This window comes from Choristoneura fumiferana, chromosome 6, assembly GCF_025370935.1.
Source record: "Choristoneura fumiferana chromosome 6, NRCan_CFum_1, whole genome shotgun sequence".
NCBI lineage: Eukaryota > Metazoa > Arthropoda > Insecta > Lepidoptera > Tortricidae > Choristoneura > Choristoneura fumiferana.
In genome coordinates, this window is record NC_133477.1 from 21,912,584 (window position 1) to 21,972,382 (window position 59,799).

Here is a 59,799-nt window from a genome sequence, read left to right on the forward strand (position 1 = left end):
CTCCCACCCCTCACCTCCGTCGGGTTCCCCTGTTCAGACGGCCTGCACAACGGACATGCTTGACTTGGTGGAGGAATGGCAAATAGTAGAAGGCTTAACAAGCTCGCACCACAACGAGATCCAAACGGAGGACGGACATGAGAGGTCGAAAGAAATTGACATTGAACGGACAACGAGGACTTACAACACAAATAAAGCAAACTGGGACCATTTTCATGAGAAAATGGCCCAGCTCATGCTAGAAAATGGACTGACCACACAGGAACTGAACAAAATAAACAACAGAGACGAATCAGAACAGATAGCACAGAAATATAAGGTATGCTTGTGTAATATGTGACAATATTAAAAGCAAGCATACGAATAAATAGTAAATAAATATAGCAGTACTATGCTATGCTAGACAACGGACTGACAATGCAGTAACTGAACAAATAAATGACAGACGAATTAGAACTGACAGTACGGAATCATACAAGACAATTACAAATGCGCGTGAACTGACCATACCTAGGAAGAGACAGACGTACCCTACTGTGGTGGACTGAAGAGCTTGCCGAAGTGAAAGCAAACTGCTACCGGTCTTACTTGGGACACAGAAATTGTACACCGCACCCTCGCCGTTGGTAGCCATAGATAGCCACAAGTAGACCAACACTGGTGCTGTGAGGGAGAAGACGTGGGCTGCTGTCGTTGTTGAGAGGGTTGGCTCGCCATTTCTCGCCAGTTCTCGCCACTCTCGCCGCAAGCTATTTTGTGCTCGCCATTGCTCGCCGCGTCTCGCCGGTTGGCTAGCCACTCCTCGTCGGTTGGCTCGCCACATCTAGCCGCGTCTCGTTGCGGGCTGATTGGGCTCGCCATCGCTCGCCGCACCTGTTCTTCGCCGGTGGCTCGCCACTACTAACCGCGACGCGCCGCGAGCTGATTTAGCTCGCCGTTGCTCGCCGCACCTAGCCGAGCGGGTCGCCGCTGCTCGCCGCGCCCTGCCGTGGCCCGCTGTGGGTCGCTGCTGCTCACGTTATAGAACCGCGGCTGCGCCTAAGTCATCTAGAGGAGCCGTGTCCGAGGGAGAAACCTCTGCCTGCCGGTATAACAGTGCTAACAAATAATCAAAATGGAGTGTGAAAGACCCGATTGCAGGAAGATGAGGGGAGAGTTAAAGTGGCACGAGGAGACTCTCGGGACATTGGCTAAAGTGTCGGAGAGCCAGCAGGCCACCATCACGAAGCTCATAGAGAGGAATCGTCAGCTCGCTGAGGAGGTGCGTCGGATGGGGGCGGAGTCGAGTGTGGCCCACTCTGTGGGAGGTCCCGGTGGGGGGGGCGCGCCGGTGGTGGACGTGGGGATCGAGGAAATAGTGCAGGGAATGGGTTTACGGGGGATGCCCCCTCTTCTTTCCCCGCTCTCGGGAGGAGAGGAGTCGGGAGCCTCCTCAACAAGGAGCGCGAGCGCGGAGTTGGGTGGGGCGCCTCCTCTGCCCCATATGGAGCCGGGGGGAGGGGCACGCCCTTCCTCGACGGGATGCGCCGACCTGGCCCGGGCAGAACCGGTGGGGGGACAGACGTGCATCTCGGACACAAAAGAAACAAGAAGTGCCCTCTCCTCCTGCTCGCTGGTCCCTCAGTTGCCTGGGGGAGTGGGGGTGCTGGCTGTTCGGCTGCCAGCGGCTGGACCCTCACCGCGGCTGTCTGGCGCGGGGTCCCCCGCTGGAGAAGCGTTGGAGGGGACAGGGAAGACTGTTCCGGAGTAGGGGCCCGCGGCCCATATGGATGGCTCCCCCTTCTCCCCTCATCATCGTCGGAGGGAGGCAGTTCTTCGGATGTGGACTCAGACCGCGGAATACCGATGAGCATGCCGCTGCTGACGCCGAGCGTCCCCCCTCAACTCTCCCCGCTGCCTGTGGCCAAACTCACAATCCAGCTGTCTGGCGCGGGGTACCCCACTGGAGAAGAGCTGAAGAGGACAGGGAGTGCTCTTCCAGAGGGGGAGCCCGCGGCAGACGGGGATGGCTCCCCCTTCTTCCCCTCATCATCGTCGGAGGGAGACGGGTTCCTTCGGTCGAGGACTCAGACCGCGGGGGATCGTTATGTATGCCGCAATTGACGCTAGGTAGCCCCCCCCCCCAATTCTCCCCGGAGTCTGGGGATGAGAGTTCCGGTTAGGTTAGGTTAGGTTAGGTTAGTTTTTTTTTTTTTTTTATCACCTACCTCCAACATGATCGGAGCCTATTTCTATCTGTTTTCTTTCATTCCAGTTCTATCATTTGCTACTTCTCGTACTTTTATTCAACATACTTTTTCTTTCTTTTGTTCTTCATCTTCCTTACTTTCGGGTCATTGCCTTTCAAACTATTCTATCTTATCTTATTTAAATCTATTTATACATACTTATGATTATTTCCTTGCATTCCGGTCTCTTTTTCATACTTCCATCTTATGAGCTGTCCTCTGTGTCATACCTCGTCTTTTATTCTTGTCTTATTCATTTACAGGAGAGGGGATTTTGGGTAAACTTTATTAACCTTGTCTGTAGCATATACATTTTCTATTTTGAATTTATTACTAAGTCTTAGTACTAAGGTAAGTATGCTGGTTATTGGCAGGCACCTGGAGTCTAAATGAGCTGAAATTGTTAGCTCTTTGAGACTCGAGTGGGAGAATGGACAGCCCTAGATGGGCTCCCTGTAAGCGGCCCAGCGCCGCCTCGCGGACGCGCTCGAACACCTTCTCCGGCGTCGTCTTCTTATCTAACCGAGACAGCATCATTGTTAAGCACCTTGGTTTCAGAGCGCTTCGCCGTAGTAGATAATAACTACTAGGTCACGCCTCAAAAATGTCAGCTCATTTCACGTATTTTAACTACAGTTAGCTAAACATATTAAATTATCGCTGATAAAAATGCCTGAAGTGTGTACGTACCGTACTTATAAATGAAGAAGAGGGTATCACTTCATTTATTTTCTGTTTGAAGGTAGCTAGCTACTCGTATGAGAGTTGAAGACAGATGACAGCTGTTTGATCTGTCGCAGAGTGACTTGTCAGAAAAAGTGCAAGTAATGTAATTAGCATGTATTTAAAATTGTACTTGAAGTAAATACTGTGGTGGAATATTAGCTTTAATGTTGTTTCTCTTTTCAGGTAAGAATTGTTATTTAGTTAGTTTTATAAACTTAGATATGTGTTAAATATTAGTGAATAATAAAACTCCACTCTTTTCAGAGCAACTCAGTGGTTTTATTTCACCGCTTCAGAGAATTTAAGAAAACTGGGTGGAATACACATTATATGTTTATGATATTTTTTATTCACTACTTATGTTCAATGAATGCGGCGGCGAATATCCATGATTTTTTTTTTTAAGTTAAATGATGTTACTCGTATCATGGGTGTACTGCCTTTTCGGCGAAATATGTTTCGCCAAATTTCACTTAGCAACCAACCTTTCGCCGAAGTTTCATTTGGCAAACCAATCCTTGGCATAACTTTGCTTTGCATTTTTCTTATTTCGCAACATTTTTATATTGCAAAATTTTACTTCATCACACTTTTATGTGGCAAACAATTATGTAGCAAATGATTGGCTAAGGCAAATAACAAATAGTCAAATAACATTTGGCCAATTTTTATACATAAGGTAGGTATATCAGTCATGATATATAATAAAATTAATAAATGTTAAATTATGTGGCGGTGAGCGAGCGAAGCTAGCGAGCAAGACGAGACTAGGCAGAAGCGACTTGGATAGGTTAGGTTCAGAAGGCTAAGGCGGGAGCGAAGCGTAGCGTAGCTTCCGCCTTAGCCTTCGATGTTAGGTTTTTTTTTGTAACAGAACGGAAAAATCATTGGCTTGCTTGCTTGTTTGCTTGCTAAATTAAGGAATGCCAATCAACGCATTTGACGAAAACACAAATGACATCTTAAAAAAATCCCAGGTAATAATTTGCATAATAATCATTTATCAAATCATTAGTTGGGAAATGATATCAGTGCGAAATGTTGAGTTGGGAAATGAAATTTCGCCCAAATAAAAATATGGGATAAATAGTTTGGGAGTTAATAATTTTCTAAATAATTTTCGCCAAAACATTAGTAAACCCGTATCATGGAATCATCTTTGTTGACAATAAATTTCTTTAAACCGGTGTACTGCCTTTTCGGCGAAATATTTTTCGCCAAATTTCACTTAGCAACCAACCTTTCGCCGAAGTTTAATTTGGCAAACCAATCCTCGGGATAACTTTGCTTCGCATTTTTCTTATTTCGCAACATTTTTATATTGCAAAATTTTACTTCATCACACTTTTATGTGGCAAACAATTATGTAGCAAATGATTGGCTAAGGCAAATAACAAATAGTCAAATAACATTTAGCCAATTTTTACACATAAGGTAGGTAGGTATTTCGCTTTAGCCTTCGATGTTAGGTTTTTTTTGTAACAGAACGGAAAAAAATCTTTGGCTTGCTTGCTTGTTTGCTTGCTAAATGAAGGAATGCCAATCAACGCATTTGACGAAAACACAATCGACATCTTAAAAAAATCCCAGGTAATAATTTGCATAATAATCATTTATCAAATCATTAGTTGGGAAATGATATCAGTGCGCAATGTTGAGTTGGGAAATGAAATTTCGCCTAAATAAAAATATGGGATAAATAGTTTGGGAGTTAATAATTTGCTAAATAATTTTCGCCAAAACATTAGTAAACCCTTTAAACCTGTGAGAACCTTTAGAAGTAACACGAAATAGATGTCTACAAAAAATAAGTATGTAGCTTAATTATTTTGTATTATATACAATAGTTGTAACAGGCGTCAAAAAAGGCGAGTGGCGTGAGTTACGATGAGAACGCAGCGAACGTCGTAATAAGAAGATGCTAGGAGCTTTTTTTGACTTACTATACAATTTTCTACGACTAGGTACTTATTAAATAAAATACAAAATCAGAGAATTTGCTGAACAACGTCTTGCTAGCAACCAAAAGGTGGCAAAGAATTATGTAGCAAATGATTGGCTAAGGCAAATAACAAATTGTTAAATAACATTTGGCCAATTTTTAAACATAAGATAAGTATATCAGTCATGATATATAATAAAATGAATAAATGTTAAATTACGTGGCGGTGAGCGAGCGAAGCGAGCGAGCAAGACGAGACTAGGCAGAAGCGACTTGGATAGGTTAGGTTCAGAAGGCTAAGGCGGGAGCGAAGCGTAGCGTAGCTTCCGCCTTAGCCTTCGATGTTAGGTATTTTTTGTAACAGAACGGAAAAAATGAATGGCTTGCTTGCTTGTTTGCTTGCTAAATTAAGGAATGCCAATCAATACATTTGACGAAAACACAAATGACATCTTAAAAAAATCCCAGGTAATAATTAGGATAACAATAATTTATCAAATCATTAGTTGGGAAATGATATCAGTGCGAAATGTTGAGTTGGGAAATGAAATTACGCCTAAATAAAAATATGGGATAAATAGTTTGGGAGCTAATAATTTGCTATATAATTTTCGCCAAAACATTAATTTTTTTTTTTTTTTTTTTTATTCGACTGGATGGCATACGAGCAAGTGGGTCTCCTGATGGTAAGAGATCACCACCGCCCATAAACACCTGCAACATTGCATTTATTGCAGATGCGTTGCCAACCTAGAGGCCTAAGATGGGATACCTCAAGTGCCAGTAATTTCACCGGCTGTCTTACTCTCCACACCGAAACACAACAGTGCAAGCACTGCTGCTTCACGGCAGGATTAGCGAGCAAGATGGTGGTAGCAATCCGGGCGGACCTTGCACAAGGTCCTACCACCTGCAAAATAAACATTAATAAACCAAAATATGTAACTGGCACCTTAGCATGTCCGAACGTACGAATTAAGAAAAAAAAAGTAAGTGATTGCAGCTCAGGACTACTACGAAACTCCAGACTCGAAGTTCGCGTCGTGCGGTCCGTCTGACACTTATACTATTTTTTAATATGAGAGCGAGAGGGACGGTACGATACAAACTTCAATTTTTGAACTTCAGAGTGGGCCCTCAGTATCGTTTTAGCAACATTACGATACAGTGCTGTTATGGGGAATAGACAATATAGACTTTTCCAGAACCTTGTTATGTATGTTGTTATATTACTGTTCGTGATTAAGTAAATCACATATTACAGTATAGGAGTAGAAAAATAATGTTACCCAACAGGATGTTACTGTTTGAAGTGTTGTAATAAGACACCATTTTTATATACGTAATATAAAAATATATAAATGTTAAAATGATCCGACGCGTTTTATAAAGCGTCTATAAATACACATGTTGTATAATGTACTATTTTTCACACTAGTACTATCAAATAATATTTAATAGTATGAGCAAAATAATATTCTAACTATGCGTTAATTTCATCATAACCGCACTAAATACCCAGCACAAAGCGGGACTTTTCTGCTCTAGAGCAGAAAAAATGTATGAAATTCTTTTATTGCATTGTTTTACATTTTTTTTATTACACCACCAAAGAGGTAACACCGGTATTTTTGCCATAAAATTAGCCTTCATAATGTAATAAAAACTAGAATTAGGTTGGTCTTATGAAATTGGACAGATTGCGTACAAAAAACAGTTGCTGCCAAAAAAGTAAGAAATTAAAAAAAAAAAAATTGGCGGTTACCTTGCGAATTTTCCGTGGATATTTTGGGTGACACTATTTACCGGTACGGATAATACCGACCCTTTATTTCATGTACACGCCCATACAAACTGGTGTCAAACTGACGAGAGTTTCTATGGGCGTGTCACAAAATATTATGTCGGTATTGTACGTCCGGTAAATAATGTCACCCGACATTTTTGAGAGTGCGAATGTAAACTTACAAAAATGGAATCATCGAGTGCTAGTGACATATCTTTCCTATTAATTGTTTAGCATGAGTTTTTTTTTCGTCTACTATCCTGTATTATGCACCTCGCATTAAGTAATTTATATTGCCCTCGTGCTTTTTAAAGCCCTCGCTAACGTTCGGGCTCCAAACCGGCACTCGGTGCAATAATAAATAACTTTCTGCTTGGTGCAACAATCTACTATTATTAAATAATATTTAATAGTATGAAAAATAGTACATGTGTATAAAACGCGTCATTCTAACGTTAATATTCATGTTGAAGATCCCACCTTGTATTTGATGCACCAGCTGGAGTGCCTGCTAGTTTACATCAGCATGGCAATCGGCGCGCGCGCATGATTGCTATTTATTACGTTTATTACAATAAGTTGCTCTATCTGGTATGATCAGCTCGTTCGTGGTGCGGCGCGTGTCGCGGCTGCTGATGGGGGGGGGGACCATCGCGAGTGCTGCCTTCTGGCCGAAAGACGTCGTGTTCCGGCGGTTCCGGGGCACCATGCCGCAGATGAATGCGACGTCGGGGACGGTGACTCAACGGGGTCACGCCGTTTTATCACCTAATTAGTTTTAAATATTGTGTTTCTTATAAATTATACTGGTTGGAACCTGTTAAATAAATTATCAAATGAAATAGATCAATTCGTTCATCACAATATATTTTCAAGTGACAAGCAAAACAATACATGTAAACAAACGTGTCCAGGTAACGACATGACAGCAATAGTCTATGACAGAACCAAATGATGATACTTTACTTAAACAGGTGATAGTAAAGTGTTGCTTAAACAGAACAACTTTGTCCTAGGAACATAGGTCGAAAAACGATTTGTTTTTTCGCCTATCCATAGTAAGTCGGTCAGCTAACCAATACATTTTGTATGAGTCTGATTTTTTTTTCGTTTTTCAACCTATGTTCCTTGGAGAAAGTTGTTCAGTTTAAGCAACACTATCGCCTGTTTAAGTAAGGTGTCGTGATTTGGTTCCATCCTATAGACCAGGTATGTACGAGTAGGTATGTTAGTCATTAAATGAAGGTAGGTATTTATTGTATGGGCTGTGTTGCCTAAAATAAGTGGTTTTATTTTTTAATAGCTTTTGCCCGCGACTTCGCCCGCGTGGAATAGTAACTTTGGGAAGTATTTAATTTATTTAGGATACCTATTCTGCTAATAATAGTACATAGAAACTTCTACGGTTTGCTGAAAATAACCTATTTTAATACATTGCTATAGATATAAACTTGCTTGTGAGAGTAGCGGGAAACCGGTGGATGCAAGTGGCGAGTTGTCGTTCTTTGTGGCGTTCTAAGGGGGAGGCCTTTGTCCAGCAGTGGACGTCTTCGGGCTGATGATGATGATGATGATAGATATAAACTATGGTTTTTTTTTGTTCTTCAATTCATCCATCCATCCATGTGCTTTGGTAAAACATAAATATTTTGCGGATAGCCACATTTAAGCAATACGACGTGTATTCTACCCTGCCAACTGAAAAGGACTAATTTTTCGTAGTGAACTCTTGACATCTTACGTCTTTTATTGTAAGTAAGGAGGGTAGGATTATAATTAGGGCGGCATTTTTACTAAGCATAGCTACACATATTTCCGATAAATTTCCGATAAAATTTGTTTAAATTCCTTAAGTAAATAGGTTGAAATATAAAAAGCGCCGGAACAAATGTTTTTAGGGTACCGTACCGTAAAAGGAAAAAATGGATCCCTTATCCCCCATTAATGATCCCCACTTTGCGGTCCGTCCGTCTGTCTGTCTGTCAAGGCTCTGTATCTCGTAAACGCGCGGAGTATTGGTATCGCGTTGAAATTTAAATCCTAAACTCAGGTCAATAGTCCCAAAAGCTGTGAAAAAATCAAACTTCTAAGTCAAGGCAATCAAAAGCTACAGTCAAAAAAGGTGTTTTCACCTCAGCAGTCAGCACCTCAAACAGGCAGGTTTTGCTATGAGAAATCAGTGAGCAACATCGCATTTTGCTCAGTCCGTGAGACAAAGCAACTTTTGAATTATTATTTTTTTAAATGCTGAGTACAGTGTTGGGTCTACTTACTGAATTCCAAATATTTGAACTTTACTTTGATCTGTCACTTCACTTCAACACGAAAAAAGAGAGAGATAGGATCAAATGTGTTGATTACAATCTTAAATAAAAATTTTGTTATTAAAAATATATCGATACCTAATAAATTACGTGACAACGAAATATTTCCAAAATGTAAATTTTCCCAGTCTTTTAATAAAGTACCTATGCAACCTCGTTGCACGAAAGCCGCTTCTCTCGTTTTTTTTTATAAAATAATTCCGTATACTGCCTCTACAGTTGGAATAAATATTTGTTAAATTGAATGAATTTTTAACAAATCTATTTATGTGTACCTATGTAATAGCAACTTAATAAAATTCATGTTTAAAGGTTTAATAACATTTAAGTATAATAAATTATACGTTTATTGTTCGACCTTTTTAATGTCCCCAAGATGAGGCTTTTTGCAATATTAAAAAATAAGTGTGACATATGTACAATAAGTTCTAAGTTCAAATTACAATGCATGTTATAAGTATGAGATTGTATTGTATCTACTGGACACTTTTTCATGGTTTTAAATGTGATTCTTATATTTGTTTCTTAATAATAGCAAGGATAATAGGATTATATTTTAAAAAAATGTGTTTGTTTTGTAAACAGGTAGGTGTTTGTGGTTATATTCTTATGTTACATTTAAATTATGTTCTCGCTGCTGAGGTGAAAAATTGTATGTGTCACACGAGACCAAAGTTTATTGCATCTCGTGTTTTGAATCCCTTGCTACTCTCAGGATTCAAACCTAGAATCACTCGCTGATGCTCGTGATTCAGTTATAGCATCCTTCGCTTACTCGAGATTCAAAATCAACACTCGCAACAAAAAACAACTTTGCTCTCTTGTTGCACAAATAACTATTCAATACAAATCGCCTTAACAGAAAAAGTAATAGAGTAGGTAGGTACTTCGGATGTCCTAGAAACTTGGAATTTTGCATAAAGGTAACTCTTATAGCACAATAAGTAAGAAAAATCTAAAAATCATCATTATTCATGTCTGACTGTCTATATCAATAAGCCATCTAAAATGACCCCACATTGCGTACATTTTGCTTATGAGCTTAGAAGGCTCGGTAACACTGCATCATCCCCTCTGCTAACATCCAGGTAAAATTTTCAAAAACGCCATATTTATTCATAAAGAACCATCGATTTATCTTCGACAATGACGATCTTCCATATAAAATTTCATCCCCTATTTGACCCCCTCACAGGAAGAATGAAAAAAAAAACGCCCAAACTAACATCTATTTATCTCTTATTACGCGCCGAAATGGCAAGTTTAATAAAGATTCATCGATATATCTTCGATAATGACGACTTTCCATATAAAGTTTCATCCCCTATTTCACCCCCTCACAGGAAGAATTAAAAAAAAACGCGCGAACGTACATCTATTCATTATCTCTTATTACGTGCCGAAATGGAAAGTTTAATAAAGATTCATCGATTTATCTTCGACAGCGACGAACTTCCACCATATAAACTTTCATCCCCTATTTCAACCCCTTAAAGCCTCTTTTTCACGATAAAAGATAGCCTATGTTCTTTCCCAAGGTCTATCCTATCTCTGTACCAAATTTCATCAAAATCGGTTCAGCGGCTTAAGCGTGACAGCGTAACAGACAGAGTTACTTTCGCATTTATAATATTCTAAAATTGTATATATTATAAGTAATAAGTAAATAAGTACACATAAGTATATAAGTATGGATTAGTATTATTAAAACATTGTTTCCGTATTTTAACTTTCAAACTTTCATTGCTAATTTAATTCTATCACTGCCCGAGCCGTAGGCGAGGATTGAGAGTTTGTTCGAGGATAAAAATGAATGAGGATGTGATGATATAAACTAGTTTTATCAACTAAGTTTATACCTACACATCCTGCTTTCACTTCGATTGCGAGAAAATTAAATAGGAACAGTGGAAACAAATTTTCATTTAGAAATGCTTATTTTATGTTTAATATTATTACTAACGTCTGTCATGGCTATCTTACATACTACTTTTAGGAGCTTAACCATTCAGTGATTCTACTCTAATGTTTATAATTTTTGGTTGGTGAATGTGCGTTAAAATTATCCTTTGAGACTTGTTTTCGATCTTCAGCGGTGTCAACTTATCCCTTACGCTTCGGTTTCTATTATCGATATTGAAATAGAAAAAGCGTTAGTTTTTTTGAGCCTAAGTATAAGTAGTTATCTACCAGAAGCCGTATTGCGTAACTCTAGGGTTCAATACCAAAACAATGTCTGGCTTGCACGCCCGCGCCCCCGTGTCGCGCCAGCGCTGCGGGGTGCGGGGTGCGGGGTGCGGGGCATCAAACAACGCGGGCGTTGGGGTCGCCGAGGATCCAGGGGAATGTAATAAAACAAGGTGGTAGTTTGTAACTCTCATAGAGTTTATTAATTTGTTCTTAGAACACAACATTATATTACAGCAAGGTGCCTCCGCCGCGCGGCACGGGGCGACACTCGCTCACATTCTTTTAATTAATATCACATTGTGTCTTCAACACGAATTGGAAAATATTAAGTACCTACTTAGGATTTAATTCATTAATACCTACAATTCAATCAAAATACGTATAATATTGCTGCATACTTCACATGGTCAGAGTGATAATACGGTAATTTTATAATAATTTAATTGAGAGTTTAGTATAATGTCCGCATTGAGAGCCGGCAGCCCGGCGGCGGGCGGCGCGCGCGCAGCGAGTGCTGCCAGCAGTTCGCTCGACGCTTTCATTTTGGATAAACCGCTAATTTCGACTCGAATTTTTTTATTGCTGTTTTGACTGACATTGAAGTAAGTACAAGATGTCGTTGCGCGTGGACTAATGTAGTTCTTCGAATAAAAGCACTCATTGCGAAGGGTCATAACGATGAACTACCTGTACAGTCTACTACCTTGCTCCTTCGCCAGCGCCACCCACGTTCCGCTTCGTTCGGTAGCAGAAGAGCAAGGTAAAAGGTAAAAGAATCAAGATAAGGAAGAAGGAGGAAGGTTCATTAATAATGTACAGTACCTACCTGTTGTGGCGCAATTTTTCGTATTCGTATTTTGTTGGATTAATATTTCAAATATATCAACTTTTTTTATTAGTCAAATCACTTATATGTAGGTATTCCTCCGTTTTCGGAATTTTACTGCAGAAACCACTCGCTGCCCCTAGGCACGGGGAGGGGGGAGGCACCGGGCCGGCTCCCCTAGGCCGCTTAAAGCTTCACGTCTTAACTTAACAATATCGACATTCACTAATTCTAACTTGTACTTTATGTTAACTACAAAATAAATAGATTTGATTTTATTTTACAATTTCGTATCCGAATAGATCTCGCAAGTTCAACGATGATAATATATTATAGAATAAATATCGCGGCTACTCTAAAACATTTCATCATAAAATTAGACACGTATGTATTCGTTACAGCTAGGATCACAACGGGGCGCGAGGCGCGCTTACTGGCTAAGTCGTCCGGCGGCGGCGGCGCGCCGGACCGGACCGGACCGGAACCGCCGCCGCCGCCCCCTCTCGGCTACACTCGTACCAAAATATATCAGACGCGTACAGTACAGGAAATACTCAGGAGCAGTCTACTCTGTGGCGGCGCCGAGCGGCGGCCGCAGTTTTACATCGGCGCTATCACGCGCCGATCCTACGGAGCTCGTTTCGTGAAACTTATTTATTTACAAGATCTATATAATATGAACATTTTGAAAATAGCTTCAGTAAGAATAATAAACGACTCTGTCTCTACATATCACTCACACGAGTCGAGTTAATCTCAAAAATATAGGTCTAGCGAAGTGGCGGCTCACGCGTGTCGGCCGCGCTCGTGGCTCACGCGTGGCTGACAGGCGGCGCTTTGCGCGGCTCACACGTGGTGACGTGGCTGAGCGGCTCACGCGTGGCTGACGGGCGGCTTGCGTGGCTCACGCGTGGCTGACGGGCGGCTTGCGTGGCTCACGCGTGGCAGACGGGCGACGGCTTGAGCGGCTCACGCGTGGCCGACGGGCGGCTTGCGTGGCTCACGCGTGGCCGACGGGCGGCTTGCGTGGCTCACGCGTGGCCGACGGGCGGCTTGCGCGGCTGCAGGCGCTCGTCGGCGGCCAGCAGGCGATCCAGCTCGGCGTCCTCGTAGAACACCACGAAATGCTCGGGCTTGGCCACCGCCTCGAAGATGGAGCACACGGACGGCTTCACGTTGTAGAAGTACAGCGGCTGGCGGCGCGCGTGGAAGTCCGCCGTCAGCTGAGAGATGCTCTGCGCCGCCGTGTAGTCCGCGCTGTAGATGTGCGTGCACTCCAGCACCACGGGCAGCGGCGCGCCCCCCCCGGCCCCCGCGCCCCCGCGCGCCCCGCGCCCGCCGCCGCCCCGTCCGCGCTCTTCGTCACCAGCTTCTTCACGTAGTCCACGGACGGGAACATGAGGCATCGGTCGGGGGTGATGATCAGGTACTCCACGCCGCGCTCCGTCTGCAACAAGCGTGCGCGTCAGTCGCGGCTGGCCCTCCCCCTCCCTCTCCCCCTGCCCCTCCCCCCTCCCCATACCCTGTAAAGGTGCACTCACTTTCAGCATCTCCACGAAGAACTTGGGGCGCGCCGCGTGGTACAGGATGAAGATGATGTTGACGACGACGCCGGTGAGGATGCCCATCTCCAGCGGCAGCGTGAGGCACAGCACGAAAGTGCCGATCCCGGGGATCAGGTCCAGTTCTGTAACGCGCGAGGATCGTCAGTATCGGAGCGGCCGAGCCGAGCGGCGGGAGGCGACGGGCGAGAGGCGCCGTACTCACTCTTGGCGCGCCACATGGGCTTGATGACGTGGTACTCCACCATGAAGAGGATGGCGGAGATGATGACGGCCGCGAGCGCCGCCTTCGGGATGAACTCGAAGTACTGCGTGAAGAACTGCAGCGCCAGGATCACCATGATGCCTGCGACAGAGAAACGAGCGTGAGAAGCGGTTCCAGGCGGGCGATTATCGGTGTCGCCTCGGGCAAGGAAAGGAAGGATGAGATTATTTTGAACGGAGGTCGCGAGTCCGACTGACTTCGGGGCGGTGAGATCCACGAGGGTTGACATCGCGGAACGACGAGGTTTCGGTCACCGCCGTTCGACACGTAAACAAACTACTTGCCCCGGAAGCGCCGGGAACGTGGGCCGTGGTTTTTTTAGATAGGGACCGCGAAGAGTTTACCTCTCAAAACTCGTGTGGTCTTTGGTGGGTATGGTCGTTCATGGGATAATTTCCCACGAGATCAGGGCGGATGCGTATAAGATGCATTTTCTACATAATAAAAGAAGAAAAGACGGTTACCGGTGTAGAGTCCGTTGAAGGGCGTGCGCACGCCGGAGCCGTTGGAGACGACGGAGCGCGCGAGCGAGCCGCCGCCGGGGTAGGCCTGCACGAAGCTGTTGGCGATGTTGGCGGTGCCGATGGCGATCATCTCCTGCGTGGCGTCGATGGTCTTGCCGTCCGAGAAGGCCTTGCAGATGGCGATGTCCTCCAGCAGCACGATCAGCGGGATCACCACGATGCCCGAGCCCAGCTCCGCCACCATGTCCACGAAGCCGGCCGTGGAGTTGTCGGCGCGCACGTAGCTGAACGGCGGCAGCGACGGCCGCGGCACGCCCGACGGGATCGCGCCTGCAACACGCGCAGCGTCACCGAGACATGAGCGCGGCCAACACGTGCGACAGGACACGAGAATGGGATGGGCTAATGCTACGGCACTGCGCTACTCTAAGAAGCGTTATCGATGGATGACTCGGATGAGCTACTGACTATAATGACTACTAACCGCCGCGAAGGTTTTCAGCTTCAGAGAGCATAAAAAGAAAAACAAGATCAATAAATCACTCAGGTATATTCTTTGAAATTTTTCATCTGTCGATCGTCAAGCGCTCTCGATCCGATATACGCGTAGCAACTCATATCGGGAATGGATCATTTTTTTTTCTTCGTGTCGATCGATATTTTTACATGAGTCGTCAAGGAAAGGAGCGAATCGTTTTCGACTTTCAATCTCATACCTACTCATTAACAATAGCAACATTTCTCGGCATTTCGGGATAATCGTACGGTATTTTTTTTTAATGTTCAATCTCGAAAAGAACGGGGTCGTAGCGGGATGGACTCACCCATGAGGCGGACGGGCGAGGCGCCGTGCCGCGCGACGAACCAGTAGCCGAGCACGCCGGACGCCACCACCACGACGGCGTTGCGGCACGTGCCCAGCAGCCAGCAGCAGCGGTTCAGCGCGCGCTGGCGCGTGCTCGGAGTCGCGCCGCCCAGCTGCACCATGCCGATGCGCTGCGGACACAGGACGCGCCGGTCAGCGGTCAGACAGAGAGCGGCGGGTGCGGCGCGCGGTCAGACGGCGACACTCACCCGCATGGACAGCAGCAGCGCGATGCAGCCGAAGCCCAGCACGGGGTCCCAGAGCGCGGCCGCGTGCAGGTTGCCGAACACGGAGATCCACTGCTGCAGGAACGTCTGGCCGGTCACCGTGATCGCGAACAGGTCCTTGACCTGCGACGTGGCGATCATGAGCGCCACGGCCGACGTGAAGCCCGACGACACGGGGCCCGACACGAAGTCGATCAGGAAGCCGAGGCCGAGCGCGCCCATCAGCAGCTCCACCAGCCCGGCCAGCAGGTTGAGCAGCACGGCCTTCTCGACCACGCCGCCGGCCACCTGCCACGTGAGCAGCGACGCTATGGCCGTGGGCCCGGCCGGCACGGCGCGGCAGCCGCCCAGCACGATGTACACGAAGCAGCCCAGGAACGAGCCGTACAGCCCGTGCTGCGGCGGCAGCCCCGCGATGTTGGAGTAGGCCAGCGACTGCGGGATCACGGTCAGCCCCACGGTGACGCCGGCGATGAGGTCGCCGAGCGCGCGCTCGCCCGTGTACTGCGGCAGCCAGGCCGTCAGCGGCACGCGCTTGTGCAGCGTCTTGCGGTTGAGGCGCCGCCGCAGCGCGCCGCCCCAGCCGCGCCAGCCGCGCCAGCCCGCGCCCGACCCGCTCTCCGATCCCGACACTGCAATGGAACACGCCCGACCGACACTCTTCAATTTGTGTCTACATAATAATATGCTCGGTTCAAGTCTTGCTAGTGAATATTGATCCACTTTCGTCGTAGGTGTTTTTATAAAAAATATAAATAAAGAAAACTAGGTTGGTTGAAAATAATTAATTTGAAATCGATTTATAATGTCTGATGATAGGATTATTTAACAAAAATGCCCATTTTATAATAACTCGCCACCAAACTAATCCGTTTATCGTTTTAAGCATCCTTCTCGGTCATTTAGATATAAAGTGTGGAGTAATGATTTTTTCCATCAACGAATAGTCTATCTGCGTCACCACTAGGTACTTTAATCAAATGACAAATCGATTAACCCATATTAAGTATTCGAAATCAAAAACGCGGCGTTGTGGTACCACAGAAACCATAATACTTAAATACAACCATAGGTACATCCATAGACTGCTAAAATCATAACACTTCCTTCTGAACTTATCGAAATCAGATCAAACAATTTTGATGAGAAATTTTATAAGTTGTGACTGTACAGTCACCAGCATTAATGTCTGCCACAGCGGAGCGTGGAACAAATCTGACACGTCCTTCCGGCCCTAGATATAGAGTCGTATCAGATATTTATGCACGCTCGTTGTGTCAGATATTGGCGCTGGTGACGGTACCAGTTATCTACTCCTAGTAATTATGTTGCGTTACCCGGGCCGTACCTTGTCCCGGTGGCTCTAAGTCGGTTTTTATGTAAAACTAATCTGGCACCGCAGTTGCCTCTAAATACTGCTCCATGTCCATGACCGATCGATCGTCGGCCGATTGGGCAGGGGCAGCCTGCGGAGTGTGGTGTGTGGTACGCGAGGGACCGAGGGCGCGTCGGTGCGTGATGTACTTACAAGCGAGTAAACAGTAAACGATGGACTCAATGGGTGGACATACTCGCATAAATCCGAGAAATACCTAGTACCGAGTTTAAAATCCAAATGCAATAATAGTACAGTCGATGAAACTGAATCAGGTACCATCAGCCAAATATGTGGTCTACCACCCTAAAGTTGGTAATCGTTTGCATGTCATAAAACAATAAAGACAATAGACGTGTCTGTCAACTTAAAAGTTCGACTTTAGCGACATATTCATTTGATAGGAACTTGTTTAAAATTGGTAGACCACTTATTTGGCTGATGGAACCAGGGTGGAACCTCTTCATAAACAATTTCACAAAGTATAATTTCTTTGGCAAATGTATGGCATGTCAGCACGACCTATTTAGTAGCACAGAGGGTCAACGTCATAAATAAGACGTGATCATTTCTGTACCTTGTCGCTTTCAGTCGTTACACAATTTCGTATGGCTTTTCAAACATGACGTTAAAGTGACAAGGTACAAAAGTGATCACTTTTATGACGTTGACTGTACCTGCGTGATTCAGTTTCCTCGACTGTAACATTCGCGCAGCGCGAGCGGTAAAATCAATTGAAACCGATCCGAAGTTACTGCGATAAGTCGGAGCGATATCTGTTATAAAATAATAATACATTTGATTTTACCTGATGGAACCTGACAAAAGGGCTTTTAGCACAGATAAGTAAAGTTACGTAAGTAAGATCCTATTTAATTTATTTTCTATTTAATTCGTTTCAATCGCCGCCTGTGGTGGTACAGTCAAGGGCAAAGATATCGACACGGCCAAAGTTGCAAAAATATGTATACACGGCCTTAATGTTAAGTGCATAAAGTAGTGTATACATATTTTTGTAACTTTGGCCGTGTCGATATCTTTGCCCTTGACTGTACACACACATTGACAGCAAAAAGGGAAAGGCACTAACTACTTATATTCCTAAGCAGTAGGTATCTAGGATCATTTGATGGCCACAATGGCCAGTTGATGGTTTAAATTGAAACAATTTGAATTTTATGTCAACTCATTTGGTTAATGTCCAGCGTGTGTAGGTAATTAATGCAATTGCAGCATTGCATTAGCGGCGCGGCCGTGAACTTGTCGGCGGGCGAGGCCGCGCGGCGCGCGGCAGGGCGGCAGGCCGGCAGCGGCAGCGGCCCGACGCCGACGCCGCGCGGCCCGCAGCCGGACCAACAGGGCTACTACGAAACACGAAGTTCGTGTCGTGCGGTCCATCTGACACTTATACTATTTAATACGAGTGCGAGAGGGACGGTACGACACGAACTTCGAGTTTCGAGTTTCGTAGTAGCCCTGCAGCCGACGCGCTAATTAGCGACATGTCGGACGGCTGGCGGGGTGTCGGGTGTCGCTGTCAGATGGCAAATTTGGTCACTGAACTCATGAGAGAAATAAAAATGTCTCCCAAAAACACGCGTGGCTAAAACCTAAGTCATACTCATAATGGGTATACTTATGTGTATTTTATGTTCCTTCTCACACTAAAAGGACGCAATTAGCGTAAAGCTCATTTTATTAGTGAGTTCAGTAATCTACTCACGGATGTAGTCGTTGCTGGCAGTCTTGTCGTCGGGCGCGGGCAGCGAGCCGGAGGACGCGTTGTGCTTGCGCCGCGGGATCATCCTGCAACAAACACACGGGCCGGGCGTGAGAGGGGTGCTGCTGCTGCGGGGGGGGGGGGGGCTACTTAGTCGGCACATTAGCGGTGCAGGTACTCTCTCCCCGCACCGTGCCGCACGTCCGCCGCGTGACGCCCGCAGACTAAACAATTGAGTGTAAGTGGAGCGTCCACCCTCTGGCGTGCTGACCATGCACCGACCCGACTTTGTATCATTACAATTTTCTAATGAACCTAAAGCGAAATAACTTGTTTATGTTGTTCATAAAAAAACTTGAATATTTCACTGAAATCACCGCGATAGCACGCAAAGTTTCTGTTGCTTTTTGCACACACCTAGCATAGTACAGCAGAAGCTACAGTCAAGGGGAAGGGAAGGATAACTGTATGATACAAAGACGTCCAAAATATCTATACACCTTTGAGCCACTAACCTAACCTAAATAAAGGTCGATGTGTACATTATATTTGAAACTATGGCTGTATAATTTATGCCGTCAACTGTACATAGACCTTCGTTAGCAACATTTGAGCCAGCCCGCGGGTTCGATTACGTCTAGCTCATATTATTTTAATGTCATACATTCAAATACCTCACAATGTAAACACTACGAAGTGACAGGAACAAGTATTTCGGCGTCTAAGCTGTCTATTGTAGATGTAGATGCTAATAAATATGTAAACACGCTAGTATTGACAATCGCGTAAGTGCATGTTCCATATTTTTGAACATCTAGACAGCTTCGATGTTTACGATAGGGACTGTACAATCGAATCAATCGACCGCGACCGCGACCGCGACCGTCGTCCCACTCCCGCCGCGGTTTCGGGCTCGCGGCTCGGGTGCTTCAGACCGGCGATTTTTAAATGCCATCAGAATAATTATTATTATTAATTATACATAATCTCATTAAATATTTTTTACGGTGGCACTTGGACACACTTAATGGTTTGGCTGGGCTCTTACATATTAAAGTCACTGATATTCCAGATCTTCGGTAATCAGATCCGGAGGGTTTTACTTGCTTGTGTGTATTAAACACTCTCTGAATGTCAAATTTAAACTAGGCATTGTGAAAGTACTAGTTCACTTTTGAACATCCTATCAATAAGTCAGTCAGTCAGTAACAAATTTGATTAAGTAGGTATCTTTGCAACAATAAAACTTTTAAACGGGATGAATCTTAAACTTGAAATTAAAGGGTTCTTATATTCCAGATTATCTCCGCTATATTCCAGAGCTGAAAGACAAGATTAAAAAATTGATCGAGAAAAGTTAGTGCCTACCAGGTACGGGCATGTTTGCCTGCATTCGACTTTGCAGGGGTCACCGCAGCGCCCCCAAATAATGTGCAGGAGGATCTCAAACTTTTAAAAACCCCAGGCCTAAAGGAGACGTTCATATCATGATACTGAGCATGTACCTACACACAAACAGCATATAGATTTAGTGTGTCTGCAGCGAAGGCAAAGGTGAACTATGTACATAACCGCACGACACGACACTGTCGCAAATCGCAACGGGAGACGGGACAGAGCACGCCAATCATTTTAATATGTCCAGATGTTTCGAGCGCCTGCGAATAACGTGGTGAACTGATCATATTGCTATTATGTTTGTATGTACATACATAGGTACGACACAATACCTACTAAATAAGTTAAAGACGCATACAATTTCTTCATTGTCCTGTCTGTTTGGTTTGGTTTATTTGAGCATGTCGTCTGTAGCGCGACAATGCCAGGCTCAGTGCTGGAGGGGGGCGGGCGCGGCGCGGGGGGCGGCCGGTCCCGTGACCGGCGCCCGCGCACAAGGACCGCTTGTCTAATTACCGCGCAGCGATAATCGCATTGCGCAATCTGCATTGATTGGCGCTTTCTCGCGTGCCCGCCGGCGCCGGCGCCGCCCGCACTCGCGGAGAGCTGATTAATCATTTGCAAGACAATTTGGAAAGACGACCCGATGAACTAACAAGGCGTTCACGTATTTATAATGATCTGCGAATGCTTCTCGTCGTTAGGTACCTTTAAGAGGTGAACTTCGGAACGGTTGCGGCCGTGACGAAGCGGCAGTTTGCGAGAAGTAGGTATGCACTGATAACGCGCTCTCAAACAGTTTAAGTGCATTCTTGTTGTAATCTGTGTGTATTTACAACGACGACATAAAAAAAGCAAAGCGCGTACATTGTGGGAATTACGTAGGAGTATAAGCGCGAGGCGACGTCACCGGCGAGCCGGCCGTGCCGCGGGCCGCGGCGGCTGCTCGGGGGCTCACATGGAGTTTTGCGACCCCTTACAATTGGCACTGGAGGCACGTGCCCCGCGGGGCACAAGTTTGCAATATAATAAAGCAGTGTTTTTCAAACACGTCTTTTTTATATAGTGTCGCACGCAGTAATAAATAAATAATAAATAAATATCATGGGACACTTGACACCAATTGACCTAGTCCCAAACTAAGCAAAGTGTGTACTATGGATACTAAGCAATGGTTATCCATTTATATAGTACACTTTATACACACACAGTTTTATAGAACATACTCGTAACTTGAACGTACGCTCGTTGTAAGTACAACCTAATTAGTGTATTACAACGCAAGAAAATACAAACGACTAAGTATAAGTGCAAATAAGTGTCTATTTATTGGTACAGTCCAAAAGGAGTCGTGCGATGAGAAACTTTTAAACCACTTTGATAAAGGGTCGTTCAATCCACAGGCTCCCTCCCGTGGATCGTGTATTTGCGGCCAGACGCCAGACGCCGGACGCCGGACACACGAGATGACTATCTAATACAATATAATCTGTCTATCTATTTAACAGTAAGCGCTCCGGAATGCGCCCGCGGGGCTTCCCGTTCCCGGGCCACAAAGAATGCTCCCGCAGGCGGCGGCGCCGGCGCAGGTAGCGGCGTCGGCGCAGGTAGCGCTCGCTAGCGCATCACCACTACTAAACTACTGACCCCATTGATGCATGCTAACATTGTTTAGTAAATACTGTAACCCACAGTACTTTACTTTGTTGTAGTATCATCGACTGCGATCTCTCAACACTACGCAGATGTAAAATAAGGGATGAGGCCGATGAGGCTCCTAAAAACGAATACCGGCCAAATAACAGTCAGTCGGTCTGTAAAGAAACTGCAGTCTTGCTGATCAGGTCACTCGTGCGTGGGTGGTCGATAATGCAATGTAATCTGAAATGGATCGGCTGTGAGTGAATGCTGCCGGAGCCAGCCGGGCCCGCCGGCCGGCTACCGGGCCGGGGTGCCTGGCCCGCGCCGCGGCTGTGCAAACATCGCCCGACCGACACCGCAACTTAGAACAACAACAAGCCTATTTGTGTCCACATTTGTACAAGCAACGATGAGTAATTTGATTACACTATTATTGTTCCGCAAAGAATGCTCTACGTGATAAAATATTTGCTGATCTGTTACAGTTTGTTCAAGAGGACATGTAAATGTGGCTACAGCGTGCAGCGGCGGAGTCACGGCCGGCGGCGGGAGGCTCGTGATCGCGGCGCGGCGTTGCCCCTGTCCAAGCTGCATAGCTCAAGCTCAGCTGTTCAAATCCTAACTATCATTCTGAGGCGTGTACCCTCCGTAAGCGACGGGGTCCCGGGCCCCAGGGGGCCACGCGGCGCTCAGCCGCTCGCGACATGTCCGCGTGTCGGGCCGAAGTGTGTCGCGCTAAACGCTTTCGTCGCGTGTATTTACTTTCTCTAAATCTAATACGACAGCTCCCCCATTGTTTCCGAGCGCTCGGGACGAGGTAAACGATATGGAAATGGCTCGGCGGGCGGTGGGAGCGGCGGAGGCAGGGGAGCGCGGGGGGGAGTTCTCTGACGTCACGCGGCTGATTAAAATGTGATGACGGGATGCCGGGACCGACCCAGCGTAGCGGAGTGTCCTGTGTCGTGCGTCTGATGCGACAATTGTGTAAGCGATGACTAGTTTCCTTGATTGCGATTTCTCACATTGTGTGCATAATTCATTATTACTATCTTTTGCCCGCGGCTTCACCCGCGTGGTACCTATTCGGTTATCGCGCGCTGTTCCCTCGGGAACTGTGAATTTTTACGGGATAAAAAGTAACCTACGTCACTCTCTGGCCCATAAACTATCTTTATGCCAAAAATCACATCGATCCGTCGCTCCATTTCGACGTGAAAGATGGACAAACATACACACAAACATACAAACACACACACTATCGCATTTATAACATTATATAGTATGGATTAGAGAACGAAAATGACATATTTCAAATACCATGCAATTGCCCGGGACGGGGGGAACCGATTTTTGAAATCAGCCGAATCATTCAAAATCAAGAACTCAAAATTATGCTGCATGTGAAATACTATATTGTACAATCAAGGATAAATAACTGGCGTCGTACTGGTACCTATCGTCAGCGCAGCACAGCACAGGCGGGCGGCGGGCGGGCGGCGCCGTCTCTGCCCATGTGGTGTTTGTTTGATTTTTATATGAATCTAGTTTATTAGTTCTAAGATCCAGCTGTGCTGCACGTGGCGGCTGGGCAGGCCGGCAGGCGGCGGGTGGCAGGCGGCGGGCGGCGGGCGCTCGCGGCTATTAATAAAGGGCCGCGGGTCGGGGGTCGGGGGTCGGGGGTCGGGGGTCGGGGTTGGGGCCGCAGGACGCGGCTGCAGCCCCACGCCGCGACCGCGACCGCGACCTACCCTCAGATTCAAATGAGGCGCGAGATCAGCATGCTGACTATTGTCCAGGCAGGTCATAGAGCACGGGATGGGCATGCGCTTGATTGGGCATGTAGATTAATAGTTTTTGTCTTTGTTATGTTGATATTTTATTGCAATTATTATTGGCATTGAATTGACATTATTAGAGTTATACAAATGTTATAGGTACCTTCAGACAAGCGATGTTTATAGGGATCTATTTAATCTCGGAAGGGACAGAAACGATTTTGTTTAAATTTGTTAAGGGGCTGTTTCACCATCCATTGATTAGCGTTAATTGACGGTTAAATGTGATGCCGTCTCCGTCTATTCGAACAAAACAAATGGAGACGGCATCACACCTAACCGCCAGTTAACACTAATCAATGGATGGTGAAACAGCGCCTAAGTATGTGGAATTACGGGCACATTAGATATTATCTATCTATCGAGCTAGCTTGGTTTTACTCCCAGGAAGATGGGTGGGTGTTTGTTCTCGGGTCTTGGATGTTTAATATGTATTTAAGTATGTATTTATCTACAATTATATTTATATTTTTTATATAATTAAGGACAAACAGGAAACTTGGTCTGAATGAAATATTGCAGTTAGAATCAAATGGAATTCTTTAAATAGGTATTTAGTACTAGAATAGAACATAAAATTATCAGCTTAAAACAAATCAGTCGTAATAAATATTTGCAGAATATTATTGGCATGCTTTAACTTTTGCTTTTAGCAAGATTAAGGATAAAGCTATTGTTTTGCGCATCAATACGGAAAAATAAATGGTAAGTACCTAATTAAAATAATTTTACTCACTTTTTTAATGATTTAAGAATATTATAGTCCACGCATTTTTTGTATTTCTTTCATTTTAATAAACGCATTCTGATTATCTGGTAGCCGTGTCGAATGCACCACATCAATACCATAGCTTGTACTATTACTTATTCTGTGACCATAGTCAATACCTTTGATTTACCTCCACATTAAAACACGCGTTATGTTTGTTTAGTTCAGCCGCACTGGCATGGAGTCGACTCCATGTTAAGTTTCCACAGGGACCACATTGAAATCACATTTGGAAAGTTTCCACGGAAAAATAGTACCTACCTAATATCTGCGAATTGCTACGAAATGACTGATCGCTTGAATTCAATTTTGAATAAAAATCAAATAAAGCTCTGATTTGCTACTATTTTACTCTTATTTTAATCAACACAATTGAACACAATTTCAAAGCGCTGTCCGTGTCGCGTAATGTAAACAAAACAACCCGCAAATCAATGATATGCAATTAATTAATCTTAATATAAATTAAGGTATGTAAGTACGTACTGACTGATAGTATTATTATAATTATATTACTTTAGAATTAGAACTTGATAGAACAAATGTGGAATGCATACCTAAGTAAAGTCGAGTCGAGGATGGTTGTCGTAGATGTCAGCGCGAGCGGCGGCGAGACGCGGCGAGTGCGAATGCGAGTGCGGCGCGCGCGAGACTGTGCGGCGGCCGGCGGCGGCCTACCCGCAGTCCGCACCCGCGCCCGCGCCCGCGCCCGCCGCCGACATGGCCGTGCCCGATAACCGCGGCACGTCGACCACCCGGTGACCAGTGACCACGATGTCCACGATCCGACGGCGACGAACTAATTCATTTGCTAAAATGCCCCGCATTACCATAATTACCGACGTGATGGTCAAATGTGTGCATGACTTTAGGTTTCCCCGATATCAGTAGAGGGTCTCAATTAACGGAGTGACGGAGACCGAACGCCATGTATTACTCTAGCCATCAACATCCCGCCGCGGCGCGAGCCCCTCGGGAGATCGGGGTCACGGTCAAACTCGCCATCCGTACTCCGATTCCGATCGGGAGTTTTACCATTAAAAAAAGCTACGGACAGTGCGCGGGCAAAAAATAGTGTGAATTAAACCACTTCTGAATACTTCTGATGTAAGTAAGAGCTGTTGTGGTAAGAGGAATTTATGATTTCAAATTTTTTGCACAGAATTTTAAATAATGCAATTTATAAAAAAATTAGTGCCGAGACGGAGGCCGGTGTATTTTATTTGAGGGAAGGTTCACATCACAGGTCGGCAATTCGTTTCCGAGGGCACGGCACCAAATGAAATCACTCGTGCGGGGCGCAGGATGGATACACGTTTAATTCGCTCCCGCATTTAATAAAGATCACTCTCGCAGTCGGAGCCCTATGGGACACGGTTCCTAGGTACGTACCTAGGGTTATTTCAGAGCAGCGTTTAAAACAATCATTCGCAGTCGTCAATGCGGCGAGTGCGGAGCGGGCTGCGGCGGGTCGTCGGGACTGGCTGGTGGAGCGCGGGCATGCCGCGCGGCGTGCGGGCGGCGGCGCGGGCGGAGCGCGACTGGGGACCGGCTGACTGGAGTGACTGGGCAGGGCACCGGGCGGCGGGCCGGAGGCTGCGCGCCGCCGTCGCTCACCTGCTCCCGCGGGCCCGTCGGGGACTCGCCGCGGAATCCGCGGATTCATTCCCGTCCCGACCAGTTATGTTGTTTCATTTGCGATTTTATTATATCACATTGCCTTTTACGACTGTTGAAAACGAATACCAACCGAGACAATGAAGTTATCGATTTACATAAGAGATACTTATTTAGGAGGCTTCCATGTTTACCGAGTTACGTCGCAGAAGTAGGCGAATGCAGAAATAGAAAGCGGAGGCGAGCCAGGCGGCGCCGGCTCCGCCTCGCTTTACGACCGACTTCGAGCTTTCCGGCCGACCTTCACCAAACTTGTCAATATTGCCAAAACGGTGACTCGCTTCGCAATGTTTTCCTCCGCGCGCGCCGACCAGCGCCGACCAGCGGGCTTCACTACAATACAAACATCGAAAGCGGCGTTATGCAGTTATTACTTATAAGGTGATAATTTGGGTACATTCTTGTACCTAGTTATTTGCATACGTAGAATTTAATTAAATAAATAACACAAGCTTGCCTGAACAACACCTGAACCACACATACCACACAATAGGTACGATGTGCGGCGCGTTGCGCTGCGCGTTGAAGTCTTTAGTTGGCGGCGCGCGCGCCGGCGCGTCTGCCGCCGCCGGCGCGGCCAGCCATGCACGGCAAACGGACCCTCACACCTCATTCAATAATCATACGAGTGTATAGATTAGCTACCCAAAATTTTTGTTTCCCAATATTTTTAGCTGCATTCGCGTTTTTCCCCACTTTTTTTATTTTCCTATGCAGTTGTGTTACCATTAGGTTATTTCTTCGGAAGCATTAATTTCTAACCGTTTTTGTTGCTAGACGTATTTTTTTCCATGCGTTTTGTCTCCTAGTCCGCATTATCCTCATTCATATGTTTTACCCGTAGAACCAGTTCTCGATATTGTTTTATCACATACTATAAAATTATTCTGTCACCTTATTACCTACTACTTATAAAAAAGTTTTACCATATCTAGTTGATCATTGTTTATTCAACTTTATAAAATATAATAACATTAGCCTTCGACGAATAACGATTTAAGTATTTAATATGAAACAAATAATAAAACCTGTGATTATAGACTTATATGTATGTTTAACTATAGTTATATTTTATATTTAAGAATCGATAAAAGTGTTATACATTTATCTAATGAGGATAACCCCTGCAGGTAATTATTTACGATTGACTGAATTTTGTTGTCCATCATCAAATACTTATTGTTGCGTTTTCGAAAAATATCACTTCTTATTTCGTTATGCAGGTTAATGTAATTTACATCCAACGCTTCTTTCCGTAATTCGCTCAAAAAAAACAATAAGTTGGCGTTATTATGTATTCTGTTATTCATTTTTTTGTGCCAGCTTTCGACCACGTTGTTAGTTCTATGAGTTCTATGCCTGTGCCCATAGCACGACATTATGGAAACCATGTCCATTTTTAGCCACTGTTTAATCATATGTTCATTAAACCGTGTTATTTCAGACATCTGTGGTGACGCTGCCAATATAATCATCCACCCTTCATGAATTTTCCACGCTGGTAAATGAGCTAATGCTGCACACTTTGCGACATGCCTAGCCCCTTCGCGACTACTGGTTGTCCCAAAGATGTCTGCATTTTTGTAAAGGGCCTGTGAATAATGGAAATAACAACCACTGATGGCGGCTGACGGGAAGATAGACCGGAGAGCATTTATTGCACCGATTTCGTAGTCAACTTTTTTGAATTCTGACCGAAAAGTTGGTATATTTTGTTCCACTGCCTTGAACAACCTCTCATATGTGCATTGCCGCTTGTCAGGCAGTAATGCATATACACAAGGCACGACTTTTGTATGTTCTTCATCAGAACCGATGTCCAACATATATAAGAAATAGACATTAAGCCAATTTTTGTAAATGACTGTTTGTTTCTTAAATAAATAAATAAAAATAAATAACATGTATTGTGCATAACTGAATAAACGGTTTAGGTCCACTTTTGAAGGCCCCATCTAAAAAATGAGTTTTCAAGCCTGTAATCCAGTCTTTACATTCGCCAGTTATACATATCAAAATGTCAGTGTCCTGAACACAAACAAAATTTTTAGCTATTTTTTCAGGTATAGCAATATCTTCAAAATTGACGAACTGTGACTTTTGGGTGGATTTTTGTCGAGCCTTGTACAAAGAATCTCTCACCTTGTGAAATGTCGGTAGTTTATCCGCGTATTCTAGCGATTTTAGTGGGGCCATTTGTTCCCTAAAAAGCGTCGGAATCGGCCGGTAATCAGTAGCCACTTTCTGCTTTAAATCAATTATATTGAGCTCGATGTCTAAGCTCTCAAAGTCTGGAACACAGCAGTGTTTTTTGTCTTTCAGAATGGACTTTTGTGTCGCGTCTAAAACCACTGACCCTTTGCACATTCCTTTTAAATGGCACACCCATATGGACGTGCGAGATTTTTTGTTCGTGCGTTTTAGATAGTGCCGGTATCCCCCTCGCACTAAAATCCTCCCCCCATGTGTACTTTTTAAAAGTCTAATTTGGCATTCTCCAGTCGAGCCACCGAGAGTTTGGTGATTATCTTCCATGATTTACGAAAATCTAATTAATCTAGTATTGTCAGCAAAACAAACAAATATCTTTCAGTAATAATTTATTTATTTATTCCTCTTAATGGCGGCCATAAGGCTTGGGCCAATGTCAGTTAAATTAAAGATAAATATATTCTTCTTATGCATTTTGTACGGTGATTGTAGTTTTTGCAACTTGATAGCAAAATTCCAGAAACCACGCGGAGACCACTTGCGCATTAAAAAATGTCAGACACGAGAGTAATCACCGACCGGATGGCCAAGTGGTTAGAGCACCTGACTACGATGCTTAAGGTCCCGGGTTAGAATCCCGGCCGGGGCATCTGCCCCGAATATCTATTTGGATGAATAATACGAATGTTTGTTCTCGGGTCTTGGATGTTTAATATGTATTTATCTATATAAGTATGTTTATCCGTTGCCTAGTGTCCATAGTACAAGCTTTGCTTAGTTTGGGACTTGGTCAATTGGTGTCAAGTGTTCCATGATATATTTATTTTTATCAGTCAATTATTGATGGTAACAGAATAATAGTATGTGATAAAATAATATTGAGAACTGGTTCTACGGGTAAAACAGATGAATGAGGATAATGCGGACTAGGAGACAAAACGCATGGAAAAAATACGTCCAGCAACAAAAACGGTTAGAAATTAATGCTTCCGAAGAAATAACCTAATGGTAACACAACTGCATAGGAAAATAAAAAAGTGGGGAAAAACGCGAATGGAGCTAAAAATATTGGGAAACAAAAAATTTGGGTAGCTAATCTATACACTACGCTTGTCATCGTTATCATTCCGACGCACACAACGCCGCCCGGCCGGCGCGGGCGCGGGCGCGGCGCTATCATACCAGTACCAGGCTGTAATGTTCTGCGTATACGCGTCGTCATAATTATAATTATCATGGGTCCCATAATGGAATACATGTTATTCGTGTTATCGGCGCAGCCCCCCCCCCCCGCTGTGACAGAGCCGGAGCACGTGACTCCCCCTCTGCCCCGGCACCGCACTCCCCCGGCACTCTCGTTTCGTCGGACTTTCGAGTCGCGCAGCTTTCCCCGCTCGTCGGGCACTTGGAGCATCGCTCGCTAAACCTAATGTAGCAGCAATGTATGGTGCTTCATCAAATCACCTGTGGGGCAGTATTTCCTGCGTAACGATTGGCACACCGGCACCGTATCGGGATACGATTGTTCGTCCACGTCGCCGGTCATTGTTGGGCAAGAAAGGTTTCGTAAAGCGTTTATAGAGTTGCGTGTCAAGGTGGCGGGTGGCGCTGGCGAGAGCCGCGACCCCCGACCCTGGCGCGGTCAGGGCTCGGGGTCGACGACCGCGCGCGGGACGAGCGGGGAGGGGGGGCGCGTCATGTGACTGCGACGGGGGGGGGGGGCAGCGGACCGGTCGCGTACGCACCCATTGAGCGCGCGTGACGTCGCACGCTGCTCCTGCGCACTTTGCAGCCAAACAGCTTTTCGCAAAGTAAATAAATACCTACCGAGTAAAACTTTTGGGGCTGGCCGATGGTCCTCGTGGACTTGAGGTTGTTGGGTGCTAATTCCGGTACCAAGACCGTCATGCAGTTTACGAGTTCCCTTATACCTTATTTTACACTAACAATAAGAAGTGCGGAATGCGAAAATGATGTCGTACCGGAACGCTTATGCTATGCCTCCTGGGGTTGATGCATATGGATGTTATAAACTAGCTAGACCATCTCGGCCTATACACATCTCCGACCTCCAGGTCACAGGCCACCTCTCAGAATGAGTGGACTTGGGCCATCGTTCCCACGCAGGCTTATTGCGGATTGGGAACTTCACAAATACCATTTAATTTCTTTACTGTGTACGATGATATACTGAACGGCAAAAAATCTGACCCTCAATGTATGCAGTTATAGGTAATTTTGTATGTAGTGCGTAAGTACTCGTCAAACTGAACAACATATAAGTAATTCGATTTTTTATTTTTATTACACTAAAGTTTATTCGAAGAAGCAATGTAAAGCAAAATGCTTGATGTTTTTAGCGTAACATTAATCTGATGACTCATACTTAGAGACAGATTTGAGTAATTTGATGACTAATATATTTCTTAGGGATAGATGTAATAATTAGGGCATCGCAGTTTAGTGACAAATCTAAATTTAAGTGACAGGAAATATTTAATCAATCGACAAAGCGTTAAAAAGCTAAAAATTGAAATAAATTTCATTTAGTAGATTTATCTAGGTAAACGTTGGTATGTTAATGTAGGTACAGTGCACGAGTTGGCCGGTTGTTATCAGGTCAGGACCGAAGAGTACGATAAACCCAATTAATGGATGGATCCGACCCTCGGGACCCTCCCAATCCCAACGGAGCCGAGCGCGCGCGCGGGCGAGGGCTCGCTAATCCCGCTAAGCGCGCTAAGCACCTCTTATTGTGATTGTAATCTTGATTACCTTCATTACAATGACTAGATAAGAATGCAGTGGAGTGTGTCATTAAAGTATTAAGTGTTTCTATTTGTCTATGCTGTTATCGCGGAGGGCCCTGCGTCACTCGCCTCTGCCTCCGCGGGCCGCCTGCCGCTGCCGCTACCGCTACATACGACTAACAGCCGCGGCCTCGCTCCCGCGGGACTACGGGTAAGGGTTCTAGGGTTTTCTAGGTGAAAAATCCCTTCTTAGCGCAGATGATGTTCAACGGATATTAAGTAAATGCCATATATAAAATAGTTGATGTTTTCACGTAAGTACTAAAACCAAACTGGTAAAGACACCGAAAGAATTACAGTTAAGAGAAAAGTGTCAACTACATAATTGTCTAACGCTCTGACGTATGCGATCGCGTTCACCATCTCTTTCTACCCTCATATGATATGTCCCGTGTTACAGAAGAAAGTGGTGAAAACGATTCTGATGGCGAGTGCGTTAGGCGAGGCGATTAGGTCTCTGACTACGAAGCTGAAGCCTTCAGATTAACATTCATATTTTATCAAATCCGTAACCTTCAGCCTGAAGGTAACGGATGAATGTTAATCTCACTCACTAACAACAAACAGCGGAGGGCCGCGCCACGCGCTCTTGTTTGTGTAGTTAGCGGGCAGCACGAGCGGGGCGCGTGGCGCGTGGCGCGGCGCGCTCCCGGCTGCCTCTATTTTTATACCTATAGGTATGCTGCAATTGCTGCAACTTGCAAACGTTACTCGAGTAACAATCCTAGTTATAGATATCAATAAATAACGATTAATCGCTAAGTGCATGCGGAAGTGCTAAGCCCTGCGCCATCGCGGCGGGCGAGCCGACTGAGCCGAGCACTGCACTGCACGGCGCGCCACGCGCCACGCGCCACGCGCCGCGCACGCGCCACGCGCCACGCGCCACGCCACGCGCCGCACGGCCGCCGGGCGCAGGCCACGGCCGCTGCGACTCAATGGCTCGATTAATTGCTTCTCAATTTAGCTCTGTAAATTGGAAATCAATTGTAGCGCGTCTCAGCTGACCCGCGCCGCGTGTCGCAGGGAGAGGGGGGGGAAGCTCGCAGTAATTGCTGGCTTACTATGTAGTCGATATACTTACCTAGTTAGTTACTAAATCATTTGTTTTCTTGACTTGAAGGAACATTTTTACTCCAAATATAAACTTTATCTACGTAACATGGCTGTTACTGTTACGTAATCTAATATTAATAGCGTGACTGTTACATTATAATTTACTAGTCTAATTTTGGCCTGCCTACAACAAATAAGTAATAAGTACTAATTATGATTCATTTAATTATCATCATTAATGACGTTCATAAAATCAAAGCCTTTTATTTTTATTAAGTAGGTATAGTAAACTTTATACTTTGATAAACATGGCTACCATGTGGTATTCGCAAAACAACATTAGTCTCAGCAAAAAAAAAAACAATCTGGTTTGATTAGTGGCTGTGATTCTGACTGAGACGAATGCTGATTTCACAGTGCGCCGCGATCACGCGGGCGGCGAGCGAATTAACGGCTGTGCCTAATGCGTAGGTAGGTACCTACTTGTAATGCTGACTGCGAAGTCGCAGCAACGTGCTAATGGACTAATGTGTAAACGCGTCGCAGCCAGCGGCCATAGCGGCCAGCGGCCAGCGGCCACAAGCAACCGCGCGGGATGTATAATAATGTAGTCACCGTCGAAGACTGTTTGGGCCCGCGAGAGTCACCGCAAACGCACTGAGCTGTGACGTCGATCGACGTGGAAACAATCTAGTCACTCGAAATCCCTTTATTAGTAACGCAATACAATAACAATAAATTAGTCATACACTTGCGGTCAATCAATAATAAATGGAGTAAAGTTTTACTCCTCAGGCGTATTGACAGCCGCAGTGCGTGATGCACTCAAATAAACTGCGATTTTTTCTTTAGCAAAAACGTCGCAAAGCCATGGTACAGTCAACTTCATAAATAAGTGATCACTTTTGTACCCTGTCACTTTAATATCATGTTTGAAAAGCCATACGAATTTGTGTAACGACTGAAAGCGACAAGGTACAGAAATGATCACTTATTTATGACGTTGACTGTACAATCATTTTAAGATTTCCCTGTGACTGTATCAAAAATACGTCGGCTTTTAGACGAGGTGTCATGCAAGCCAGAGGGATCGTCGTAAAATGACTTGACCATTTGTTTTTTTTTAAATCAAATAGCTGGCAAACGAGCATGCGGGTCACCTGATGGTAAGCGATCACCGCCACCCATGGACACCTACAGCATTATTAGGACTGCGGGTTGTTTAATATTGCCGTTAATATGAGAGCAAGTGCTGCTGGATAGGTATATCTTGGAATTATTTATTGACACTATCATCATCATCATCATCATGTCAGTCGAAAGACGTCCACTGCTGGACATAGGCCTCCCCCAAGGCTCTCCACTCAGACCGGTCTTGTGCTTTCCGCATACACCGCGATCCCGCGATCATAACCAGGTCGTCGCTCCATTGGAGGCCTACCGACAGCTCGTCTCCCGGTCCGCAGACGCCATTCGAGAACCTTCTGGTCATCAATCCTGCGCGCAATAATATGTGCCCCGCCCACTGCCACTTCAGCTTCGCATTTCTTCGGGCTATGTCGGTAACCTTAGTTCTGAGTTCTGAGACCATGGAGGACCTCAGTGCTATGCTCGCTGACCTCAGCAGAGTTTCCGACCGAGTTGGCCTGAAAGTGAACGTGGACAAGACGAAAGTCGTATGTCTAATGTCCATGTCCATGTTGTTGTGCCAACTCCCGCTCGTCGAAGTTGTTGATGACCATGTGTATTACCTGGGACCAAAGGTCCAGTTAGGTAGGTCCAACTTGAATCCGACTTGGCTCCGCAGCGTTCGGGAAGCTTCGCGTCTTTTCGTCCAAATTACCGCAACGTTTGTTGAAGTCAAAAGTCTTTGACCAGTGTATGTTGCCAGTGATGACATACGGATCTGAGACGAGGGTGCTAACAATGGGCCTTATGAGGAATTTCAAAGTCGAACAGAGGGCTATGGAGAGGGCTATCCTTGGGGTTTCTCTGCGGGTTGGAATCAGAAATGATTATATCCGCAGTAGAACTAAGGTTACTGACACTATGCTGTCTAGCAAATATTCTGGTAAGTATAACTAAACGGAGAGATAAACCACTACATATGTGTCAGTAAGATCTACTCAGATGACGGTATGAAGTAAGGCGAGAAGGCGCACCTGCTGTCTTTACGAGCCTGTATGTATTATTACTGTTACTGGGCGGGCCGGGCACAGGCAGCAAGCGCCGAAATATGTCGTCCCAGCGGGCGGCGCGGGCGCCGGTAATTGCCGCGACGCAATCATGAGGAAGCTAATAGACAACACGATATCATTGCGTTCATGTTATTGACTCATCGCTCCCTTGTGACACGCTTCGTGTACCTAGTAGCGATTGCGGCCGATCTTGTAACAGCATTTAATTAATGTGGGCCAAACAATTTGTCACTATTCTGAGACCAATTGGAACAGGATTTAGTGTACTCTTTATAACATCACTCGATTTACTTTTTTATAACGTCGCAATTGCTTGACTTTGGTTGGTTTAGTTTGTTTTCTATAGAAAAATACACTCTACATAGCGCCACGCACACTCTATTTAACAACAATACGGTTTTGCCGAAATTGATAAGAACTGCAGCTGTGAGCATTCGTTTGTTTGCTGTTTTGTGTTTTGTGTTTATTTCGACTCAAGTGCCGGGATTCTAAGAAATTTTGTCGTCGGTTTTTGTATACAGGGTGATTCCGGGGTCAGGAGCAGGAGTGAAAGGGGTGATGGGGAGATTCACACTGAGCAACTTTTACTATGGGACCAGCCACGAAATGGCAAAAAAATCTGCTATTCCATACATTTCGGATATTTAGCGATCAATTATCTCTTGATCAGATGTTTTTTTTTCGCGATTTAGGGGCTGGTCCCATAGTAAAAGTAGCTCAGTGTGAATCGCCCCATCACCCTTTTCACTCCTGCTCATGAACCCGGAATCATCCTGTATAATACTCGGTTACTAGACTTTTGTCAAGTTGTTACACGTATCATAATAGCAGTTGCTTACAGATGTTTGAACTGTTAAGATGGCGAGTAAACGAAAATCTTTGTGTATGAGAGATAAAAATTTATTATTTATTTCTCTTCATTTAACGACCACTCTCTATAACGTCCTCAGTCTCAGGCTCAGTCCCTAGTGTCGTTATATAGAGTTACACTGTATTTAGAGATTAGAGAAGAGATGTCGTATCGGAGCAAATCTACGCAGACGCAGCACGGCAACGTGGGGTGGGCGCGACGGCTGTCAGATAGAACTTATCATGCGGAAAATAACTAACGCTCCGCTCACGTGTGGTTTGTGATGTGCTGCCTCCGAGAAGGGCGCCTGTATTATATCGCTCACTCTGCTGACCGTACGGACTACGGACCGACGGCCCGCGGCCCTGCGAGAAACTGTCTAGATGTTCGATAAAGGTCGACATGTGTGTGTATGCAGCAAGTTGCCCGAAACAATTACTTCGGCACCGTCGTTAGACATTTAAAAAAAACCGGGCAAGTGCGAGTCGCGCACCGAGGGTTCCGTACACATTTATAGGTATGTAAGTAAACGGGAATCGTGTCTTGAAGATGTTTCTCGCTTTTTCCGAGTGATTTAACACATCCATGGAATGCAGAGCCCTACACTTAAGCAAAATGTGCGCAGTGTGGGGTTAGATTATATTGGTCATTGATATTTACAGACAGACAAAAAAATCAAGATTTTTCAGACTTTGTAGTTTGTTGTGTTATAATAGCTACCTTCATACCACATTTCAAGATTCTGAGTTCACTCTTGCGAGTTTCGAAAATTTGCGGAAATTTGCAGCATAAACGGCTGCATGATTGCGTTGGCTTAGAAGTTTGATTTTTTCACAGCTCCAAGGGACAGTTAGACCTCAGTATTTGATATAAATTTCAGCTGATTCCTCCACGCGTTCCCGAGAAAAAGGGTCTTGACAGACAGACAGACAGACGGACAAAAAGTGATCCTATAAGGGTTCCGTTTTTTCCTTTTGAGGTCGGAACCCTAAAAACGACTGAGAAGCTGGCTTCTCGAGCACACATTCTACACTTTTGACGAGTTCCTTAAATTGCAGCCAAAGACTACTACTGCAAAATTATTCAATTAATTAGCTTTGAGAAGAATATGTTAAGAATAATTTAACAAAATGACATGTAATAATGATATTATCAATAAATGAGTATGATTTAATGAGTATGAGTATGCCTAGACTAATTTTTGGCCCTGGAAATGTGCAAATTTCCTGAGGGATGATATGTACCGAGACAAGATGCCAACAACTGCTGGTACCTACGTAATAAAACTATTGTATAAAAATTGGTTCTTTCTGTATGCGGTAAATAATACATTATTTCGTAAATAATGCTATAAATTAAATGCAGTAAAAACTTTTCAGAAAAAATAAATAAATGTGTTACCTTTAAAAATAATTAACGTATTTAAATATCGTTCCTCGTCGCGGTCACGGTCGTCGGCCGGCGTCGGCGGAATCGCTGTGTATTGTCGCGTGTCGCGTGTCGCGTGTCGCGTGTTGTCGGTGTCGCTGTGTCCGCGCTCGCTCCGCATGTGACTTGCGCCGCGTCGCCGCCAGCGCACTATACTAAGCCGCGATCGCTTCTCGCGGTTACTTATCAGAGCATCGACAGCAGCGGATCCGCGTGTGACGGCAGATAACGCCGCTAATCTGCTGCCGACAACTCTCTGCGGCGTCACGTGTCTTCAATATTGTTTCAGCGCTTCTTGTTTGCTTGCGCTGCTTGCCGCCAGCAAGTTAACGTAAAAAAGCTCTCACGCCTTTGGATTTTGAAATGTTTTTCCTCATCCAATGCGGAATGCTCGAATCGTACTGCGAGCACGTAGAAAAAGCGAACTCGTCGACGCTACTCAGGTTGTTTGTGCGATTCTCAGTAGGTAATATAAGATGTAATATCTACCAGACTGGCACTGGGTCGCGTATTTGTGGCCGCTCGTAAACACGGAACAATGACCAATTAAGGTTCTCGGACACCGCCGCGGCCGCCAGGCGCCACCGGACCCGCGGCCGCCACTGGACCCGCGGCCGCCACCGGACCCGCGGCCGTGCGCCGCGCGAGCGCGACAATGTCTCGTTACTGCTCAGCTCATGTCAGTTGATGTTATTATTACACTGGTGGATTCCATCCTCCGCATGGTAATCACATTGTTGCCGGCGTGATGACCCCGGTGGCCAGACGTGCCGGGAACAACAGCATCTGCAACAACGCCATCGACTTACTCGTACTAGGTTATTGTTGTACCATGCTAAGTAATGCACAATTACCTACAATTGTTCAAAGCTATTGTTCCGAACATGCGCATCGTAGAGAATAACCGATTCATTGCAAAATATGAGGAGACCGATGCACCTACTTGCATTTGTTTATCGAGCGCTAGGACCTGTCATTGTGGATTGTGGCATCTCATGGCGGTGACAGGTGATAAAACAATGGAAGACTGTTTATTGAAATGTTTATCTGTAGGTAATATTAATGGTGTTATGAAGCAGATAAGGGATCGACGGCTACGCGCCGCGTCACGTAGACTTGCAGGTTGCTTGATCGTGTAACATAGGTAGTTTAAGTAAGAGGAATAGAAATCACGCGGCTAAAACTTTGAGGAGTCTATCTGACTAAAACGCCATAACATTAATTTTCCGGCTCAATGAATTGGTTTATTGTAGCGAATTAAGTACCTACCTAAAATTTACATAAGCACAAAAAAATTGTGTGAATAATACTGAATAATAGCAAAGAGACTCTTTCTTTGCACCGCTTTGTAGGTAGGTAGGTAGGTAGGTACGACAATACGGACAAAGCGGTGACATTTATATTCCTTCTTATTCCTAGTTCTGTTCTTACGGTTCCCTAACAAATTATCCACTTTTCGATAGTTACTAGCGTTATAGAAAAGTGCGGATACTTAAGTGACGGAAGCTACACAAGATCGATTTTCGAAATCGATACAAAATACGTACTAAGTTAGTCCTTATCTGTTGGTGTCAGCCTACTACCTCTCTATACATTAATTTTCCGGCTCAATGAATTGTTCGAGTACCTACCTTTTACATAAGTCAAAGTGTGAATAATACTGATCAAAGCAAAGAGTCTCTTTAAATAAATAGATAGGTAGGTACGACAATACGGACAAAGCGGTGACATTTATATTCCACATTATTCCTAGTTCTGTTCTTACGGTTCCCTAACAAATTATCCACTTTTCCATAGTTACTAGCGATATAGAAAAGTGCGGATACTTAAGTGACGGAGAGTGTAATACCTGTTGGTCAGCCTACTAACCTACGACATGTAAATTTCAAATTTTTGTTATTTCTTTCCTCAAGTATTTTTTACATTTCAAACTTTGCGAGTGCTACCAACTTCGTGTTATTAAAATATAATGATTTCAAAATATGTTTGCACAGCTTCATTCTTTTTAAAAGGAGAATCAGTTGTACATTTCTATTGTTATCCTAGAATATTTCAAATTAGGCGTGAAAAAAATTGGGCTACCGACTACAAAAAACCATGAAAATAATTTTCTGCCAGTTTGAAGGCGGTGCCTCAGCACGAGCCCGCAGCAGGAGTAGAGTGATTGAAGCCCAATATACCCAATGTGCCCAGGCGATTATTTCGTAACTATTAGAGATATCAAAAAACTGTGAATTGATATCGAAATTACATTGCCTAATGAATGAGTAAAACGAAATCATTGACTTTTTAAAAATAAAAAGAGAAACATCCATAATCTTATCCAAAGTATCCAAACTAAAATATCCAAACACCATACATTTAGTACGAGATTAGTAGAAAAATTCCATTTGACCTTCATTAGACAGACAGACGAACAGCGGAGGCGGATAGGTTTCACCCAGAGAGGTTTCGCTATGTCAGTTCAGTACGTTTGTGACTTAGTCCAGTGATTCTTAATTGGGACTAACTGGAAAACTGTAATTTGGTACGGAAATACCTATATAATAAATAATAATTACCAACGACGACAATGTTTTAGGAAAAAAAATCCTTAGGGTACCTCCCGACCCTTATAAAGTGCAGACAAATTGCTTTCTCGTCTACATTACATACTCGTACCTACCTAATGCTGTCGAGTGTTGTTCTTGGATAGGTTTTTCAAATAATAATAATAATAATAAAATGTTCAATTCAGGGATCTTTTTGCCAAATATTGACATATCGCCACAGACGTAAGTAGATGTCGATGAATACCTACATAAACATGAAAATGGTAATTTTTGTTGGTTGGTATCAATTTAATTTAATGGAATTTGTTTTTATGGAGACTTTTTAGGGTTCCGTAGCCAAAATGGAACCCTTATAGTTTCGCCATGTCTGCCTGTCTGTCTGTCTGTCTGTCTGTCCGTCGGCTTTGCTCAGGGACTATCAATGCTAGAAAGCTGTAATTTTGCACGGATATATGTATGTATATGTAAACTATGCCGACAAAATGGCAGTAGTTTATGAGTAAATAGCAGCCTAAGGTATAAATATACCTAAACTTGGAAGATTCCGTATAAAATACGAAATCCTTAGAAAAATATTACTTAATTTTTTCGTAATGGCTACGGAACCCTATTTTGGGCGTTTCCGGCACGCTCTTGGCCGGTTTTTTGTTTGAAACTTGTTTTTGATACAGTTTACGATGGTCATGATTCGATTACGTTTGGGTTTTCTGAGCGAGGGATTTACCTATTCCGTCTTCCTTCCCCTCCCGCCGCCCGCGCCCGCGCCCGCGCCCGCGCCCAGCCGCGCTGCGCGACTCAACGTATGGATAAATACAAATAATCTACTAGGCGATGCACTTCACTTCAGTCGACCACATGTTCTGTACTCGTAAGAGTATTCTTGTAGTAAATAACTATCTTCGTTACAAATCACGGCACTTAGGGACAATTTGTTGGCGTGACGTCCAGCGAAACGCTTGCGATAACACCGGTTATTACATCTAATGAAGCGTAGGTACATCTGCGGCGCCCGCGCACGGTCCACTCAACAGACATCTTATCGATATGTATGTATTATCGGTGTGCAGAGATAGTACCTAAACAGGTACCTAATCAGATGGGTTCGAACTGGACGTCCAGGTTTGTCATGAGCCTACATTTGCTCGTGATACCGGACGTGTTTTACACGCGTACCCACATTGACACAGGGCAATGTCTCGTTGCAGTAATTAGTGTTTTTTTTAGTTTTTTATCGGCCTGCGAGATGTGGGTTTGGTAATTCGTCAAGAAACAAAAAAGGTGAATATTTCACGTAAAAACGGAGGTAAATGACTTGTATATTTACTAACCTACTATATACTGACTTGAATTTGGTTCCGATCACGTTTTTATAATCATCCTGTAAAATGTTTAATAAATAATAGTTTTCTCAAAAATGACCGTAAAAGTTGACATTATTCTTTACATATCAGAAGGTGAAGTGCATAGTTTATGGTCAGCGAAAAATTAAAAAGTTAATAAGATTGCAGGCGCTCTAGCTCGACAATAATAAATTAGCGCGCCTGCAATCAGTCACAATTTTTTTTTAAAGTTAAAAAGGCCATGGAAATGTTGGCACAAGTCGTATACAGCCAAATCTAACAGGTGGTATCAGAAATTTTGTTGTAACTTCAGACTTTTTTATTGGGTCTGAAACAGCATGTGGTGTTTTCGATGGAAAAATACACCTACAAGCAGTTTATTTTTAATGAAAAAAGGCGGGAAAGCATAAGAAAAATAATTGGAATAAAACTAAATGTTATGATATTATATATTTTGAGAAAAAGTTTAGTCTATTTCAGAATTATTCATCATTTTTGAGAAAAGCTTTATATTAGTCTCGGCTGGAATAGCAATTGCTGGCTTCGTATTAGGGCCAATCAACTTTTTTACCGACACTAATCTGTCCGCGACATTTTTCAAACAATTGCAGATTTTTGTAAGTAAACATGTTTTTTCTATAATTTAATAGATGGTGTACATGAATACATGCCATCCTACGTAAGTTCAACCTATTAAACTGTGAAATATCTTGTTGGAAGTACGATTAATTGGTAACGCCAGATACAATTTTGGTAAGGCAGGAGACGCCCAAAGTGTCGGTAAAATAGTTGATTAGCCCATTAGTTAAACGGACTCGCAAGATCGTCCGTTTAAAACTCATACTCAGCCAGCAATTGCCTACTTCCAGGCTACGACAATAATCTACTATTAATTGGTGATGTAATGTAATGCAAATATTAAGTGCGCGAGTGCCGCGAGTAAATAATATCTATGAACGTTTCCGCGATTACTTTGCTTTGGCATTAAACTAAGAGTAGTTAGCCTAAGTGGCGTGGGCGTGACGCAAGACATAAGTCCGCTGCGGCCGCGGTCACGAGACCCAGAGGGCTCCAGCTGCAGACGTCGCCGCTCATTGTACAATCTAAGACAAACGTAAACAATACAGCGATGTTATAGAAATAAAACGGTAGGGTAGGCGTAGGCCATAAGGCGATCAAAATTACCTAGTTCAGGGCTTCCCAAACTTATTTGTACTGACCCCTTGGGACTTTGGCTTTTTTTACGACGCCCCCCAACCCAGCCTCCAAAAATACTTACATACCAATTTAAGTACTAGCCTAGTAACAATGTTATCTATCAGGAAAACACAATTTGGACATTTATATTTTTTAATAGAAAATAATAATGTACTTAATTAAAACAATCATAAAAATAAAAAAAGCGATACGCGACGCCCTGGACAACTTGGGAAGCCTTGGTGACCTAGTTTAATGTTTTATCTATGTAGTAAGTAAGTGAAGAAAATACTTAAGCAATTAAATAACTGAAAACCTCAGACACCCCAAAAATATTTTTTCATTTTAAGTTAGTTGATTGCATTTATTTTCGAATACCTTCATTATTTTAACCCTTTACCAGGCGAAGGGATATATATTCCTCCCACATCTTATATCGGTTACGTTCCTACAAAATATTTTGTCGATCCCTGAAAATAGTATTTTATTATCTTCATTCACAACACGCTTCGAAATCGCGTAATATATCTTTGGCAGCCGTTTAGATTCACTTGAACTCTAATTTCAGTAAACTACGGAGAAATTGGAACACTTTCCTTAATTTCTATGAAACAGAAGTACATAGATCGAACAATTTTTTGATATTTTATAGATTTTGAGTGTTGAAAGGTAATGTAATCTTAAACATTGCTAAATATTCATGCATTTTTGTGTATGACCAAAATTAGGATGTGGGTTGACATTATCCCATGGCCTTATTAGAGATTAACTGTGCGGGAGCTATTCTTCCCATGGCCCGGTAAATTGTCTTGTCGTGTCATAAAAACTCGCGTAAGTAATAAAACTGTTTTTGTGTTCAACCTAGAGCGAATTCATGTACCTAGCTTTAAAATCTCCTTTTAAAGACTTTCCCTGAAGAATAAGATGTGGGAGGAATATATCCCTTCGCCTGATCAAGAATATAATAAGACAAAATCGAGTATGACAGTTAATTACTTAGACAGGCGATGGGATAACCGTAACCCACATTTTTATTTCTGGTTTAAAGGAACATCTCCGTCTTTCGTAAATACATTTTTTACAAGGCGTTAAATACGGTTGTAACAGTATATAAAGTACGTATGAAGACACGCTAGTTCTAAGGGGCCTGGTAAAGGGTTAAAAGATATTCGTGTGTTTTGCTAAGTCAGTAATTCCACTTGATTTCTAACTCTACTTTGTCAGCAAAACATTATCTAACTAAAGAGTGTGCAACCTCATTAAACATTTAATTGGCGCATGATGCATTCGTAACTTTTAGACTGGGGCACAATAAAAAAGAGACTTAAAAACAAAAACACAACCTGATTTAAAACATAGTATAATCGATTCTACTTTCGATTCTGAGCAACCTACTTTCTGGTTTTCAGTTATTTAATTAACACCTTGTATATGACATGGCATCTTCATCTCGGTCACTTTCTGATTAAGCTGAACTTAAATTGAAATTAAAGTAGAGGAGCAGCAAGTCTACCAGGTCGCTCGCGCTCGCGCAGGGATCGAGGCCAGTCGGCGCTTGCAGAAAACAGAGGTCAGTGACCCTCCAATTCCACCCATCGACTCGCAAGCGGTTAAATAAGTACTTAATGTTCTAAACAAAAACAAAATACGATTAATTATAAGGACAAGAAAATTTGTATCATACTACAGTACGTTGTACCATCAGCCAAATATATGGTCTACCGCACCCTAAAGTTGATAATCGTTCGCATGCCATAAATCAATAATGCTAATAGACGTGTCTGTCAACTTGCAAGTTCGACTTTAGCGACATATTCATTTGATAGGTACTTTTTTAAAAATTGATAGACCACTTATTTGGCTGATGGTACTTACATAATTATGATATCAAGACAAACTACTATACAGCAAACTAACAAGGCCGAACAACAAACCATACGAGAGGGCTTCGTATAATACGGTCCAGTAGCCGTGGAACAGTTTGTATGGTGAAATCGGGTCTAGTGCGTAAAACTACCAGTATTTGTATGGACATACTTGTAATAAAATAAATAGGTACTCTAGACCGCATTTTCAGCCTCCGATCGGAGGAAGTGCGCTAGCGCGGAACCGCTCCGTTTGGCCCTAGTAAACAGTAGTAGTAGTAGTAGTAAGTACCTACGAATAAATAATAAATTATTTATACCGTTTTTTGATGAAGCATCTAAGAACCATCGCTTAAAAACCTGCTTTCAAATAAAATAAACCGCATTCAAATCATTTCACCTGTTCAAGAGCTACGGTAGCGACAGACACACAGACACACAGCAGTCAAACTTATAACACCCCTCTTTTTGCGTCGGAGGTTAAAAATGTTATAAACAGCCGCTCTCAGGAGGTGGATACAAGGAAACGATTGATTTTGATAAGAATAGGGCCGATTCTGGGAATTCCATTTCGAGTAGGTACCTACCGAACAGTCCATAATATCTTATTGACTGGTTAGATCATATCCCCAAAATGGTTTTTTCCTGGTAGGTAGCTAAATTTCCAGTCGCAGGAAAATTCCTATTATGATTTTTCCATTTGCAGATTTTCCTAATTACTTTTTCCCAATATGCTTTTTTACTCAAGCTTATTTTTACAGTCGCGTTTTTTCTCAATTTTAATCGACACAAAAACAGTGTCGACGGAACTCCTACTTTTGTATAGTTTTAGCCTGAGGTTTTGGCCCTGCGGCCGATGCAAACTAGTGTCGATTAAAATTAAGAAAAAACGTGGTTGTTAAAATAAGCTTCAGTAAAAAAGCGTTATTGGGGAAAAAAATAATTAAGAAAATCTGCGAATGGGAAAATCACGTCTGGTGTAAATCAAGAATAGGAAAATGTGCGACTGGAAATTTTGCTACTAGGAAAAGACGATTTTGAGGAAATGATAACCATCAGTCATCATTAACCTTGAGAACTAGCAAAATAAATTGAGTTGTATGTAAGTAGTTGTGTGCAATACCTATGTACATAAGACTTTTATGATTATCGACTGGTATTTTCGAGTTATGTGTTCTTAAAGATCGACGCGCGACGCGTGCTTCTTTCGTGTGCTCAGGAGACTTGCAAAACATCTCCCAATCATACCTTACTTCAGGGAATATCGCATTACGATTGATCATGTGTAATTGTGGAGGTAGATACTCATTTTATTTTGCGAGAAATCACTGTTATAGAGGTGTAATTAGGTTTGCGTGAGGCGAGACCCATAACAGGTAGGCGATGTACCAAGTATGGCCTACTATACTTGTATTACTTGTATCTTATTATATTTAAATGAAAATTTAAGGGCTCAAGGCTCAAAACCATATATCAAAACATTGTTTATAGGGCTATTTTTAGGGTTTCATTGAACACCGGGAAGCAAGAATCGGCTTGCGACGCCCTCTTGCCAAAAATAAAAAAATAGGTCCATTACTTTAAGTGTGCTTTCCCTTACTTCCGCAACCAAAAACCTAGCCCTCTTTGGGGCACGTATTTGAATATCGACATTTAAAATATCTAAGGTTAAAACGTCGACGGTCAAAATATCGAAAATCAGAATGTCGAACGATCATAAGGTTGAAATTCAAAATGTCGAAAGTACAATCGATCGGTACAATTATCGAATGTTAAAATTTCGAAAATCCTAATATCGAGGGATAAAATATCGAAAATTGAAATTTCAAACGATTCTAAGGTCGAAATTCTAAATATCGAATGTCTATAATACCAAAGGGTACAATAGTCGATTACTGATACGAAATTTAAGAGTGGCAACCGTTTGTTTTGGCCACAGTTGAACCTAACACGCTCCTCCTCGCTGCGCTCGTCGTCGCACCTAAACTTTTCGGTTGAATTGATAAGACTTCCGTTTCAAATTTTAGGTACTAGGTAATCTAATCTAAAAATTAGGTGCGACGACGAGCGCAGCGAGGAGGAGCGATTAGGTTCAACCGTGACCAAAACAAATCGAGTTCTATGCATTTTTCTTGATATTAAGATACTTCGTTATTTCAATTTTCGATATTTTAATATTTGTTTTTTTGACAGTTGATATTTTGTGTTTCGATATTAACATAAGTATATCGATCATTCGGTTGTAGATATTTTGAACTTTCGATATTTTAGCCGTTCGATATTTCGGTTTTAGGAATTCCAGACGTCAATATAGTGATAGTAGATATTTAGATCATTCGATATTTTGATTTTCGATATTTTGACCGTCGACGTTTTAACTTTAGATATTTTAAATTTCGATATTCAAATATGTGCCCAGTAAATTACATGCACTGAGTACCTTCTAAAGGATGATTCATTGTTATGAACAAGTCACTTGATATACCTGCTAATAGCCGCTAAACAGTTTGAACATTCGCCACCAGATGCCGGCGCCGAGGTGATCAAAAATATCGATGTATAAACCTTAATAATAGAGTGCATGTGCTAATATTGTTGACCACCTTGGCCGCTCTGAAATATCTGATGACGACTGTATCTATAGATTGCTAATTATATGTACTGTTTACCTACATACAAATAATTAAGTCAATATAAAATATAAAAAAATCATTATGAGTTAAGTATAACTACTTATATTTACTCTTAAGTTGTCAGTTCATTTTAGCCTTGAAATTAATAAAGTTACAAGATTCCGGAAATACTGACGCAGGAAAGGCATTCCGATCCTTAGCGAGGACGAGGACTCGCAGGCGCCGGCGCCGCAGCGCGCGGCTCGCGGGGATGGGGGCCTGGCCGGGGGGCTTCCGGTGCTGCCGGGGGCGGCGGCCGGTACGGGGGGCCTGGCCGGGGGCCAATTTCCATGTAATATGAGCAAATAATTAAAATATAGATCATACTCCTCAAACTGAACAACATTAGTTCAGCGACTTTTAAAAAGAATTCGTTTTTTAATTTTTATTACACTTTTAAGTTTATTTGAAGAAGCAATGTACATACCACTAACACTAGTTTTAAGTTTGCACAAACTATACTAACAATAATATGGATCCTTGCTCTGAAATAAATTTATTATTATTATTATTAAAGCAAAATGCTTGATGTTTGTACCGTGACAGGCGACGTCAGTTGTGTTCGAGGATGGCGTACATTGATACATTGATAGCATTATTTAATTTGTATGAGAAAAGGAAAATTAAAAGACTCCATTATTTTTAAAAGTCGCTGAACTAAATAACCACAACACATTTAGGGTATTTTGGGACTAGCGTTTTTTGAGACTATTGTATTTTGAGATTGGTGTATTTCAAGACTAGTACCATCGGCCAAATATGTGGTCTACCACCCTAAAGTTGATAATCCTTTGCATGTCATAAAACAGTAATGCCAATAGACGTGTCTGTCAACTTGATAGTTCGACTTTAGCGACATATTAATTTGATGGGAACTTGTTTAAAAATTGATAGACCACTTATTTTGCTGATGGTACATTATGGGAATAGTTCGTTTTGAGCTTCAGCTTTTATGACAGTAGGTGATGTCGGTATTAGTACACAATCAAAATAAGTTCGTTTTGGTTTTAAGGTTTTAGAGTTTTTTGACACTTAGCATCACCCTATAACTTGCTGTTTAAGCTAAGTATTATGTTTAAATTCTTCAATTAAAATTTAAAATAAGTTACCCACTATTCAAATTTATAAATGATCAACCAGTCCAATACGGCTAAATGCGGTACGTTTTTACAACAATTTTAAACTGAATATAGGTAGAGTCATTCACGACGACGCGTGCCGTGATTCTTATTACAATGTCATTAATGTCTAATTTTGACATAATCACGCGTCTTCGTGGATGGCACTAGGTATAGCTATCTCCCTTGACGCACAGCGCAGTGCAGATGAGGCCAAAAGAGTACACTGTTCAGCGACACCTCGAACATGCCCTGTCTTGTACCTATCCATCCGGAAATACAGATGATGGGAGCGAAATCCACTGCCCTACAGTTCGCATTGGGAGTTCTTGCCTTATAAGTATGCAACTTTTATAATCGTTGTCTATTGACAAGTATCTACTGTCTCCATACCGCCTTACTACCGACTTACCTAATTAATACAATGCCTCTTTAACCGTTGCAATTAATCTGTAGATACTAAGTTTTCCGCATTTGATGTACGGTTCGGTTACTCGGAGTCATAAGGTTTCGCGTGTCTGAGGGGCTGATTGCATCGGAAAAGTCCTTCATGAATCAATTATGTACCACTTAGAACTATAATTAGAGAAGATGCGATATCGGTGTTGACATATCCAGCTAAACCGTAAAACTCGGCTAGCTATAATAATGATTATGAACGTAAAGCCAAACAGGCTTTATGTTTGTTAATGTTTTCCTCAAGTGCCGCCACGCGAAATATCCACAAACGCAGATTGCAGCCGCGGCGGCGGCGCGGGCGCGGGCGCGTGCGCGTGACGCGCGTGACTCAGCCGCGGGTCCTTTCCCTGCGCGTGCGCAAGGCCGCTGCGGTCGCCGCGGCAGCCCGGACGTAGTTCATCCCAATCTTAAGCCCAATACGAGTAAACCTACAAGAAACCCCTGCATGTTGCACACGATTGACGTCTCACTGGTTGTCACGACTTCTTATAAATTGTAATTGAGTACAAAGTATGGACTTAATTACCTGATTAATACCAATTATGTATCAACCGACTTCAAGAAAACGGTAAGATTATCAATTCGGATGCTTCTTAGGGTTCCGTACCCAAAGGGTATAAACGGAAACCCTATTCTATTACTAAGACTTCGCTGTCACCAGCAGAAGTAGACTTATGAATGATCGTCTGCCTTACTGACACTACCTATACCTATACTTCTATCACTTGGCCGCCTCGTGCTGAGGCACCGACTTCAAACTGGTAGGAAATCATTTTCATGGTTTTTTTGGAGTAGGTAAGTATACTTAGGATAAATTTTTCATTAAAATTCCACACGCTCCCCTAATAGCTAGTTCGCTTAGAGGATAATTATTATTAATTATAATATCCACCAATAGCAACTTGTACGATTTTTTGCAGCCCTAAAACTGGTCTTTCCACGCGCTTCGGAACTTCTCCCATCTCCATGGCGAGTGGCGAGAGAAACATAAAGGCACGTTTTCTCATTTCCGTTCGTCAATCCGAAAGTCCCTTTCCGTTTCATGTGCACGAAATGCAACCGAAGCGAACCTCGGTATTGTCACGAATGGCATTGTCGTGTCGCACTCGTATGTGGCGCTGGCGTAGGTACCTGATGGGAACCGCTGCGCACAAAAACAATCTGTTATCGGGAGCGATCTTGTCATCCGAGATCCCCTCGACATCATCACTATCTTCCGAGTTACGCTCAGCCCTGATAACGATAAACGTTTGACGGTTGAGCGTAAAACACTCGTATCATCGATAACAACAGATTGACATGTTTGTGACTATCGTGCGATAACTTGCTGAGAAAGGTTTCTAACGCAGGAAAACCCAATAGGTATTTGTGATATCCTAGTGACGTCATCAGCAAAATGCCGCATCATTCCAATTCAGAATTACCGATTGTTTTTATGTTAGCTGCCAAATGTTGTTTATTATGTATTTTACTACTAGACCCGGAAATGGTGACACAAAATATTAGATCATTTGTACCCGTATGGCGGTGCTTCAGGGGTCTAATTACGGAATGACAAAAAGAAAATGATGGTCATAGCGCAGGTACCGGCGGCCCAATCGCGTGGGCGTTACTCGAACGTGTCGGATAAATAACGAGTCACCATCTCCCGGTCTATACGGACCAGTGAAGTGAGTAATCAACATTGTCACCTAGGTACTGCTAACTACTTAGGTCCCTCCCGCAGCTGGACTCAGGCTTCTCTCAAACTGAGAGGAATTGGGCTGAGTTTCCAGACATCAATCATCATTGACTGGCTAATTAATTATACTTACAATAAGGGCCGTACCGTAACCCCTTGGAACGCTCTGGCGATGTCGTCAACTACGTATCCATTAAGAATTTATGTTTGTTTAGTCTATTTATATTGATAAGTAGGTGTAGTTATTGTATTTATTACACTAATTGTTAGTGTGCTATACATTTAGTTAAAGTTATTTTTTTATTTAACTTTTCATTGCGTGACTATAGACTATACACTTGTTTCTATCTAACTTTATTCTAATATCTATTCTATATTTTCATCCAGTTATACCTACTTATTCCTGCAATTAAAAAATGTTTATGCACAAACCTATGAAAGCTATCGGCCCAGCCGCACTCGCTGCAACGCGATTGCCGTGATCCCTTAATCATTTTCCTATTTCGCAAGCTAGGCATATGTATAAAATATACTCGTATTTTCCTTCCTCCTATGTCTTTTGTAGCACGCACTGCGATTAAGTCTCTTTCTCAAACGATACGCTGAAGTATGGGACCCCGCGTTTAGTTTAATTCAGTGCGTTGTTGCAACAGTTAGATACAGTGCGAGGATATAAAGCAAACTAGTTTAATGGCAATCAGGGGCGCCGCAATGTAATAGGTACAACTTGCACGATTTTTTTTTGCATCTAAACTGGGCTTACAACTGGTTTCACGGCGTTTAGACCGAGTAACTAAGAGGAAAACCCGGGCTCACAAGTATTACGTAAAGTGTTAGAAATCTGAAGAAATTAAAGTTCTAGTTAAAGTAATAGTTAATCAACTGGTGACCTCGGGGCTCGACATCTTTGAGGATAACACGTACAGTCAAGGAAACTAAATCGCGAACCAGGGTGGAACCTTTGTGCTATTAATTCATATTGACATTTTCACATTTCATACATAAATGTTTTATGTTTTAGTTTTTAAATGGGTCCCACTGAAAAATAGCGTTGCAGCTTGCCGTAACATCATGCTGAGTGGGGCCCACTTTATACTATTAGATGTTATTTTTATTTATTGTTTCCATCTACCTAATGGATTTTTGTGTGTATCGAATATGTGTAAATATTTTTTTCCCTCTCTCTCTCTCTCTCTCTCTCTCTCTCTCTCATGCCAGACAAATCATAGCGAAATTGGTTCTGAATAGGTTCTACCCTGGTACATGATTCAGTTTCCTTGACTGTACACATAAGAACTTCAAACGTCATTTCCTCAAAGTTCACGCCGGGGTTTTAATTTTCTCGAGTTCTGCTCCAATGAGTACCTACTCGCTTTTTTGTAAAAAGGCGCTTAGTCATTCATTACCTGCACAGAAAATTACACTACAACTATTTTTATCGAACTGTTTAAGTATATAAAGCGTCTCAGCTCAGTTAATAGCGCTCACACTACGTATATTTTTAAGTATCTTCGTGTATCTTGTAAGCCCGCATAGACGAATCTTAATGAGCTAACGAATATTTATTTTGATTTTAGCTAAGATCTAAGATGCAATTAATCTTATCTAGGTATATCCACGGGACAACGGTTTCAAAATAAGAAAAACAAAAGTGAAACAAATAAGGGTGGGTTAGTTGTAAAAATTATATTGTTATAACGTACCTACCGCCCATGAAGAAATATTGGCCTTTTCGGCGAAATATGTTTAGCCACATTTCTCACAGCAACCAACCTTTCGCCGAAGTTTCATTTGACAATAACTAATCGTTGGCATAACTTTACTTCGCATTTTTCTTATTTCGCAACATTTTTATATTGCAAAATTTTACTTCATCGCACTTTTTGTGGCAAATAACTATGCAGCAAATAATTGGCTTAGGCAAATAACAATTTGTCAAATAAAATTTGGATTATTTGTGCGAGAGAGCGAAGCAAGCGTGCAAGACGGTTTGGAGCAGAAACGACTTGGAGGTTCAAAAGGCTAAGGCGTTAGCCTTCTATGTTAGGTTTTTTAGGGTTCCGGAGCCAAAATGGCAAAAACGGAACCCTTATAGTTTCGCCATGTCTGTCTGTCTGTCCGTCCGCGGCTTTGCTCAGGGACTATCAATGCTAGAAAGCTGTACTTTTGCACGAAATTTAAAAAAAATTTTTTTTAGGGTACCTCCGATAGACGTAATGTGGGGATGATTTTTTTTCTCATCCAACCTTATAGTGTGGGGTATTGTTGGATAGGTCTTTTAAAACCAGAATTCAGAATGGTAGTAAGTATGATATACTTACTACCATTCTGAATTTTTTCCAATTTTTCCACCCACCGGTTTAGATTTTAGAGGGGGGGGACGCTCGATTTTTATAAAAATTTGCACTTTAAAGTTGAATATTTCGCAAACACATCAATGAATCGAAAAATCGTCTTAGTAAACCCCTAATGGTTTTAAAAGACCTATCCAACAATATCCCACACTATAAGGTTGGATGAGAAAAAAAATCATCCCCACATTACGTCTATCGGAGGTACCCTAAAAAAAATTTTTTTTTTATTTCGTGCAAAAGTACAGCTTTCTAGCATTGATAGTCCCTGAGCAAAGCCGCGGACGGACAGACAGACAGACAGACAGACATGGCGAAACATAAGGGTTCCGTTTTTGCTATTGACGCCACGGAACCCTAAAAAGTAGCCTATGACACTCTCTGGCCCATAAACTATCTCCACGCCAAAAATCACGTTAATCCGTAGCTCCGTTTCGACGTAAAAGACGGACAAACATACAAACACTCAAACACACACACTTTCGAATTTATAATATTAGTATAGATTTATAGTAGGTAAATTTTATGTTAGGTACACAGTAATTTGAAAGTTTTGATAGTACACCTTTGTCTACGATTGTCATAGGGCGACAGGCCTGTCTATCCATCTCGTCTCAAAATACGCGTAAACTAACTTGTAATTTATGGGAAATAACTACGAAACATTTACCTACTCGTAACACAACACGAGCACGGACTCTTAACGTTACGTGAACCAGTAAAGGTGTGAAGTAACAGCGTCGGCGAAAGCCACGTGTCGTGTTGGTGTTTAGTTTTAGTTTCCCTCTACGTGCATTCTCCATTTCCCCCTTCGCGATCGCGACGCGGGCGCAGGCGCGTCCAACATAAACTCCAATTCAATAGAATCTGACAATCCTGTAGACACTTCCAGCCTACTAATATAAACACCGGGCTGCCTAAGGCTTTGTGATGTGATATTATTCTTTTTTGATTCCTTTTAGATGATAATTGCAACAACAGGGACATATATAATCAAGTGTGCCCACGATAGGGTGTCTTAAATATGTAGAAAATTTACAGGATTCTATTGAATTTGTACCCAACAACAAGGATCAAAAGTTGCCCACCTTCCTCACATTTCAGTGACAGAAAGTCACCTACAAGACTACACAAGTGTTTTTGTGACCTACATAGAAAAAATAAGAACTGCGGCGCCTCTCTGCGAAGGCCGACCTTAAAATTATGCATTAATAAGGAAAAAATACATAACCGCCAATATTTCGATCACGCGGAATCGCGCGTGGGCGACCGCGCGCCCACTCCCCTACTCATTAATACACGTCTGTTTTAATCGCTAAATTAAATATGTTATCCTTGTCGAGCGCGCGCCAATGCCGCCGGCGGCGGCAGCAATCCATCACGCGTCCTGCGCGCGCGCCGCGTTCGTCACGATACGATCTCACAAATGAGCCGCCATCTCCTAAGTAGGTCGCCGAGGGGAACGCCAGGCGCTCGCGGCATTATGTAATCGGCCCACGTCGTAACCCGTCTACGGCCTGTCTACGGCGTAGCGCGGCCGCTACACCGTAGCGCCGCATGAATTCCAAAAGCAGCATACTGCGCCCCCTCCTCTCCTCGGGAGGCGGGAGGAAGCAAGGAGGAATAAACTCGCCGGCTTACGCTCAACCCCGATAATTAGATCTGTTAGGGAGCTACGAGGACATACCTCGATGGAACACTCCCCTTTAGGTACTTACTACAATCATAAATTATTTAGCAAACGAAGCGAGTCCGCTCTGGGACGCTGGAATATTTGATGTTGCAGACTTTCACTTGTTAATAAAAATATTTAAATGAAATGAAATGGACGGGGATTTGAGGTTCAACTTGCAAAGGGCTACGACAGGCGAACTGTTTCGAGTGTGCGCCGCTGTGGTTTTAATTTTTTATTATTTATATCTTACGGACTCATTAGACTTTCGAGATTAGTTCCTTGTCTTTGAGACACAGACTTGGTATGTATAATGGTATCATCGGGTACCAACTGGGTATGAATTTCGCTGCTCATATAGGCTCTGCAGCTACGAGTTACCTCCATGAATTGAATCGCAGTTTGCGCAGAAGTTAAAGCGTAAAGCTCGCCCCCACGCGCAAGGCTCGCGCGAATACGACACGATAGTCTACAAATTACTGTTGCACGTCCAATAAATTTTCTAGCTAAATCAGTATAGTACCTACCTAACTACAGCTCAAAATAGACCTTGCAAGAGAACTAGGTTCAGTAGGTGGTTTAGGTTGCTTACCTTGAGTTCTTTCTCTACGTGCCTAAGCGATTTTCTGTATTACTTGTTGCTTACTATGTGGTGCTCTCAATATAATAAAGTCATTCATTGTTTTGCTTGCAGTTAACACTGTAGCTTGACGTAATACATACGCAAGAGTATAAAGAGTCGAATGTAATAGCTACAGTACTTACCTGGAGCAGACGATGCCATGGGTGCCGGGATGGTGGTGCAAGGGGGTGCACTTGCACCCCCCCTGGCGTAAAAGAAAATAAACAGAACTAAACTAAGATACAGCATGAAACTGGGCATGAAAATGTTTTTGCCCGAAGGGGGGTTATGTTTTTCGAGCGTTGTATGTATGTATTTATGTGGGTATGTATGTCCATTTCATTGGTCCTCGCTGCAGCCCAAACGGCTGGACGGATTTTAACATATGAGGTATCATTGGATTCCTCATAACTGTCGGAGTGACATAGGGTATATAATATTTCAATATGGCGTCTGCGAAAAAAAATATTCCGGATGAATAAAAAAAATTGTATTGTAACAATATGGGTATCAAATTAAAGCTAATAAAATATACATGCTGAATATACTATACATTCCTCGGGTTATACTACTTTTAATATACCATTTTCACAGAAATATCAATAAGGTATATATAAAACATTAAATTTAAAATATCAAAAACCCGACTGCCTTAAAAACTAAAAGGAAGAAAATAAGTCTAGTGGTCTAGCACTCTGTCAAGTAGATAATTTAAAGTTAAGAAAAAAAAATATGAAAAATAATTCTCAACAAATAGGTTTGTAACAATTATAAAAGGGCATATGATCATTTACATTATTTTGGTATCGTACATAAGTAATAGTTAGTTTTTTTTAAATGTTTTCAATAAAAAGACTCGTCAATATTGGTTACCTTATTTCTAATGCTAAAAAAAACGAAGTCTACTATTGGTTGACTGTACTTGCACGTCTCATCCAATCTATTTCTTCTTCAAGACAATCTTGACAGAGTGGTCGTGATCGTCAGTTGAGGATTGGTATTCTCCTTGATGACGACTCTCATGGGAAAATACGAGTACGGTGGTGGTTTCACGTTGCCTTCCGCACCGGAGAGCTGGAGGCTGGAGTCTGTAGTTGGCAATAGAGAGCGCTGCTGCCCACTCTCATAATATCCAATCTATTTATGTAGTGTACTCGTATACCAAATCTCAAGTCAATACGACCTGAGAGTAGACCAAAATTAACTAGCAAGAGCAAGATTTGGAGGAGTGTATGACAGTTCGTCGGATGTAGATTTCGACTGTTTAACTTAGTATGTAAGTGTAAGTTTAATTTTATTATAGATTTCGTTTTCGTGGTGCATTAGCGTAAACTGCTATGCCACGTGAAAATAGTTTTTTACCATGCAATAAAATAAAATAAATAAATACCAATGTTGTGTCTGCTTTTGCTGTTGTGTCGACGACCGGATGGTCAATGGTCAAGTGGTTGGAGAACCTGACTACGAAGCTTCAGATCCCGGGTTCAATCCCCGGCCGGGGCAGATATTTGTATGAATAATACGAATGTTTGTTCTCGGGTCTTAGATGTTTAATCTGTATTTAAGTATGTTATTTATCGCTATAAGGTTGTTTATCCGTTACCTAGTAGGTATCCATAAGGCGAAGGCGTCGGGGCAAGCGCGCCGCAGGGGGTAACCGCGCCTACCATTAAAATATGGAAATGTATTGATATTGCACTACTACCGACATCTTACTTAGCAGCTTAGGTGGGTGGTTGTAAGATGTCGTTATTAGTGCTTTTGATACTTTTCGATATTTTAATGGTAGGCGCGCTTACCCCCTGCGGCGCGCTTGCCCCAACTCACCTTAGTTAAAATGTTGCTTGGTTTGCTTTTAGTTTGGGACTAGGTCAATTGGTGTTATTTATTCTCAATAAGAATACAATAAACTTGATAGTTTTTTTTATTTCCATAAATAAACCTTAAGACTAGGTATAATTATAGCTAAGCTCCGTCGAGCCAACTGACCCGTGACCCGTGACCCGCCGCGAGACGAGACGCTCGCCAAAAGTGCGCATCGCCTGATAAGAGTCAGCGGAGAGAAACCTTCGTGACACTTACTTCAAACCAGAACAGAACTAATAATACGAGTAGATGATACAGAATGCGTGTGTATTTCCTTTCACAGTAGATGCTACCTCACACGTGCCTAAAATACCACGTTCCTAAAATAGTACATTTTTCAAAAAAACTCCATTACTTCATTAGGTACTTATGTACCACATTTCTAGATTATCAGATTCTCGTTGCACCACATTACAAAATCGAAGATTAGCTACTCAAGGAAGTGATTATTTTTGGGGAATGTCTTTTTTGAGCATCGGGTATGGGAACGTAATAAATAGGTAGTGCAGTATTTTTAAAAATGTGATAATTTGGTAACGTTAACGCAGTGGCGGACTAACAGGGGGGCGGAAAGGGGCGGCCTCCGCGTTCCGATCTTGAAAATCCTAAACAAGACTTTAAAAATGTGCTTAGTACTTCATTCCTTTGCCGCCCCGGCCTCTGACAGCCTCACTGCGTGCGTAAATGGTATTTTAGTCCCGAGCGTCTTTCGTTCTAATGTCACAAGGTATTCAGATATTTTGGGCTGTGTTATTAATGCTTGACTGTACTACAGTTTTTTTTTAAAGCTGGGGGGCCTCATTCAGCTTTGCCGCCCCGGGCCTCTGACAGGCTAAGTCCGCCACTGCACTGCGTTAAGATGGTATTTTAGTCCCGAGCGTTTGTCGCCTCTCGTTCACTAATGTCACAAATTACCGTATTAACCAGTGATTTTTTTTCAATCAGTCTACTTTATAATAGTAATTAACTTCGTTACAGACTGAACTGGGAAAATAAGAGCCAGTTCGTGTTTTTTGTCGGTAGACATTTCAGTATTAGGTCTGTTTGTTCCTGCCTGAGTCCAGCAGCAGGACACTGCGGCGCCGCCAACAGTTGCAAGAGATAGATCGAGCACGCTGTCTCATACTGGCGTTATTATGCTAGACTAATGTGAACAGGGCCTTAGTTCTGTGGGAGGACGTCCTAGTCTGGTGGGTCAGGATCCAAATGCAGGACTGCACTGTACAAAACTATATTTATCTCGCTTCGACGCTAAAAACTGTGCACCATATTGCATACGTGCAACACGTGTATGCTTTACCGTGCAAATCTCGTTTCCTCTTTGCACACAAGCAATATACCCTACAGGGTGCTGTAATTTTAAACAAGTCTTAAAATTTTTAACATAACCGACCAAGTACTGTCTCAATACATAAATCCTATAAAATGATGCCCAAGAATGTTAGGCAATAATATAATGAACATAACTCTTTTGAAAAATTACGATAAACTATGCGATGTTCAAACTTTGTTAAAATCGAAACTGACTGCTCCGCTACAGCTGTTTCTACCAAAGATGTGCTATGCGAGGCGAGGTAAATGAAGCGTTTCTATTGGTTAGTGAAAAACACATCCCTCGCAAACGCAGATTTAATTGTCCAGCATTAACTGAGCTTGAAACAATAATTTTGTATCACATACAAAATTTCATCGTGTACCTGTCGCATGGGCTCCGCTCTACTGTAGGTACAATACAAACGCTACACAACACACTGACGCTTATCAAAGTTTGGTTAAGTAGTTAATGATCGGGCGAGTAAACATGCGTCGCTAAACATAACTCATGCCACGAAAGTCATACGACGGGTTCTGCGTGTTATCGTATAGCCATGGTGCACGGTTTTAGCGGAGGAGTATATTGATATAAATCAATCCATTATTTAGAGTACAGTGCGCGCTAGGAGAGTGTCCCCTTGGCAGCTTGGGCGCGCGCGCGCTGTTTCTTGAGTGCGCGATAGGCCTCCACGGCGTCAGCCGCGCGCGCTCGCGCCGCTCCCGCTGCAGCGCGTCGCCCCCGCCCCCGCCCCCGCCCCCGCTGCCGCCCGTGACCCCGCCCCCGCCCCCGCCGCCGCCCGTGACCCCCCCGCCCAGCATGCTGCTCAGGAGCAAGTCGCGGCGCCCCGGCTGGGAGATAACAAAACAACTTGTTAAAAAATGACACAGAAATAAATAAAGACTGCTTTGTATCCCTACATTACCTACATTTTAACACCTAAATGTAAAAACACTTTTATTTACACCTATATAGTAAATCCTTCATTAGGCATTCAAAAACCATAGATAATTACGAACATTACGACATTGGATTATATTATGAACACGGCAGTATCGTAATGGTCATTACGATACCGAAATCGATGTCGTAATGAGCATTACCGCACGGCGCACCGGTGCCGTGGCGGGGCTTCTGCTTCACCAGGCGCAGGAGGTCGTGGGGCAGACTAAGTTCTGGTTGCAATGCAGGTCATTCGCAATGGTTCTTGAATGCATAATAGAGGATTTAATATATGGATATAGATGAAGTAATGTATGCAACTGTAGTTAGTAGGCCTTAAAACACGCGTGTGATCCTTTTGTGAAACTTGGTTACGCAGAGTTTCATAAAACCACTCGTGTTTTAAGACCCTTATTACGTAACAGTTGCATAAACTACTAAAAGTAGTACGTGCCGACTCACCCTTGGCGCGCCGTCTGCGGCTAGCGCGCGGCGCGCGGCGGCAGCGCGGGCGGCGCGTGCGCCACGTCGCCGAACGACACGCGCTCGTAGCGCAGCTCGCGGGCCGCCAGCGCCTGCGCCTGCGCCTGCAACACGCCGCGTAACAGTTACAGCAACGGCGCGGCTGCAGCACGCAACAACACTTGCAACACCGACCCTGTGACCCCGCGCCCCGCCACGGCGATGAGCTTCCAAACGCCGAGCAACTTCACCATAACCGCATACCATACGTTTTTCCTTTAACCGTTTATACCCCTTTCCACCACAAGTTGTATGGAATCCGTTTTACTCTCAATGCCGCATAGAGGTGAAAAAAAATTAAAATTAAAAAGTTTAGACAAAAATAACGGATCAAAAAAATAAAAAAAGAGAAAAAGTAGGAAAAAGAAGTGGATTGATGACCTCATAAAAATAGCAGGAAAAGAATGGATGAATATTGCTATGGATAAGGAAAAATGGAAAAAGATGGAGAGGCTTTTACCCTTGGGACCACTAGTGTGGAGAAAAAGCTATAATAATAATAATAAAAAATGAATTTGTAGAAAAAAAAATAAGATTATGTCCTCATATTAGTTAGTTTAGTTTTAACTATGTATAAAATTGGATTTCCTGGATATGTCAAATTACAAAAGTAGGCAATAATAATGAAAAATAATTAATTATGTATTTTGTTTTACGGCTCCATTGTAAAAATCGTAAAACAAAAAACAGTGGTTGGAGTTCAGGGTTAAAAGGATGCTAGTGAATTACAATTAACCCTGTATAAAAGCAATGTGTCTTCTTGAAGCCATACTTCAATTTAACCTTGAAATCCATACCATACCGCAACCTCAGTTCTTTTGGAAGATTATTAAATAATACAATAGATACGTTAAAGGCATTCCTTTTCTAAACGTCTGAAGGACACGGCAGATGATGAAGAAGATCCCTATAATGCGCTCTCTGATGGCTCTCACAGACATCTGATCGCCACTTGAAATGTTGTGGTTGGGTTTTAGGTATCAAACAAGCTTTCTTTATGTATGTCCATACTAGACAAAGGTAAAATATGTAATTGCTTGAAAATCGTCCTATAGCTATCCATAATCCAAGCATTTACTCCAGCACGCACACATTTCTTCTGCAGAACAAATGCTCCATCCACTATACAGAATTACCCAGAGCAGGCCATAGTCGAGTATTTTACAATGCTATGGGGGCAAGTGCCAATTATTAATTTTGTACTTTCAACAATCACGTCCAGGGATGAAAAAGAAAATAAGTAACACACCTCTTC

General features: G+C 43.1%; 1 protein-coding gene across 4 annotated transcripts; it reads right to left on the bottom strand.

Moving 5' to 3' along the window:
- Positions 1-12,948: 12,948 nt before the first annotated feature.
- On the bottom strand, positions 12,949-36,956 carry Esp (Epidermal stripes and patches). 4 transcript variants are annotated; one of them, XM_074089620.1, is made up of 9 exons: positions 24,701-24,798; positions 18,504-18,586; positions 15,388-16,037; positions 15,138-15,309; positions 14,314-14,643; positions 13,790-13,930; positions 13,564-13,709; positions 13,377-13,469; positions 12,949-13,332 (listed from the first exon to the last, which is right to left on the bottom strand). In XM_074089620.1, the coding sequence occupies exons 2-9, from the start codon at positions 18,583-18,585 to the stop codon at positions 13,054-13,056; spliced, it is 1,893 nt and encodes a 630-aa protein (XP_073945721.1). In that variant the 5' UTR covers position 18,586; positions 24,701-24,798; the 3' UTR covers positions 12,949-13,053. The 4 variants fall into 4 exon arrangements, with proteins under 4 accessions (XP_073945721.1, XP_073945720.1, XP_073945718.1 ...); XM_074089619.1 differs by lacking the exon at positions 24,701-24,798 and adding exons at positions 14,798-14,815; positions 36,347-36,956 and having other exon boundaries at positions 13,146-13,469; XM_074089617.1 differs by lacking the exon at positions 24,701-24,798 and adding exons at positions 14,798-14,815; positions 25,536-25,697 and having other exon boundaries at positions 13,146-13,469.
- Positions 36,957-59,799: the final 22,843 nt, after the last annotated feature.

What these genes read in the sequence shown, in the direction of transcription:
- Esp (XM_074089620.1), bottom strand. Translation starts at nt 18,585, where the DNA reads ATGATCCCGCGGCGCAAGCACAACGCGTCCTCCGGCTCGCTGCCCGCG. An exon ending in TGCCAGCAACGACTACATCC is followed by an intron (nt 16,038 to 18,503) that starts GTGAGTAGATTA and finishes GTTCCATTGCAG; the next exon opens with TGTCGGGATCGGAGAGCGGG. An exon ending in CTTCAACGGACTCTACACCG is followed by an intron (nt 13,931 to 14,313) that starts GTAACCGTCTTT and finishes TCTCTGTCGCAG; the next exon opens with GCATCATGGTGATCCTGGCG.